General features: G+C 39.2%; 3 protein-coding genes across 3 annotated transcripts; all 3 read right to left on the reverse strand.

Moving 5' to 3' along the window:
• Nucleotides 1-8,512: 8,512 nt before the first annotated feature.
• Nucleotides 8,513-15,988, reverse strand: LOC130917651 (dynein light chain 2, cytoplasmic). The gene is made up of 3 exons (XM_057839269.1): nt 15,812-15,988; nt 15,336-15,502; nt 8,513-10,112 (listed from the first exon to the last, which is right to left on the reverse strand). Exons 2-3 carry the CDS (start codon nt 15,465-15,467, stop codon nt 9,975-9,977), a joined length of 270 nt encoding a protein of 89 aa, XP_057695252.1. The 5' UTR covers nt 15,468-15,502; nt 15,812-15,988; the 3' UTR covers nt 8,513-9,974.
• Nucleotides 15,989-18,597: 2,609 nt separating this feature from the next.
• On the reverse strand, nt 18,598-32,209 carry LOC130917650 (serine/arginine-rich splicing factor 1). Its single transcript, XM_057839268.1, has 4 exons — nt 31,834-32,209; nt 29,012-29,205; nt 19,134-19,306; nt 18,598-19,004 (listed from the first exon to the last, which is right to left on the reverse strand). The coding sequence occupies exons 1-4, from the start codon at nt 32,019-32,021 to the stop codon at nt 18,795-18,797; spliced, it is 765 nt and encodes a 254-aa protein (XP_057695251.1). The 5' UTR covers nt 32,022-32,209; the 3' UTR covers nt 18,598-18,794.
• A 6,192-nt stretch (nt 32,210-38,401) lies between these two features.
• Nucleotides 38,402-47,626, reverse strand: LOC130917473 (fructose-bisphosphate aldolase C-like). The gene is made up of 8 exons (XM_057838917.1): nt 47,501-47,626; nt 47,216-47,427; nt 47,091-47,145; nt 45,833-45,993; nt 45,683-45,766; nt 45,439-45,613; nt 43,580-43,779; nt 38,402-38,572 (listed from the first exon to the last, which is right to left on the reverse strand). Exons 1-8 carry the CDS (start codon nt 47,610-47,612, stop codon nt 38,480-38,482), a joined length of 1,092 nt encoding a protein of 363 aa, XP_057694900.1. The 5' UTR covers nt 47,613-47,626; the 3' UTR covers nt 38,402-38,479.
• Nucleotides 47,627-72,089: the final 24,463 nt, after the last annotated feature.

The following is a 72,089-nucleotide window of genomic DNA, read 5'->3' on the forward strand; positions in this document are numbered from 1 at the left end:
GTTGAAATTTTGAATTTAAAAAAAATAATAAAGCAAATGTGACATACAGAAGGGCTTGCTAAAATTTGTTTAAATATATTGTTCTATGTGAATCAGCCAAGGTAGCCCCCCGCATTTTTACCACACCAAATTTGGCCCCCTTTGCAAAAGGCTTGGACACACCTGTTTGACTGATGATCCGAAGACGAGGCCAGCTTCTTTCACTTGGTACCAGCTAAATATTATTCAAAATGTAATGATGGTGGAAGAAATAAGCATCTTGAATTTGAAACTGTATGTTGTCGGCGATTAGCCTCGCAAGGATCTTAATTGTGGTTGTCAGCCCCAAGCCCTCTAAATATATATTAAATGCATCTTACCAGATATAAAATGACTACTACATAATCTGTGGTAATCGTTTAGAGCCTAGTTTTCACGTCGAATTGCAGCAGTCCATCTCGCTCTCCTCTCCGGGTCTCTCGGAATACGGTAGAACTTCAAGTCTCTCCGTCTATCTTCTCTGTTATTGCATCCAACCGCCACACACACCTTCACCATTTTGATTATTAATGTTAACGAGCAGAAAAACACACCATAATAGGAGGAATTTACGTAGCGGTAATGCGTCAACACGACGAGTTGACGGACAATATGGCGCGGAGGCGTGGTTGTGACGTCATGTGAGTAGGGTCTATAAAAGACACCTGTCCACAATGTCAGTCAGTCACACTCCAAACTCCACTATGGCCAAGAACAAAGAGCTGTTGAAGGACACCAGAGACAAAATCGTAAAACTGCACCAGGCTGGGAAGACTGAATCTGCAATAGGTAAAACGCTTGGCGTAAAGACATCAACTGTGGGAGCAATTATTAGAAAATGGAAGACATACAAGACCACTGATAATCTCCCTCGATCTGGGGCTCCATGCAAGATCTCACTCCGTGGTGTCAAAAAGATAAAAAGAACGGTGAGCAAAAACCCCAGAGCCACACGGGGGGACCAAGTGAATGACCTACAGAGAGCTGGGACCACAGTAACAAAGGCATCTATCGGTAACACAATGCTCCGCCAGGGACTCAAATCCTGCACTGCCAGACGTGTCCCCCTGCTGAAGCCAGTACACGTCCAGGCCCGTCTGCGGTTCGCTAGAGAGCATTTGGATGATCCAGAAATGTACTGGGAGAATGTGTTAAGGTCAGATGAAACCAAAATAGAACTTTTTGGTAGAAACACAGGTTCTCGTGTTTGGAGGAGAAAGAATACTAAATTGCATCCAAAGAACACCATACTCACTGTCAAGCATGGGGTTGGAAACATCATGTTTTGGGGATGTTTTTCTGCAAAGGGACCAGGACGACTGACCTGTGTTGACAATTACAGGCCTCTCTAATCTTTTCAAGTAGGAGAACTTGCACAATTGTTGGTTGACTAAATACTTATTAGCCCCACTGTAACACTGCCAAATTTTCAAGGTGCTCAAATTGTCCCCATCAACCTTTAAGCAACCTTAAATGCATTATATAATGAGTTCAGTTTTACAGGAAATTTAGATTGCCTTCCCATATGTTGTAAGGATAGAATTGACCCTGCCATTATTAAGTGAATTATTCTTATTTGTTCAAACTTACATTTACCCCTTTTCACTTGCTGAATGCGTCGTTCATCGGCAGAGTTTGACTTTTGTGGCGGGGACAAAACATGTTGATGACCCCAAAATGCAGTGTCAGCAATTAAAAAGAACTTACAAGATATATGCTCGGATAGTAGCTTAGCCCATGCTAGTACATACTGGCATTCCAGCTGTGTGTGCGCGTGCGTGAGCGTGCGCGTTTTTCTGTCTTACCTAGTGGAGAAATAGGCGCCGCATCCTTTTTGACTGAATATTCCAGCCAGAATCTGTCCTCAGGTGGTTTTGACTAAGCAAAGCAAATGGCAGTCTCTATGGTGCTAGTCACATGATGTGTCCGAAATATAATTTTGACCCATTATAATTTTTTTTGTCCATTTCGTTTTTTTTTTAAAATTGCTTTACAACTTTTATAGACAAAATTTTACCGGCAAATCTTCATTTTAAATTCATATATAGGAAAATCAATTACATGCAATGACATTTTTGGCCACCAGCGGGGCTATGCCCCCACCCTTAATCTCCCAAATGCACGTTTGATTGGCTGATGACTTGACCCACCCCTGACGCACACGCATGTTCACACTCACACAGCCCCGACAGAAATACATGACGACAACATGCCGCCTCCTCCACCCTCTTCCAAAAGGCGGGATATTGTTTTTTTCTCGGTCATCAGCAGCCACTATAATTTAAAAAGACGCCAATGTTGTGGAAGAGGGAAACACACCATTAATTTTGCTACTGAAAGTCCGACCTGCATCAGAGTTAGCATAACATTAAACTGTGTGTACTTGCTAACCTGCAAAACTCGAGTAGGATGCTGCTTAGAGAGAAGTGTTCTTCTGTTTGTGTTTTTTACTGTTAACGTTAATTAAATTGTGAAAAGTCTAGTGAACTCTGCTGGAAACTATAGAACCAGAAATACGTGCGCAAGAAGCTGTTTAGAGTCTGTTTGTTCACCCCATCTGTTTAGTCCAATTAATGTCCCATCGCAGGCAAAACCTGCACATGCAGGTTATGCTGTTCTATCGTCCTTACCAATGTTGAGATCAAACCTACGCCTTTGCATGGAACATTTTGCTAACATGGTAGCATAGCATTGTTGTAAAGCAATAAAAATGAATGAAATGAACAAAAAAATACATTTTTATAATGGGACAAAATTATTTTTCGAACAGATCATGTGACTAGCACCTTAGACGGTCATTTGCTTTGCATTAAAAAAAAAAAGGGAAAAAAATAGGGGAGGGCAATTTTATTTTTCAAATTATTTTTTTCTTTGATTGAAAATATTTCTTTTGATTGAAGCAACTTTGGGGGAGATTGAATGATTTAGACACAAATGTCGTACCCATAATATGGCCCGAAGGACTGCTTCAATCAAAGAAAACTTTTTCAATGAAAAATTAAGTATTAAAATGCAAATTTTTCAATCTCAAATATTTGTTCGCATTAAAAACGTTTTCCATGATTGAAATCTATATTTTTTGAAGCAACTTATTTTTTGATTGAATAATAAAGACAAAAACATCCTAGCCAAAGTGTGGCCCAAACACAAGTTACCATTACTTCAATTTAAAAAAATAAAATTCAAAGGAAAAATAGCTTTCACATGCATTATTTTGATTGCAACAACTTTTCTTTTTAATTGAAGCAACTTTTTTTTGATTAAATAATAAAGACACAAATCTACGTCCATATGGCTCCACCCAGGGGATACAATTTTTGGGGGTTCCATATTCAATGGATGACGATCTTGACTAAAAGTATTGCCTAGGCAGCCTGACTTAGAATTCTCCTTAAGAATGATCGTAAACAAAAAACGCTCATTGTCAACTTATTACTATAAATAATCTTGTAAGTTAATTTTATTGCTGACACTGCGTTTCGGGGTCATCAACATGTTGTGCCCCCCCCCCCCAAAAAAAAAAGTCAAACTCCGCCTATGATGGAGGTAGATTTGTGTGTTTATTATCCATATTTATAATTGATTTGGGTTTTATTCAGCCCTACAAGTTTATACTTATTATGCACTGTGTATTGTTTTCTGTACTCTTAAGTTGACGTATGACTTCACATGGTGAAGGACAAGACTGCCCTCTTATGGTCACTTGTACTATAAATATACAGTACTACATGAATAAAACAGTTAAGAGGTATAAATTCATAAAAAATCTAAAAAATAATGCTATGTATTTGTTAAATTACTTTTCTGACAGTTTTCTTCTCGGAGAATCTTCACGTTTTTCTTTTTTTAGGTTATTTCTATTCTATTTGGAGAAACTTTTATTTTCTGACCCCAAAAATTCTTTTTAGAGGATAAGAGCATCAAGATGTATAAATTGCAGTAATATGACAAAGTACTCTTGTAAAATTTCTAAGTGTAATTCCCAGAAAATTAGTTGTAGTGTCAGTTTTTATAAATATTTTGTAGTATGACTATCTTTTTTTCCGAGAATAACACAATTTAAAACTATAGTTAAAGGAATCCAGAATAAGTCCTCACTTTTAGGGGCCATTTACATGGTTACGCTGCGAAACCAAGACGTAAGGAATGTGTTGCGGAATAGCCTCGCCTTTACACGGTGACGACAAAGATGCAAACTTTTGATTCCGGCCTCATAGCGGAACTATTCGATTGCGGGAATTGCTATGTAACTATATGAATGGAACGCTCTCGCTCCGATGACATCAGCACTCGCACAGGTCACTTCGGGCATGTGCAGTCATGCTGTCAAACATTCAAAACAGCAAACATGGTGGAACGTTGGCTTTAATTTACTGTTTTTATAACATTTTTAATGTAAATATATTTTATGTTCGTGTTTTTGTGCGTTTTGAAGCAAAAGGAAAAAAACTTGCGGACATCATTGCTTCAAGTGGGCGGGTATGTGGTCTTCCAGCCTGAGGAGGTTGTTGTCAAGGAAGTGCATCATTGGCTGTCATCTTGTAAAACTGCACTGCTCCCTCGGGCCTGGCCTGGATACTACATCGTTTATACACGGAACTGCAACGTCCTTCAATGGAGACGGAACCATGTCGATCAGACATGTCCATAGTCCGGCCCGGGGGCCAAATGCGGCCCGTGGTCAAATTTCATCCGGCCCCCAGCCTTTGTCATAAAATCAATAACGTCTGGCCCACACACAGACTTAATAAATTGGTTAGCAGTACTGCTACCAGCATATGAAGTAGCTTAAACACTAAATGCTACTCCTCATTTACCCACTAAAAGGCAACAGCACTTTAAGCAACATTACCTCGTGTGACCCTTTACTCCCAATTTTCTACAATTGCGACAACAAAAAAGACTTGACTGCGACGGCCGACACTTCAACGATAGGTGGAACTATTTCTTCACTAAAATACGCAACAACTGTGTCTGCCTCATTTGCAAAAAGACAGTCGCTGTTTTTAAAGTGTTAAATATGAGGCGATATTACCAAACAAGACACTCTAATATGTACGACAATATCACAGGAAGATAAGTAGTGAGAAATTGAAGCAACTTAAAGCTAGTTTAATTCCACAGCACCAGTATTTCGCAAGAGCCCGAGAGTCGAAAGAGAACACTACAAAGGCTGGTTGCGAGATTGTTGAAATTATTAAAAATGATAAGAAAGCAAATGTGACACACAGAATGGCTTGCTAAAATTTGCTTAAATATATTGTTCTAGTATGTCAGCTAAGGTCGGCCCCCCACATTTTTACCACTCCAAATCTGGCCCCCTTTGCAAAAAGTTTGGACACCCCCTGATGTAGATGCAAACATGAAATGTGTCGTATTCTTGGAGCATCACCATGTAAGCAGCCCTTTAGTCTTGCACTGAAGACTACAAAATCCAAGAGCAATAGACAAGTTTCTTGAGCGAAATATGGGCGGCGCCATCTTGAAAAATGTCTGCTCCGAACTTCCGGTTTAGAAAGAACATGAATTGCAGTTGAAGTAAGCAGTTTGTTGACAAATCTAAAACTAGGGATGTGACAAAATGTAAAAATGGTGATATATCGTGATACTTTGTATCCCAAAAGGTTATCGATATGCCCTTGTCAAGAATAGAAGGAACCATAAAGTTGCTACCAAAATCTTCCACCATAATAGTGTCTCAGATAAGTCCAAGGCTGCCATTGACGGTGCTCGACGCCTAATCCATTTAGACTGGGAAAGCTCGTTCATTCAAAACCAGAGCATTCACAGTCCAATTTTCGGGGCATTTACAGGTCACTTGCTGTTCATTTTAGGGCATTTACGGGTCATATCCTGTTGAGTTTGAGTCACTGCCTATTCATTTGGGTGATTCTCAGGTCACTTCCTCTTCTGTAACTCAAAACAAACAGGAAGTGACCCTTAAAATACCCCAAAATCAACAGGTAAATGACCTTAAATGGCCCAAAATTACCTCATTGACTGGCATTGGCTACCACTGACAGCCATAGACATTTAATCTGTTTGAAGTCCATTTCAAATGGATTGGACGTCTACTTGTGGTAAACTCATTCCAATTCACAGCAAAAACTTGTTTTTCTGCTTATTAGTTTTTTGTAGAATATCCTAGAATGATTTCCTGACCAATGTATCAACAATCGTCGTATCGCCATATCGTCAGATCATCGTTATCGTGAGCTTTGTATCGCAAATCGTATCGTATCGTGAGGTACCAAGAGGTTCCCACTCCTATTTAAAGCAGCAAAATCAAGCCAGAGGAACTCACAGAATCTTCAAAAATAGATTCAGCACGACGTAGATGAGACGTAGATGAGACTGTATGATTGTTCTTACCACTTCGTTGATCATTCGTGGACAAATTTATAACAACTTGTCAATCCGTGTTGATGTGAGGTATAGATTGATACGCCGGCCACTTGAGTGACCAAAATGAGGTGATATTACAAATTATATTACATTTGCCCAATGCAGAAGGACTGACACAGATTTTTTTATGTACATATGAACAAAAATAGTACTGTATGTATTTTTTTAATACAATTGCAGATATTGATCGCAATAAAACAGTTGGACAACATGATTCCATTTTTTGTTTTATTTTAAACGATTGGTGCATGTACAAAACAGGTCAACAAATCACAGTTCATAAAATTATTAGAAAAATAGCATACGAGAACGCGATATCAGACAGCAGAGCTCCGGAACCTCGCCAAACTTTCACCCGACATTACGGCCTCCAGACGGGCTTTCTCCCGCTGTCCTCGGTAATTCCAGCTCCAATAGCGCATCCCACCTCTAAACGAACGAACAAAAAACTTGTAACACCTGCATTTATGAGTTGACATAATTGTGCCATCTACACGTACTGATTAGCAACAGGCTAGCAGCAGATACAGTAGTTTTAGTAAATTCTATTAAAGATCATAATAATTACAAACATCGTAATAACAATATCAAAGGCAACAAGTCATTTCATGCGCAAGATTTTAGCTTTAGTATTTTTTGAGCACCAGACACATGAAAATGCAGGGATAGTAAGAACATACCTTCCATTACACAGCGGCAACATGGTTACAAAAACAGCCTATGTTTGTAGTGGCACAAGCTTGGTTCCACATCTGCCTTCATGAACATGATGTCCCCCCCGTCGTGATGGTCGTAGATGGATGCAGTATTTCCAAATTGTCTTTGTTAAGGGATTTTGATGAGTAATGTTACTCCAGCTCCACTGTTGTTTTGGATGGAGAAATTCTAAAACGGAAGTTATGCAGACATAAGCAAGTAAAGCCGAAGTACCTCGGAAACTTGTCTATAAAGTGAATGAAAAATAAAGCTGAATTTTAACAAAGTTGGAAAAGCTGAAATGTCAAAGATTCTGACCAGAGAACACAAGACACTGCTTCAACAGTTACAATCAATTTACCTGATTAAAGTGACATTTTCATTTGAAAATAGATCAGTTGTCTTCCTGATTAGCAGTCTTTCCTTCAGCAAGTGAACAGACACACGCTGACAAGTTAATAATGCTGTTTGCAACATTTTCAGCTAGGGGTGTGACAAAATATCGAAATGGTGATATATCGTGTTACTTTGTATCCCAAAAAGTTATAGATATGCTCCTGCAAGAATCAAGATATCGTTTTAAAAAGGTGTCAATGTCTACAAACAAAGGAACCAACAAATTTCTACCAAAATCTTCCACCATAATAGTGTCTCAGTTAACTCTAAGGCTGCCTTGACGGTGCTCGACACCCAATCCATTTAGAAATCAGAGCTTGCACAGTCATTCTGTCAGATTTTCAGGGCATTTATAGGTCACTTGCTGTTCATTTTAGGGCATTTACAGGTCATTTCCTGTTGAATTTGAGTCACTGCCTATTCATTTGGGCGATTCCCAGGTCACTTCCTGTTCTGTAACACAAAATGAACAGGAAGTGACCCTTAAAATACCCCAAAATCAACAGGAAGTAACTTAAAATCAACATGTAAATGACCTAAAATGGCCCAAAATTACCTCATTGCCTGGCATTGGCTGCTACTGACGGCCATAGACGTTCAATCCATTTGAAGTGGGAGGGTTGGCATGTTCATTCGCTGCCACCCTCCCAGTTCAGATGGATTGGACGTCTACTAGTGATAAACTCATTCCAATTCACAGCAGAAACTTGTTTTTCTGCTTATTAGTTGTTTTTAGAATACCCTAGAATGATTTCCTGACCAATGTATCGATAATCGTTGTATCAGCCGTCAGATCATCGTTATCGTGAGCTTTGTATCGCAAACCGTATCGTATCGTGAGGTACCAATAGGTTCCCACTCCTATTTTCAACCCACACGTGTGGGCATTTTGTCCCATGTTGACCATTCCCTGACTCATTTGTCGCACTCGGGTGGAATATTACAAAAATAATGATAAATTTAGACATTTGAACTTAACATGTTTGTGATAATCAGCTTTCAAGTCAACAATAATTCTTTATTTCTTAGTTTTCCCACGTTTTGGCTTTTTAGCAACTATAAATGATGTGCCATTGTTCCCAAGACAGATGCGCTTTGAAAGGATCAGCTAAAACAGTTACAACAGTAATAACATGCCAGAGGCAATCAATCTTATTAGAAAAGGAAGACATCCCTTGTCCCTCATTCGCTGCCATTGACGGCGATAGACGTCCAATTCGTTTTTACAGGGAGGGGGCGACTCCATTTTGAATGAATTCACCCTCACAGTCAAAATGAATTGGACGTCGATCGTCATTAATGGCAGCAAAGTACAAAAATAATAATCAATCACAGTCAAAGCTAACACTTAGCTTGCGGTGGACAAGAATTCGGACAAACCAACAAAAGGAATCCAAAGAAAAGGCAGCATCACATTAGACTAAACCAGCACCTGACATAAGCTAGTTGCAAAATCTTACAAAGAAAAGATGTTTGTTCTGTTACCATATTAATAAACGATAACAGAAGAGTGCTAGTAGTAAAAGACCCGAAACGAGCTAGCTGAACAACGCTAGCAGACGATATGAATGTCCGTAATAACAAAAGTGCTCGAGAATGTCGTCAATTCACATTGCAGGGAGAATAAGAACAGAAACTTAAAAATAATCAAAAACAACACGCCAACGATTGGGTAGAAGCACGTCTAACTTTTAGTGTTTTTTTACATTTGTTCGTATATTATAAAAATGATACCTGCGAATCAGATGGTAAATTAGCAAATTCAAAGGAATTAAATTTGTTTTTGTTTGTTTTTTTTTTTACGTCGAATAAAATTGCGATATTTTAAAGATGTGTTATTCTGACAAAGTTTAGACAAGAAAAACGAAAAGTTGAAACATAAAAACTTCGATAAAAAATAATACTCGGTAGAACAAATCCTAAATTTTAAAAGTGTCTTGTTGACAAAAAAAAAAAAATATTCGGCAGGGAATTTTTCATTGGATGAATATTGGCAATAATTTTAATCATCAAAACTGTAAAGGTGAAAAACTTTCGAAAGTTCCGACATGGACACTGTAGTGTGGCGAAGTCTTATACGACAAACACAAAATCGGCATCAAAATAATTAACAATCTTCAAAAAAAAAAAATCTAATTTCAAAAGTTCTACCTAATTCTAGCCCCCATAGTGATGACGTTCAGACTCTTTAATCACAATTCGGGGCCTCCATTTTGGTCCACCGACTCAGATTTTAACGATATTAACTCAACAAAAAGTAAGAGTTGGTTTGAAACTGCAACCGCAGATTGGTCATTTTTTGCAACTGTACCTACCAAATAAAAGTAGTCACCCATGCAGTGCTGCATCATTACGTGAAGTTGTCATTATCATTAGAGTACGTGATGCGCAAGCCTCTTAAAGCATCGAGGAGTGAAAACATGAAGGAACAAAAAAAAAAAAAGAAACAAAAATCAGTCTCAGCCAGACTTGAAGAGCAGGATGGCGACTTGGCCCAAGTAGAAGTAGATGAAATGTTTAGTCTCATGAGTCACGTAGCTGCCAAAGTTGCGACCCACAATGCAGTGCCAGGTGGGGTTGTACTTTTTGTCAAATTCCTGGAGAAAACAAACAAACAAACAAAAAAAAAAGATTCATGTAAAAATCCAAATGAGATAACCAAATGAAACAGGAATAATATGGAAGTAGATTTGTGTGTTTATTATTCAATCCCAAAAAAATAAAAATAAAAAATTGTTCGAATGCCAAAATAAATTTTAAAATATTTTAAGTTCCCAAGTATGCCATAATAACTGTTGTGTTCGAAAGAACATGTCTGTATGCTGTCATAAGAGATTCATGGCGCATTAAGCACCCAAACTATTTTTCATTTCTCCAGCTTACCCTGGAAACCCCCGTTTACAGACGTCGTGCAAAACGAAGGTAATTCATTATTTTTCAAAATGTCTAATTTTTAGCTTAAAATCATTAATTGACGTCTAATATTTCGTTTAAAATGTGTGAGTGAATAATTTTTTAGTTTTTTTTTTAAACTTTTAAACAAATTACGTCACAATGAAAAACATGGTGTCTGCAAAAAAGTCACGGCTATCTACCATATAACTATTGCTTAATTTTAATTTTTTTTATTACCGTCGCATTTTCCCCGATATGTTAGATGCTAGATAATCGATCCAAACAAAGAAAAATTGAAAAACAACGTTTAAACGGGTAAATATATGAAAAAGAAAATCTCGACCACTCCTTGATGTCTGTGATTTCTGCATCGCCACCCTTGTCATACGACCATGTTTCACGCATAAAATCCTCAAAATATCCAGCTGTGGCCATTCACAGCTGTGTCTTGACCCTCAGTGATACATGCTACATGGAGTTTTTGGATCGAAACAAGGTAAGTACGCAATAATATATCGTTAAAGTCATGGTGTCTTTAATTCTGCTCTTTCATGCTCTCACCTCCAAATGGGGTTTCGCTGTTTAATTTTTTTTTTTATATATTTTTTGTAAAACGCCCTCCTGTTCAAAATTTTCTTCCCCTCGAAAATAGAGATTTTAAGTTTTCCAATGATGTATCACACATGCATCGTATGGAGGTAGATTTGTGTCTTTATTATTCAATCAAAAAAAAAAGTTGCTTCAATCAAATAAAAATTTGCTTCAATCAAAATATATATTTTCAATCGAAGAAAACGTCACTTCAATCAAAAAAAATGTGTTTGAATGCAAAAATAAATTTGAAACTCAAAAATATATTTGAAAACTATTTTTCTTTGATTGAATTTTATTTTTTTGATTAAAGTCAAGTTTTTTTTAATTGAAACACCATTTTTGATTGAAGTCATGTAATTTTCCGTTTGGACCACATTTTGGCTTGGACATTTGTGTCTTTATTATTCAATCAAAAAATAAATTGCTTCAAACAAAAAAATACATATTTTCAAAAGAAAAATCACTTCAATTTTTTTTTTTTTTTTTTAATCAATCGTAGAAAAAAAGGTTTGAATGTGAAAAAATATTTGAGACTCAGAAATTGGCATTTAAACACTTTATTTTTCATTCAAACTGTTTTCTTTGAATTGGCATTTAAACACTTTATTTTTCATTCAAACTGTTTTCTTTGATTGAAGCAATCCTTTTTGTGTTTGAGCCATATTAGGGGTAGGACATTTGTGTCAAAATCATTCAATCGCAATAAAAGTTGCTTTAATCAAAAAACTATTTTTAATCAAAGAAAAAAATCATTTGCAAAAACTTTTTTTTTTTTAATATATTTTTTATTTGATATATATATATATTTTTTTTATTGAAGTGTCACTTTTTTTGAAAAGCAAAAAAGTTTTAAACTTTTTTTTTCAAAGTGGAAAAAGTTTTGAACACACTTTTTTTTTTTAAAGTGGAAAAAGTTTTGAAGGCACTTTTTTTCGATTGAATCATTTTGACACAAAGATTCAACTTCAACGCTAGTTCCGGTGTGTTTGATTGGCAGGTGGCTACGGCAATGACATAAAAGTATGAAGCAAGCATAATGGCCACCAGGGCTCCATCCAGCCATCGGAGTCTGTTGGAGTCTAAGCCGAATAAAGGGCACCGGTACGGGCGTGTGACATCGGCATTTCACCGGAGTACCCGCAACGGTACGGTGCCCTGTCGTGGCACACTGGTCGGACCCTGATATCACCCCCCAGGCGCGGAGCAGACTCCGATGGCTGGATGGAGCCCTGGTGGCCATTATGCTTGCTTCATACTTTAGTGTCGAAGGCTGAAAAAGACGAAAAAAAACGAGCCGACCTAAGCATAGCTTTAGCTTTTTTATCGACGCGACTGACAATGACATTCTCCTGTTTCAACAAGCGATCATTTACCATCAGCCCTGTCTTTCTTATATATCCTCTGGTTGTCCTACGTCTCTTACCGTTCTTGGGGGTAATTTAGTTAGCTTTGTGTAGCGATCGCAAATGCTACTCAGTGACAGCCAACCAACACTTTTAATTTTTTCATTAATAACACATCTTAATCCTATAATTTATTAACACTTCTCCCTTACTAAAGTTGTTTTTTAATATATATATATATCTTAGGGCTGTCAAAATTATCGCGTTAACGCGCGGTAATTAATTTTTTAAATTAATCATGTTAAAATATTTGACGCAATTAACGCACATGTCCCGCTCAGAAAGTATTCTGCCTTTTGGTAAGTTTTACAGCAAGGCTTTTTGTGCTGTCCAACAGTGAACTCTTGTGGTCGCTTTGCAACATGGTTTATTATTTTCTTCTTTTCTTTCTTCATTATGGCTGCACGACGTCTCGGGCTGATAATGTTGTGCTTATATGATCCTTGGACAAGATTTGTCCGTAAGTATGGTTGTTGTAAAGAATGCACATATTATGTTAGTAAGCGAAATGTTATATTTTTTGTATGAGATGCTTTTTGTTTATGTTTAGTGAACCTGTATAGCGTGCTAAGCTAACGTTGTTGCTAATGCAATGCTTGTGTACTTTTATTTTGTAGTTTTACGACGGTCTAAAGAGGACAATGGTTTGAGGCCATTTTATTAATAAATCACATGAAAAAGGAAGAAGTCTAATTATTAAGGCGTCGTTCACTAGCTGTCTAGCTTTGGAAAAAGTAGACGCTTCGGAGTGAGGACAGCATAGACAGATTTAAATGACAGTAGTGTATATATATATATATATATATATATATATATACACATATATATATACTGGACTGTCTCAGGAAATTAGAATACACAATATTCTAATTTTTTGAGACAGGAAATTAGAATATTGTGTATTCTAATTTCCTGAGGAAATTAGAATATTGTGTATTCTAATTTCCTGAGACAGTCCTGTATATATACAAAGGACTGTCTCAAAAAATTAGAATATTGTGTATTCTAATTTTCTGAGACAGTCCAGTATATAACCGAAACGGTAACAGTTGCAGTCAGATACCATTGTAATTCTTTTCAGGTCATTCATTGTCAGAAAGAAGCAGTACGGCACAACGTTACGCTAAAAAAATAAGTTAAAAATATAAAAATGGCTTACCTCTTTGTCCTCTGAAAGACCATGCCAACCCAACATAATGTTTACCGCATATGAAACGTGAATGGATTCGCCGAGCTGGTGTTAAAAGTCCGCGCAAGTTGATTCGGTCTGCACATTTTTTCCTCCCGAGTTTTTGGTTTCTGGAAAGTTTCTAGAGTCGTTTCTACAAGTTCCAAAAAAGCAATGCGTGATTGGCATGTTCGTTTTTGAAAGATTACCGGAGAAAAGTAGCAGTAATTACGTTGGGTCTATGCGAGGGCGGGTCTATAATGTCCCACTTCGGCTTACTTCCGCTTTACGGTGGGACGTCACGGTCTAAAAATAGCCTGTGTGCGGTATGCCATTCGATGGGCAGCTTATTTCGGTGAACGCCACAAAAGTAAAGAGAGAGAAGACTACAAGTAAGTATATAAGTCAGAATACCTTTGTAAAAGAAGAAGTGGAAGTATGCGCCATCATAACATGTGCTTTTTAAGAGCTAAACTGTGCTGTTACACACCCGTTAGAGCAGCTTTTTGACGTGGTTTCGACTTGTAAAGCGCTTTGAGCGCCTTGAAAGGTGGAAAAGCGCTATATAAGTATAACACCATTTACCATTGTGTAACTGAGTTACATAGCTAATGCTAGCTGCTGCTGGTCAATTTTCAGACGATGAAGAGAAAGTCGACAGACATTGCTTCTTATTGTAAGAAGAAAATTAGCACAGGAGGAGAGAAAGAAACGACGAAAGCAACAGAGGTTAAGTGAGGAGAAATTGTGCAAAATAGCACTTGCGTTACCTGTGAGCACTGCATCCTGTGAGCACAGTTTTCCTAAGTTTTGGCAAGCTCTTTTTGTTTTGTTTTTTTTTGTTCAGTATATTTGTTCGGACAATTCAGTAATTATTTTTGAGTTACATTAAACAACGATATGAGTGTATGTTGCAATACGGTATAGCCTGGTAATCTGTTGATCCCTGTTGTGAAGTACTTTTTATGTTTTGTTCATTCAGTAATAATTATTTTTGTATCACATTAACATTGTGTTGGGAAATATCTAGTTAAGATATGACTGCCTCTGTACTTGCTTTTATTTGTATCTGCCAGCACCTGCTTTTCCCCAGTAATTATTTTGTTTTGTCAAATGTACACTTTATGCCTAATATATACATAACACAATAAAACAGAATGGTTGTGGAACTCAAAATGTTGACTGGACAGTTATGGTGTTGAGAGAAATGTTATGTATTTATGGATGTGTCCTCAGTTGATGTTGAAATAATGTTCCTATTGCTTGTTATTATTGACATATTATCTTATCGCCACAAGATGGGACTTAATTGTCTAAAGTGCTACTTATATTACTTCTTTTTGTTTGACTTTGATTACTTTGATTTTTGGGATTGCCTGTGAAGACAGCAATGAGAGAGGATGTATCCGCATGTCGATGGAAATTAAATACGCCGAGTTTTGGCTAAAAGACAACTTATTCTCCGTCAATTCTTCCTACGAATGCAACGTTGAGCTGCAACCACCTCGACATATGGACTATGCACATTAAATCATTAGTAGCATCAAATATTACACAATACACCAAAGTATATCAGTGGTCGTGTCCTTAAGTCTTTCTGATAGTTTTCCCCTGACCATTTTACTGCAATAATATAATGAAAACCTGGAATTATGGCTTTTAGTTTTGGTGTGCCACCCAAAGATTTTAAGTGGCCCCATCTGGCCACCCCTATGAAAAATTTCTGGAGGCGCCAGTGAGAAACTGTCCCTTTGGATCACCTTTTTGATGTAGGCAGCGATGTCCTTCTCGATGTTGTACTTCTCCATGGCCTGCGTTGCGCAGTCCACCGCGTCCTGCTGCATGTCCTCGGACATGTCAGCGTTCTTGATGACGGCCTTCCTGTCAGTCATGACGTTGACGATGAGTAATATCAGGAGGATGAACCCTGTGTAAGGAAGAGGGAGTGCAACATACGTGTCAATCAAATGCGACAGCCCAAGCTAATTATTTAGCCTACGTCGAGTCGTTATTGTTTTTAAACTTATTTTTCAACGCGCCACGTTATTGACTTTATGAAACTTGATACAGGTGGACTGATATTACTTGGCCAAATTAATTCCGTAGAACAACACATTCGGCTTTGCCATTTTTTACCACATACGTTTCACATGAGTTTAATTTTAGGAAAAATACACGTCCGAAATTTAATACGAGAATCGAGACAGTCCTGCAAATAAATAAAACACGAGCTTACCTTAGGTTAAGAGCAAGATAAATGAAGAGTTCCAATGTTGAACGCAGGCGGACAAGTTTGTCCAGCTGCTCCGTCTTCAAAATGCAGTTTTATTTAATCTTTAAGCACAATGAGAATGTTGTAGAAAGACGTTCACGATCCACTCTCACTTATGTCGATGCTTAGCTCCACCCTCTTTGCGAGCTACGGCTTCCTATTGGTCAGTCACCGTCTCCCCGCAATGCGCAGGCGTTTTCCAGCAGCCCTTCTATGCCGGCATCTTATTTCCTCCCATAATGCAACATTCGCCCGTGGCGTAAAGACGGTGGAATATAAATTTAGTTTTCTTTTTTTTTTAATATTATGAATGTAAATATAGACTTTAATCATTCTTTGAATAATTATTTTAAATGAATATATTTCACTTTATTTAAATGCAAACAATCGACCTAACTTTTGTGATAGAACAGCTAGACTACTATAGGTTTGACAAACAAAAAAAGAGGCATTATGTCTTTTAATGTCTTTATTGAAAATGCTAGAAGGAAAAAAGGTTAGAACAAGCAATCAACATTCAAACTAGTAACCCCTATGAAACCCTCCCCAACTTTTGATTCCCTCATACCAGGCATCTACGATTCCATCCTTTGATCCAACTTCCTGGTCCTGTTTTTCTCGTCAATTTTCTCGCCATTATCACTGAAAAACCTAAGATTGGCAAGGTGGCAGGCTACGATAAAAAATATAAAAAATTAAAAAAAAAAAAAAACTTTAAAAAAGGGGGCCGGGGGAAATCAAGGAAAAAGTTGCTCCGGGAGGTCCCCTATTAATTTGTTCTGAAAATTTTGTTGGGAAATCCTGGAAAACTGATCCCGTTCCCGAGCATCCATTCTTGCCTATAATCCCTTTCCTAAAAATGGATCCAGCTCCAAAGGATTGCGATCCACTGAGCCACTTCTCTCCAATCAAAACCTTGAAATACCAGGAAGAAAATCAGAGGCAGACCGTTAGAACAGAACGTACAAAAATCGGGGAAAAACAAAATTGAGAGAAAAAAAAAAAAAAAAAGCCAGTATGAACAGGGGGAAAAATCCCTAACATTGCATCAAGTCCTATGTTTTTTTTTTGTATACATACAACAGCAAATATGTTACATTTACACCACAACTTTTGCGTGTCGCAGGCCAGAGAGCAGTTTAAAATCAATGACATGCATAACAAAGCAATGACATGGATTGACGGAATGTGAAGCATACCATGGCCTCCATTTGATGTCCTATCCTGACCATACAAATGAAATGTGCTCCACCACAGTGGCTTTTAATTCCAAATCACTTTAATCCTTCTCTTCAGAATTCTAAAGGAAGACACAAGGTGAAATACAGTTAAAGCGTTGGTGGTGGTGTTTGTCCAATTTTTTTTTTTTTTTTTTTTTTGATTTGCAAAAACATTGAGGCGGCTCAACATTTTTGTGCAGGTGGAGGGGAAAAAAGGAGGAAGAGAGGTAAGGAGAGTGAACAACTACATACTTTTACCACAAGGACAAAACTATTTAATTAAAAAAGTGTTGGGAGTTAACGCCTAGGGTTACAAAATTGCGGGAATTTTCCAGGGGAATTGCCAGGACTGACTGATGGGACTGAAGGTTAGCAACCAAATTTGAAGATTCGTTATTGTAGCTTTCAGTGGCATTGATGACAGTTGTCCAATTGCGTAGCTGTTTTTTTTTGTCATCCAACTGTGAATTTGAATTAGTTTATCACTACTGGACGAGAGGGTTGGCAGCCAGCCATCCCAGTTCAAGTGGATTGGATTGGGCATCAATCGCCGTCAATGGCAGCCAATTAGTTAAAACATTAGATCAAAATGTCTGTATGACAGTGTCGTCAAGTTTTTGTTTCTCGATATTATTGAATTACGACAATTTTCCAATAAACAAATTAATCGAAAAGTAATTTGTTAACCAATTTGTTCTTCCTTAAAATCGTCTAAATTTCAACCTGGCAACAGTAGAAATTTGTTGAGATTTCTGGTGTAGTCCATTAACGCAGATATTTTCTGTTAATCCAAATAAAACATTTCATTGAATTGTATTTAGCGTGTACATCTGTACACGACAAAATGTTGCAACATTCGCTTAATAACGACAACGTTCCAAAATTCCCATCTTAAAGGGACAGACACCTTTTGTCATGTGCAGCTCAGCGGAAATAACAAATCAAAAAAAAAAAAAAAAAACACAAAATGTCATTGTTTCAAGTGTAGTAGTAGAAATGGCATTTTTTTACAGGAAATGAAAGCTGATACAGATTTAGCCAATCATGAGTATGCCAGATACCCCTCCTTTTCTCGTGACATCATTAATACCAGTTATCATGCACCTGACGTGAGTGTGGGTATTACAGTCACAAAATGGCAGCGCACGTAAATGGCATCATTTTCTTGTCTAAATATTATCTCCATTATCAAATGTCTAAGAAATTAGTCGTTTTAGTTGTTAACTACTTAAGCAAACGTCTTTCGCATCTCTGATAACAGGGAAAATGTTTAACCATAAAAACAAAAGTTTTATGGTGTCAATTATACCCACAGATATGTACACAAAGGGGTCAAGCATGGATGCATATGTTGAATAATAATGACATAACGAAAGAGGGTGAGTAAGTCAGCATACTCACATTTGATTGTCTAAAACAGTACCGGCATCGATAAAATGTCTGCCCCCATGCCAAAAGGCCACTTCCTGGAAATACTGGCTCTTATTTACTCTTTTCTCCACTATTACACATAAAAATGAAATTTTGTGCTTTTTTTTTTTTTTTTTTTTTTTTTTTTAATTCATGAAAGAATATTCTTTCTGCTGGGACAAACATGATAACGGTGTCATTTTTCCCTTTAACTCCAGAAAGAAATTTACTGGAATTCCTCCCGTTTTTGCAACCCTAGTTACATCACAGGGCAGCAGAGGGAAGTTGAGCAAAAGGGAATAAAGCCACCGGCTTTCCTAGGAGCGCGATCGCGATCGGGAGCCGCTGTGACGCGGCGAGTAGCGCGGCGAGGGCCGTCCGCGTCCTCGAGAGTCGCTTCGGCTCCGGCTGCGGCTGGGGGTGCGGCTGCGGCTTCGGCTCCGGCTGCCGCGGCTGCGCGAGCGAGATCGTCCGTAACTGGGGCTGCGGGGACCATCTAATTTCACGCGAACGTACGCCGTCTCTCCCTGGCGGCACACAAGACAACTGCACATTGTAGGAGGAATGGCGACGTAAGGAGAGGGGACGTGGGGGAATACTCACCTCACTTGGCACACGCACACAAATCCACAGAGACTAAAGCGCTAACAACATACCTCGTGCGAGCGGAACTTGGAGTTGTCCAGCTTTCGGACGGCATAGGTCATGTCTTCTTTGCGCACAAACTCTACAACGCCCGTGCCATCCCGGTACACGTCCGCGTAGCACACGTCGCCCGCCTCGCGCATATGGTCCTTTAGGTCCTGCCAGCTGCCGCTCTGAGGGAGTCCTGAACATACCAGACAAACATAGTTACAAGCAACATCACCAAGGTGGCCAAAATAGATTTTAATAGTCGACTAATAACAGATTAGTTCAATGATAAATTGATTAATCGGTTCATATATGCTGTAAAACATGATATTTCCAGTTATATGACTCTGGGCTTTACATTTTAGCTGGAAATGTGCATTAAAAGTAAAACGAGGCATTGAAAAAAGGTGATTAAAAATACATCACCTAGTACAGGGTCCCCCCAGGATTGATAAATCTAAATTCAAGACTTTTAAGACCTTTTTTAATGCCATTTCAACTGAAAATTAATACTTTTCTCGCACCCATTATTTAGATAATATTGAATCATATTAAATAAAGCACTGAACATCAAATTTAACCTCAATTACTACGTGTTTGACAAAAGAATGCACATTTATTGAAGATACAATTAAAACACATTTAAATATAAGGTCTTTCAGAATTTTTTTTCCCAGGATAAAATGGATTTTACACTATTATTGTAAAGCAACTTCAGAAATTACATTTGCAATACAACAGGTTTCCCTTTTAAGAGGACCGAGTCAAGGTGGTAGGTAGGCGATTGTCAAGTTGGCCACCTTAACTGTAAAGTGCCTACAATTGGCAGTGAAAGTTTAAAAAACAGCCACTAAATGGCAGTAGTTTACCATTAATGACCACAAAATGAAAAAGCTACACATGACCATTTCCCTTGGTAATCGTTTTTTTTCCTAATCACATTACAAGAAGTATACAAAACACATGTTAATCCTTTGTTAGCTATTGAAGACATTTCTTTTAATCAGATAGAGAAAATCTAGCCTGGTACACCAGACTCACCGCTGTTCCAGCTATTGAGTCTGGCCACCATTCCCACGGAAACAATTTCCAGGGCGGAGCAAGCCACAGCAAACAGACAGCGGAGTGGACCAATCAGCGACGGGCAGACGTGACGTTAGTAAAATGGCGACCGCAGGACGATGGACTTGCGCGCGGAAGTAAACATACGAAGAGAGCGGAGTTTATTCGACATGGCTAGCGCGAGACAGACTGTTGTCAATGACTCGTGTCGATGTGTTTTTGGTCATTTAAAACTGATTTTACCGTGGATTGGAACATATTCTCGGCTCTGCCGTTCACCATCTGTGCTGCTGAAGAGACGACTTTCGACGCGCAAGAGTGACGTTGCTCGTGACGAACACGTCACGCAAATAAACGAATCTGATTTGTCGATTGATTTTGTATCTGCTCGAAAAGGCCGATAATGGGATGGTTCCCAGACTATTTCTCTCAGTGTTTGAAAAATACAGGGAGAATAGTCTGGCAGAGCCAGGCTAGAGAAAATCCATACTCTTATTTAATCAAGAAAAACATTTAAATATTCCAGGAGGTGTTTTACAATCACCTACATTATAATTTGCCTATCACCATGCCATGTTATTCAGACCAACGTTACCCCGCACTCGTTCCAATAATAGTGTCAACCGTGTTGTGTATCTGAGGGTGATGGTGAATCTACGACTCCGGTTTATCCATGCTAAGGCTAGTGCACCTGCCAATACCCCATTGAACATGGCTAACTCTTGAGTTAAAACTGCGAAATTCACATTCATTCGAAAGGCAAACCGTGCAGAAATACATTATTGCATCTAAGACATTTTAATTGGAGAAATTGGCAACTTACTTTGAAATGTTAAGTAGGTCCACTGCCTTCACATGACCCATAAACTGCGACCCAAAGTATCTGGATGCGACTTGGTCGCTGATCCAATACCTCACATGCTGGTCCAACTGTTTGGACTTGGTTGTCTTGTTGAGGCTTTCGTCGAACATAACAACTAAGGCATCTGAGCAGTTCCTTGCCTTAGCACACAGTACTGTGCGATTGTCTGCTGTTGTGATGTTGATGCTAATGATGCTAACGGCGCGCACGCACAGGGTGCAGTGCATCGTAAAAATTCTACTTGTCGTCTTCGTTATGGATTGAAAAAAAATAATAATAATTTCGTCACAGATATAATTTAGGTTGCACTGAGATGTTCTTGAAAATTAAAACCACGGTGAAAAAATTCCAGACTTACGACAGGTAACTTAATACTTTTAAAACCTTTAATAATGGAAAACTAAATTCAATACTCTTAATAACCCGAGGGTAACCCTGTAGTATAAACTAGGGATGTCTTGGTGTTTTTCCCCCCAGACTTCCAATATGATGTTTTTCAAGATATGTTTTGTCGATACCGATGCGATGCCCAGTAAAAATAATGCAAAAAATAAACAGCAAATGACAAATCATATTTCTTAATTTTTAAAGAAAGTAGTCCAAACATGTTTGCCTCGTGGTTTATTTAAAGCAGCCGAAAAGCACTATAGACCCTACTCACCTACGTCATAAAATGGGCGTGTCGCTGTTTCCGGCCGCCATATTGTACCTCTTTTTCAGACCTATTCTCATTGTTTTCAATTAGTCGTGGAAGTTAGAGCAATTCATGGAAGCCCCGGTGTTATCTGACGCTGTAAACTCATTGGATCCGTTGCATAAAAGGCGTTACGTGGAAAAGCTTCAGTTTATCCATTCGCCAGATCCGTATTTGATGCCTACATCGATGTTTTTCGACCCGCTGGCTTCGCCTGACATCTGATATCCTGATATTTACAACTATCTTGTCCACACAAAATCAGCCTATTCTCACGAAAGTTTGAAAAACTTTAAGAGCTTGGAGGCTTATAAATGCTACGTTGCTGGTTGGGTGAAACATGTCCTCGTACACGAAAATTCGGCAGGAATCTTGTGCTCGGGAAGGTGAATTACGAAATTTTCAATTCAAAATCTTTTCTTCTTGCTAACATCCACTGTCAAGTCTAATGTATTTCATATCATTTGTCAATGGAGCTAGGGCTTTTAATGTTTATATGGTTTAGCGATAGCACTCTCACTATATACTTACATAATACGTAATAAATATGAAGTGCGATAGCACTACTCCAGATTGTCCCTAGTTGAATTTATTTTTTGGCTTTTGACCTCAATAGTGAAATTGTAAATTAATTGTATGACAACTGTCTGATTATCCCCTTATAATTATATATTTTCAGGTAGTTCATTCACAACGTCTGAGTGTATGTTGTCGGCGATTAGCCTAGCAATGATCTTAATTGTGGTTGTCAGCCCAAAACCCTCTAAATATATATTAAATGCATCTTACCAGATATAAAATGACTACTACATAATCTGTGGTTGTCGTTTGGAGCCCAGTTTTCTCGTCGAATTGCAGCAGTCAATCTCGGTCTCCTCTTCGGGTCTCTCGGAATACGGTAAAAATTCAAGTCTCTCCGTCTATCTTCTCTGTTTTTGCAACCGACCGCCACACACACGACTTCACCATTTTGATTATTAATGTTAACGAGCAGAAAAACACGCCATAATAGGAGGAATTTACGAAGCGCTAATGCATTAACATGACTAGTATCCGGACAACATGGCGCGGGGGCGTGGCTGTGACGTCACGTGTGTAGGGTCTATAGTACTGGAAATACACGCGACTACTGGATCAAATTCGATCTCGTGACCAAATCTGATACTGTCCGATACCCCCAAAACAGCAGCGGCATTAGGCGCTGATAACGATACAGAGTATCGGATCGGAACATCGCGACATTATGGATTCAGGGTTTCTCCTACACATTAAACATTTTGGCGCACCGCCACACTAAAATAAAAGCCGCCACGACTTGCAAAAGAGGTGTTTTTCTTTTTTAAGACCATTTCAAACTAGCAGCAGCCTAGTGTGAAGCGTTCATCAGCAACCTATTCATTGTGTATTGTAATGTCCATAACTATGCGTAGCCCCCTTATGAGACGAGCTGTGATGTACAAGGAAACGAGATAGCGAGATGCATGTCGCGGCAGCCCGCTGTTATTTTGTTATTGTTTTTCTTTGTTATTGTTGCCACAATAAAGTGGGTAAGCTAATACCGACTCCTCTCCTTCTTCCCCCCATCCGGGGCATTAAAGTATTTTGGATCGGACTTTTTGGTGAAAGGGAGCAGTGGACAGCCGTCTTGGACGGAACGGCAAGTTTGAATGAATTTGCACCGAGGGGCGGGTCCCAAAATAGAGCCTTGCTCTATTTAAGAGCGCCGCCACGCAAATGTCGACAAGACATTCTATAGCAGAGGGGCAGGCGGACTTAGATCTGTGCTATCTGCCTGTTTTGGCCGACAGTTATACTCAATCACGGCTGATGAAACCTTGATAAAAGCGCTTTTTTCCCCCAAGTTTCGCGAGTTTTTTCTGGAAAAACACATTTTATTTATTCTGTATTTCTGTCTTTTGAGAGGCATGGTCTATTGTTTTTAGTTGTGATTTCTTAAAAAGTATTTTTGAATTTGAGTAAACATTTATCGTGTTTAAATGGGTGTACTTGATCTATTAATATATACTGTATTCTCACTGTGTTATTGTAAATTGGTTAAAAAAAAAATGGGGGGCAATAATATCGCATATCGCCATAATTTATGAGATAAATTATCGCACACTAAAATTTGTTATCGCGACAGGCGTAGTTAACAGATTAATGGGTCAGATTATTCAATTTACTTAAGGTATATATTACCATTTGTTCTTTTTAAGCCCATACTTCCAAAGGTATAATCCTTTCCAATTTGCAAATATGTTCTGAAAAAAAAAAAAAAAAAAAGTGCCGGAAAAAAGTTTTTTGTTTTTTTTTTTAAACCCAGGGGTGCCCAAGTCCGGTCCTCGAGAGCCCCTATCCAGCTTGTTTTCCATGTCTTCCTCCTTTAACACACCTGAATTAAATGATCAGCTCATCAGCAAGCGCTGCAGGAGCCTGGTAACGATCCTGATTCCGTGATTCAGGTGCGTTGAAGGAGGGAGACATGGAAAACGAATTTTGCCGAAAGGTACGCCATTTTCATGCCTGTTTATAGCAGGTTAAAGTAGGTTGTCTTTTTCCTCATTACCCTCAATGTAGCAATGCTAACGTTGACAGTAGGGTTGTTCCGATCATGTTTTTTTGCTTCCGATCCCGATCGTTTTAGTTTGAGTATCTGCCGATCCCGATATTTCCCGATCCGATTGCTTTTTTTTTTTGTGCTCCCGATTCAATTCCAATCATTCCCGATAATTTTTCCCGATCATATACATTTTGGCAATGCATTAAGAAAAAAATGAATAAAACTCGGACGAATATATACATTCAACATACAGTACATAAGTACTGTATTTGTTTATTATGACAATAAATCCTCAAGATGGCATTTACATTATTAACATTCCTTCTGTGAGAGGGATCCACGGATAGAAAGACTTGTAATTCTTAAAGGATAAATGTGACTTTGTATATTGTGACTAAATATTGCCATCTAGTGTATTTGTTGAGCTTTCAGTAAATGATACTGTAGCCATTTAACTGTTCTGCCCAAATGCATGATGGGAAGTGCAACCATCACTGTGCGTAGTGGCACCAATTGATATATCTTCTCTGCGTTGGGAAATAATATAGGGTGTTAAGAAAAAGATCAACTACTACCTTTCTTCCCCACATTGCATCCCATGATATTTCTAATTGTTGAGAGAGGGATTGTAAGGTTTTAGCCATTTAAAAAAAGGCTCCAAAGACTGCCAAAATTCAGTCTACTCATTTTGCGCTGCCTTTTAACTCTATATATAGGTAAAACGGCGCCATTATAGATTGGACGCGACAATGCGTGAGTGGGTCGTGCGGCACATGCGTTAATTGCGTATAATATTTTAAAGTGATTAATTTTTTAAAAATCATTTACCGCCGTTAACGCGATAGATTTGATTGCCCTACTTTAAGCCCAAACTAAAGACGTTGGATGTGTGTAAGACATTTTGTCTGTAACGTTAAATACAATTAGAAAACGATTTAATTAAAATATATACTGTATATATATTTAAAAAAAGGCATGTCCGATATTTGTTTGCCGATTCCGATACTTTGAAAATGACGTGATCGGACCCGATCGATCGGGATCTTTAGTTGACAGTGTTTAATATAGATGTGTTTCCTTATTTTGTATTTCTGAACTTTAATTGTACGTAAAGATACACGATAATATCGGTGGCCGATAATTATCGGCCGATAATGGCAATTATGACGTCACACAGATAATCCAGATAATAAAAAATTCAACCGATAATGTAATCCGATAATTATATACTTGATTTAGCCTCCAAATGTGCACAACCGAAGAATTCAGCACGCCGCCTCCTCAACCCCTCCCCTCTCTGAAGCCCCTGAGGGAGGAGGGGTTGAGGAGGTGGAGTTACACGCCAAGAAATAGTTGAATATTATGGCGGCTGTTACTAAAAAAACGACGCTCTCGCCATTTGCGAAACATGTACTGCAGAGGTTCCAAGAGGCCGAAAGAAAGCGTCCTCATTCAAAATCACTAACGCAGCATCCATTTAAAACTGCATCACAAAGATTTTTGGAACGAATGCCAGGCTGCTGCTGCTAGCGGGAATGCTAAAGCTATTGTAAACACTAAGTTAAACTAGGGGCTTGTGACGATTAAGAGTCGGGTTGTTTGGGAAAGCAGCCCAAGGCGGGTGGTAAACTCGCATCTAAGGCTAAACACCGGCACGACTGGAGACCGATAGTCGGCAAGTAGCAGTCTTCCGACGGAGCCCGCCGCTCTGGCCGGTCCGGCAGGCCGCCGCCGCCTCGCCATCGCCGGGGCGGGCAGAGCCCGGTTCCCCGGCTTCAGGACCTCCGGCGAACACCCCGGTTTCTCGAGCGTTCCCTCACGGCGTGTGAGCAGAGCCAGGCCCCGAATACGCCGCAGCAAACCGGCCGGTGCGGGCAGATTATCCGGTACGAACGTAGCCGCCGCCGAGACGAGACACGATTTTTTTTTTTTTATACCGAAATGACCCGAGAGCCAAAGCCCTGGATAAAAAAATAATGCAGTTTATACGACCACCATTCTTCATGAAAAACATGCCAATCACATTTTCACCACTACATTTGGAAAAGTGATGTCCAGTAAGCAAGCTTATCATGACGGCACAGTGTTTAGATGATAATTTAAACATGGAGAAAACGAAGTCAGCCCGTCAATAATACATTCAGTATGTAAAATGACGAGCGGTCAGATGACTTTGTAATGCCGCCTTTATTTTCGGCTTAACAAAACTCAGGCACAAAACAACACGCACGGAGATGCGAGCTCCAACTGCATCCAAATAGTACTGCCGTTTATCAGTTTAGCTGCTGTAAAGCGAATGTCGCGACTCGTGAGTGCCGCAAATGTAAACAAAGCGCTGCAGAATGGGTACATGACATCTCGCTCTTTTGAGTTAATCATTTTCACAGTGTGCAACAAAGCATATAACATTAGCAATCACTTTTCAAATTAATTTAACTTATTTGTCTGCTCAATAACAGTCACAGTAGATAATCTAAACTTATTGGCACTTATTAACACTTATCAATTTAAATATGCACATTCCTGTTGTAATGAAATAACAATAATATTCTGTAGCCACAAATATTCAAAATCTTTTCTTCTTCCAAGTTTTTTTTAGGATTAAGTATAATAATGTATTGCTTAAAATAAGGCTGTTGAGATTATTTTCAGCTAGCTATTTTTCTTCCAAGAAATCTGAGAGAAATACACATGAAGTCCTGGCAGATAATTTCACTTATTTCCAATAGATTTACACTTATAACTGACTAGTTTTAAGGAAGTGTGTTTTGCAGTGTATTAATGTTATGTTAGGAATGGCTTACTTTTAAAGGCATTTTTGTGCAACTTAGGTATTTACTCTGTAAGTAATTGTTGCCAAAAGTTTACCATTACACAATGTCAGACAATGTCATTATTTAGATGTTGGAATTGACGACTTGTTCATATTTTATGTTGGAAAAAAAAAAAAAAGCAATAAATTATATTTTTGCACAGTAATATTTTCTTTTGTTTAAAATTTTACATAAATCTTTTAATAGAATTATCGGCTTGACATTATCGGTTATCGGTAGGAATGAGGAGGAAATTATCGGTTATCGGTATCGGTTGAAAAATGTATTATCGTGCATCACTAATTGTACGGCATGTTGATGACCAATAAACATCTGTGAAAAGAACTGGAGTCTCATATGACATCAACACGCATGTACAAATGTATGCACGCACGGACACACTCGGCGATAAAACGCAGCCGTGAAAATAACCACCCTCATTTTTAATGACCGTGCGATAAATGGACTTAGTGCATATCGCGACAGCCTTAGCAGCCTCAATAAAAAATGTCGTTGGTTATTCAGATGGACTTACGATCTGCCAGCTTGTTGTCTGCTGTTGTATTCCAAAACTACAACTGGGTGAGGGCGCTTTAGGTGTTCATTCCCGGACTACATGCACCCAAGCTTGGCACTGAAGAGACAGGACACAACAGTCTAGTGTCCTTTGTTTCATTGAAATCAGTCAATGGTTTGGCCACCCCTGGTGCGATTTTTTGGGTTTGTGCCACTTTCCCTGCTTGCATACCGAGCGTCTCCGATTCTCAACTTTCCAAGCATATATTTTTTTCCCCCTTCATTAACTGTCAACAGGATCTTGTGCTCGTCTACGCATTTACGTCATCGATGACATCGACTATGTCGACTAGTCGGGACAGCTCTATTTTAATGCATTTCATCTCAAACTACGTTTGCATTTCAAAGTCCATTTGAAAGAGAGTCTCTTGGGCTTTTAAGTTTTCAAATTATGATCATTTTTAAAACCGGCCATTTAGTAATCTACTCAGTGCGTGGCAAACGTCTTGGCTTTTTTTTTTTTATATAAAAACAAAGACCGTGCTGTACTCTAAAACAAATATCATGGCTTAAATGGAATTTTTGAGACAGAATTTTTATATACAACTCCCATTGTGCTCACATTTTGACTGATAACAGCTTTTCTGCATTCTAAAAGGTAGCAACAAAACCTGGTGGGCTTTTTATAGCTTCAAAGTTGTGCGGTCTCAAATACTTTGTGTGCGTTGTTCCAGTTCTGCCAGACAGAAACAATTCAAAGCCCTGGACACTTTCAAAAAAGTTGAAGAATCTAAAATAGTGCCACAACGATTAATCAATTAACTTGAGTATTCGATTAGAAAAAAATATTCGAATTAAATTTTGTTGCTTCGAGTATTCGTTTATTTGAAGGGGCATTGTAATGGTTTATTTTGAAAGTGTTTGCATTCCGTTTTATTGATTAGGGTGGATACACTGCCCTCCGGTCTGCCTCATTTCACATGGCTGAATCCAGCTGCTCCCTGTTAAGACCAACGTAAGCTAAGTTTTTGTTTGAGCTAACGTTTTTTTAACGCATTTGTAATTTAGTTTATAGCTATATTGCCTGAACCATTTGTTCTGAGCATTGTAAAAATAAAAAGTTAGCATTTTATAACATTTAAGCTAGTGGACTTTTGCTATGTAAGTAAGCCAATTGTTCTTTGTTGTACTTAGATCTTTATTTATTATTTTTTCATACCGTTTGAGGCTCAGCAAAGGTATTTTAATTTTTTATATTCCTTATCCGATTACTCGATTATTTGAACTAACTAGTTCATGAATTAATCAACGACTAAAATAATCGATAGCTGCAGCCCTAATCTAAAATTAAAACTGTACAAAGCTTGTCAAGTCAATGCTAGCAGGAAACTTACCGGATACAACCACCCTGTACTCGGAACGTCTGGACGGGGGCCCGTATCGACCTCTGGGAGCTCCGCCGGCACCGCCTCCAGCCCCGCCGAAACTGCTGCCTCTGGAACCCCTGCCGCTCCGGGGGAACTCCACGCGCAGCCGGTAACCATCGTAGTCGTATCCGTCCCGGCCATAGACGGCATCTCCGGCGTCCCTGGCCAAGAAAACCAGACGTGAGTGGCGGATTGAAATGAGCGTCGGAATATCGAAATCAACTATTGAGCTAAGAATTTTAGTAACACATTGAATTGTGAACTAGTGGGGGGGGAAAAAAACTTTTTTGTCAGGCCAGTACAACACATTTATTTCCAACTTCACTTGACCAGCAAGAGTACGTTAAATCCATTTTTGATATCCAATTTAATTCACAACAGGGGACTAAAATTGACTGTTATTAACTTAAAAACGAACTTGGGAATTGGGTGCTTAAGTAAAATAATCTTTTAAATGACTCGTAGGGGTGAAAATTTGGTGTTACGAGTAGGAGTGGGAACCTCTTGGTACCTAACGATACGATACGCGATACAAAGCTCACGATAACGATGATCTGACGATATGGCGATACAACGATTATCAATACATTGGTCAGGAAATCATTCAATGATATTCTACAAACGACTAATAAACAGAAAAACAAGCTTCTGCTTTGAATTGGAATGAGTATCACTAGTAGACGTCTAATCCATTTGAACTGGGAGGGTGGCAGCGAATGAACATTCGTTCATTCGCTGCCATCCCTCACATTTCAAACGGATTGAACGTCAATGGCTGCCCGTGGCAGCCAATGCCAGGCAATGAGGTAATTTTTGGCCATTAAAGGTCATTTACCAGTTGATTTCTTTTTTTATTTGGGGTATTTTATGGGTCACTTCCTGTTTATTTTGTGTTACATAACAGGAAGTGACCTGGGAATCACCCAAATGAATAGGCAGCGACTCAAACTCAACAGGAAATGATCTGTAAATGCTCTAAAATGAACAGCAAGTGATCTGTAAATGCCCTGAAAATCAAACAGACTGACTGTGAATGCTCTGGTTTCGAATGACCGAACGTTTCTCGTAAGGGTGTGACGGTATATGTATTTGTATTGAACCGTTTCGGTACGTGGTGCTCGGTTTGGAACGGAGGCATACCGAACGCGTTTCTGACGTAATGTAACCCTTACTTTTCAAAGCTTTGGGTCCATCGGGTTACAGTTTCTTTGTGTATATTATATTTACTCCGTCTTCTCTGCTATAATGAGGACCAACACGGTAGGACAGTATAACCCAGAAACGTCAACGGCGCAACAACGTAGCCGCCGCGAGAACGCAGTGAAACTCGGGCGTTAAAGTCAATCAGCCAATGCACACCAGTCGCAATGCGGCCGCGTGTTAGACGTGTCCCAGAAGCGGCCCAACACAACGCACGCGAAAAGAACGGCAGAGTTTATTATCTGACGCGAGACCCGATCCTCCTGCGTCAATACTACTACCGGTAGCTAGGATCGGCCAGACCGGAAGTCACTGGTGTAAAAATACAGTGGATCAGGTCGATTTACAAACTAATATGCAATCGTAACCCACTTTTTGAGTCCATCAGATCTCTTTTAAGTGGTAGATCGGGGCACAGTTGACTTGTTTTTGTTGATTTACTGCTGTCTTCTCTGCAATAATAATAACCAACACGGCCCCGTGTTCAATACAAAATCCTCCTCCCACAATAAAACAAGTAGGAACTAATATTCACATAGGAACTAAAATTATACAACGTAAAATATACAACATAATGAATACTACATCACATCTGTAAATAAAATATAAACACATAATAAAGTAGCCCATTTAAATAAAATAAATTGGAATGAGCTAAAACACCGGTAATTAAATAATAATACACAGATCCCGCTTACACAATTAAATTTATTAAATTCCGACTTTTGTGCACCGTTAGAACCCTAGTTTCTAGTCTAAATGGACTGGGCGTCGAGCACTGTCAATGCAGCCTTAGAATCAACTGAAACACTATTATGGTGGAAGATTTTGGTAGCAATTTGTTGGTTCCTTTCTATTTTATTTTATTTTATTTATTTTTTTTTTTTAAGACATTGACACTTTTTAAAGACGATATCTCGATTCTTGGCAGGAGCAGATCGATAACCTTCGGCGATACAATGGATCACGATATATCACCATTTCGATATTTTGTCACATTCCTAGTTACGAGATTAAAAACATTTTTCAAACTCGGTTGTATGTTATTGCGATAAATCTATAATAGCAAGAGTGACTTAGAATCTGACAATTATTGTTGCCTTTTAAGAGCTAACCGTAAAATTTTTGGTTAATATGATGCTTTACACTTTGGAAAGTTAAGTAGATAATTTATTAACCTTGACAACACAGCAAAGAAGTGGGCTGGTTTTAAACCGGTGTATAGAAGAAATTAAATTTTACAGATAAATCTTATAGACTGGTAGCGTGATCACATAATTCATATTTGACTATTTTTGTTTGAAAACATAAAAGTCCCAGGTGCTTTTATTCAACATTAGGATGACCAGCCGAACGACAATCGGCCTCCGCAGAAAAAAAGAGGGAAGCAACTATAACAACTGTGGAAATGTTATTTATATTTTGAGCGTGAGGGGTAAAATTCGGCCAATTCCACGATTCCGCAAATAAAACAATAATATCCAAGTAAAAAAACACACCGGGTCCAGTTACAGTCTGTTAGCAGTTAGCCACAAAATGGCGGCTGACTGGCTGAAAATAGCTCAACTTAGGTATCACTGGCGTCTTACCTTGGGTCTTCGAATTCAATAAAAGCGAAAGGCGGCCCTCCTCTGCGGTTTTTCAGGTCGATGTCCCGAATAGTACCGTACTTGTAGAAGACCTCCTCCACATCTTTAGTGCGTATATCGGGCGGTAGGTTGCCCACGTAAATTCGACAATCGTTGTTTCCCGCCGGGCCTCGCACAACCCCAGACATTGCGGCTCCCAACTGTGCAGGTCGATTAAATTGACTACAAAATCGCAACAAGATGTCGTTCCGGGTGGCGAATTGCCCAAAAAGTGTGGACACTGGAAGGGTTTGTCCAGCGGTTGTTCTGTTTACGGTTTACTTTACGACCAGTTCTTTCGTCGCCAAGAAGCCTTCCCTTTTCCCTCCGCCTAAGACGGAACTTCCGGTGTTGAAATACGTGCACTCAAGCGTAGCTACATCCGCGTAAAAATATAGTCCGTCATCAATAAAAATGCATAATTCACGGCCCGTTCCCAGGAGCAAAACCAGTGCCCAACAACACACACTTTTTTCCCTTATATTTGGCACATTTGACAGCTAGCATTGTCTAGAACAGTGGTTATTAACCTTGCTAAAGGTACCGATCCCAACAAGTTTCACATATGGATTCACCGAACCCTTTGGAATTAGATAATAAAGCAATGTTTTTCAAATTTAAAACCAATATCCTGTATCTAAGCTAGCAAGCTAATAATTTAGCAAATTCTCCTTCAAATTTCTTCTCATATTGACAGCCAGAGGCGTAGCAAGGGTCCCCGGGGACCCCAGGCAACAAGCAACATGGGGCCCTTCGAGCGTACACAAGTAATGGGACAGTTGGACTTGGAGCAATAGAAGAAAGACTAGCAACACAAAAATACCACCATCGGATGCGGAGGTATATATCTTTGTGTGAAATCAGTAGTCAGATTGCCCCTACGGCCCACCAAATTCAAATTATTCCGTAAAAAACACTGATTGGTGGACTACTGACCGAAATGAGTATTAAATTTGGTAATAAAATTGTTTATGATTATTTTAAATGCATATATGTTATATTTTTTTATAGCGTATTCGACAAATGTTGAGTTAATTATCGAGGGTTGATTGAATATTTGCTTGATTGATTGAATATTTGCTTGTGCTCATATATACCTAATACATACATAATCTATATTGCCATATTTTTTCTTATTTGATATAACCAGTAAATGATTATTGCTTGCTATACTAGGCTGGAGTATAATGTTTAAGTGTTACAAAGTGTTAAAGAGGGTCGGGGGGACAACTGCCTTGCTTCATGGCCGCAACATTGCGTAACTAGACCTTCTGGGACATCTTCAGCATCTTACGTCTAGACTTTCGTCTAGACTTTCGAGGACATCTTCCATTCGAGGACATCTTCCATGGCCGCAGCGTTGCATAACTGAAGTGTCTGGGTCATTCTGACCACTTTATCTAAGTGCCTTTGCTTACACATGTGTATTTAGTTAGTTCCACCTACATGCTCACACATAGCCAACCAAAATCACATGGGTGTCTCCAACTTGCTTTCCCCCTTCCTTTAGGGCGGCACCTATCTGTGTTAGGACAAGCCCCTAATAAAAGAAAGAGCAAGGAGTTTAGTTTTAGATCAGTTTTGGTGACTATAGACCCTACCCACGTGACGTCACAACTCCTTCCTCCTGACTGGTGCCGCCCAATTGTCCGTCAACGCATCATGTTTCCCTGTTACGGCTACGTACATTCCTCCTATTTACGACGTGTTTTTCTGCTCGTTAACATTAATAATCAAAATGGTGAAGGCGTGTGTGGCGGTCGGTTGCAATAACAGAGAAGATAGACGGAGAGACTTGAAGTTCTACCGGATTCCGAGAGACCCGGAGAGAAGAGAGCGAGATGGGCTGCTGCAATTCGACGAGAAAACTGGGCTCCAAACGATTACCACAGATTATGTAGTAGTCATTTTATATCTTGTAAGATGCATTTAATATATATTTAGAGGGTTTTGGGCTGACAACCACAATTAAGATCATTGCTAGGCTAATCGCCGACAACATACACGTATGTATGTAGTGAGAGTGCTATCGCTAAACCATATAAACATTAAAAGCCCTAACTCCATTGACAAACGACATGAAATACATTAGACTTGACAGTGGATGTTAGCAATAACAAAAGATTTTGAATTGAAAATTTCGTAACTCACCTTTCCAAGCACAAGATAGATTCCTGCCGAATTTTCGTGGACGAGGACCTGTTTCACCCAACCAGCAACGAAGTATTTATAAGCCTCCAAGCTCTTAAAGTTTTTCAAACTTTCGTGAGAATAGGCTGATTTTGTGTGGACAAGATAGTTGTACAGTTCAGGGTAGCTAGCAGATGTCAGGCAAATACGGCGGAGACAGCGGGTCGAAAAACATCGATTTAGGCATCAAATATGGATCTGGCGAATGGATAAACTGAAGCTTTTCCACATAACGCCTTCTATGCAACGCATCAAGTGAGTTTATGGCATCCGAAAGCACCGGGTCTTCCATGAAATGCATTATAAATTGCTCGATCAATTGAGACCATTGATAATACAGACACAAAATGACGGACAAGTGGGCGGAACCATACAGCGAGCACGTGATTTTGTGACGTCGGTGGGTAGGGTCTATACAGCGTAATCTAGCATTTCACTGTCTAGTCCCTCCTTGCTCTCCTTGGCCAAGAAAACTGAGTGTCTTCTCTCCTTATTTTTGGGTAATTTTACAAATGTCTACCTAAGGGTCTATTTTTGAACTTGACAACGAGGAATACGATAGACCCATTATTAGACGTTTTGGGGGAAAATCACCATATGTGTAAGTAATCACATGAATAATGAGGTGGCCTGTGAAAATCAACGTAAAACAACTCGGCGAGGACTCTCCAGAGAGTACTTGGTGAGTCGCTCTTTAAACAATCATGTGGTATTAATAGCTGATTGGACTTTCTTAAACATGTATAGTCTGCATGACATGGTTAGTGCTGATTGGGATTGATAACAGAATCGCTAGATAATCTGCCAAATGATGAATGAATGAATTTTATTGTCATTGTCATTGTAATCATCATCGATATCATTGACAGTTACATAATGTAGGATAGTTAGGCCAAGAAAGAGAATCATTGATACCCGTCCCCCAGCAGCCCGGAACGCACAGTCTAGCATGTTAGTGTTGCATAATCCATTTTTTTACTCTTATATCTTCCCAAATGTCATTGATTGCCATGGCATTACGCAATATTGTCAATTTGAGTAGGTTCATTGGATAGGTTGATTTTCAAGTTGGTGTAGGGAGGGATGGCCGGGGGTGTCATGGAGGCCCACGTCTGCTGTATCCGCTCCGGAAGATTAGTCATCATCCGCCCTTGCCCGGTTCCCGCAAGCGAGCCTTTCATGATCCCGGATCTCCGTGATGATTTTCGTGACCATTTGAGCGGTGGCATCACTTAACGCTGCTTGTTCCTTCCTCACCTGGGACAATTCGTCGTCGTTGTTACGAGCAATCTCCATTGCCTCGTTGAGTTGACACTTCATTCTCATCGAGAATCGGTGTACCCAGAGGGCACCAAGAAGCAGCGGGAGGGCTAGCGCCATCAGTGAGCCGGAGATAAAGAGGTCCTTGACGCCCTCAGTCTGGAGAGACGTTAAGCATATGGGCCTCCATTTTCCCCAGGCATCCTCCGCATATCCAGACGTGAAGGTGTTGGCCGGACATGGCCGTTGGTTTGGTGTAGGTCGCATTGTAGAAAATATTTTATAATGATTCCATGGTATTGAAACACTCACTACACTTGTCGCTGCGACAGTGCAGTAAAGCTGCGTGTGCCCCTGCTGGCTGGGGGCCCGAGGCAATTGCCTGATTTGCCTAATGGGACGCGACACCTCTGTTGACAGCATGTTTCATAAACAGGTCAAAATTTGAGACCAGGCTGCCCATTGGTCTGTTGTACAGTGGTATGAAAAAGTATCTGAACATTTTGGAATTTCTCACATTTCTGCATTAAATCACCGTCAAATGTGATCTGATCTTGGTCAAAATCACACAGATGAAAATACAGTGTCTGCTTTAACTAAAACCACCCAAACATTTATAGGTTTTCATATTTTGATGAGGATAGTATGCAAAAAATGATAGTAGGGGGAAAAATAAGTTGAACCATCACATTTTATATTTTGTGGCCACCCCTTTGCCAGCAATAACTTCATCCTGACACTTAATGTCAGGATGGCACATCAATCAGGACTAATCTTGGCCCATTCTTCTCTACAAAACTGCTGTAGTCCAGTCAGATTCCTGGGATGTCTGGTGTGAATCGCTGTGTTTAGGTCATGCCACAGCATCTCAATGGGGTTCAAGTCTGGACTTTTGACTTGGCCCCTCCAGAATGTGTATTTTGTTCTTTTGAAACCATTCTGAAGTTGATTTAATTCTGTGTTTTGGATCATTGTTTTGTTCCAGCATCCATCCTTTTTTTTAGCTTCAACTGTCTGACAGATGGCCTCAGGTTTCCCTGCAAAACTTGGGAATTCATTCTTCCATTAATGATTGGAAGTTGTCCAAGCCCTGAGGCAGCCAAACACCCCCAAATCATGATGCCCACTCCACTATGCTTCACAGTGGGGATGAGGTGTTGATGTTGGTGAGCTGTTCTTTTTTTCCGTCACACATGACGTTGTGCGTTACTCCCAAACAATTCAACTTCAGTTTCATCAGTCCTGAGAGGTATCTCATACTGGACATGACAGCGTTAAAATATTACCCATTAGGCCTGGCAACCCTAGAGTGTCTGCTAAAGACTTACAGAAATCAATGGCACAGTCCAAAATCTCTGTGCACATATCAACTATATGTAAAACTATGGCCAAGAATGGTGTTCATGGGAGGACTCCACGGAGGAAGCCACTGCTGTCTAAAAAAAAAAAAAACATTGTTGCTCAATTAATGTTCGCAAAAAGGCACTTGGACACTCCACAGAAGTTTTGGCAAAATATTTGAAGGTCTATTGAAACCAAGGTTGAATTGTTTGGGAATAACACACAACATCATGTGTAACGGAAACATAGAACAGCTCACCAACATCAACACCTCATCCCCACCGTGAAGCGTGGTTTAGGGAGCATCATGATTTGGGGCTGTTTCGCTGCCTCAGGGCCTGGCCACCTGTCATTCATTAATGGAAGAATGAATTCAAAAGTTTATGTTTTGCAGGAAAACCTGAGGCCGTCTGTCAGACAGTTGAAGCTAAAAACAGGATGGATGCTGCAACAAGACAATGATCCAAAACACAGAAGTAAATCAACTTCAGAATGGTTTCAGAAGAACAAAATACACGTTCTGGAGTGGCCAAGTCAAAGTCCAGACTTGAGCCCCATTGATATGCTGCAGCATTACCTAAAGACAGCGGTTCACACCAGACATCCCAGGAATCTGACTGAACTACAGCCGTTTGTAGAGAAGAATGGGACAAGATTAGTCCTGATCGATGTGCCAGACGGATCTACAGCTGCAGGAAGTGTTTGCTTGAAGTTACTGGTGCCTGGGAGCACAAAATAAATGTTATGGTTCACTTACTTATTTTCCCTTCTGTCATTGTTTGCATACTATCCTCATTAAAATATGAAAACATAAATGATTGGGTTGTTTTTAGTTAGAACAGCCTGTTTTTTCATCTGTGTGATTTTGACAAAGATCAGCTCACATTTGATGGTGATTTTATGCAAAATGTGAGGAAATTCCAAAAGGCTTAGATACTTTTTCATACCACTGTTTTCCCTCAAACCAAGTGAGAGTCAACCTCACACTGAGCAAACCAGTTCCTCCTCCCATCAGATCGTGGACTAGCAGTTCAAAGAAATGGAAGTCTGTAAATTGGGAGCAAACCAGTACAAAACCCGGTCTAAAAGCCACTTTGCCTAGATTTCATCAGCGCACGAAAATAGGGGTCTGCGTCTCTTTACCTTCGCAGAACCCCTTAGATTTACTCACCGAACCCCTGGGGTCGATCGAACCCAGGTTAAGAACCACTGGTCTAGAATATGTATAGTAACATAGTCTAATAAGTATTATCAGTTTTTTAAAAATCATTCTCCGCTTGTTAAAGTCAAAATTGCATCAATTATTTTGCTCCACTGGCATAAACTTCTTCCCAAACTAATATTACGCGAGTTTCTCCCTTGTTCGAAAATTGTTAAAATGTTATCATATTGTACAAGCAACATAAACATTTCTGAGTACTGAATGTAGAGCAAAACTCAATTTCAACCAAATTCTACATGATTCAGGCTCGTCAATTAAAAAACAAACTTAACATAGTGGCTTTAATTAATTAAAAGTAACAGTAAAGCTAAAACGTACAATTTGATAAGTAGCAGTGTTATTAAACATGTCATTACATTTGTAAAAAGAGAATGATTCCACAAGAGTGTGGTGTTATGTGAACACGTTTATTGAGAATGAAGTCTTGGAAACAACATGAGCATACATTTAAATAAGAGTTATGTATCATGTCTTTACAGACAGGATAATCAAATTGTTAAAAATAAGCATGTGAAATCAGCTGACTATTGCGACAGTGTATTTTTTCATGTGTTTCTATGTCAATCAAGGAGATTGTTTTATGACTGGCTGCATTTAAAATGAATAACAGGATCCATAGACGCCGTGCGCGGAATCGGCGTAATTGTCGGCCCCTTTGTACTTTCCTCGACACGCCAGACTGTTGACCTGTGACAAACACACAACATTGTAAGCGTAAAAAGTTCACGTAAATGTTATCTTTTGTGCATATCGATTGACAAAACCTTATTGTACGGTTTTATAATTCTATTTCTTCCTGGCTTCGACGGGGGCGGACGTGTTTCCTCCCTGCTTCTGCTGCTGCTGTCTTCATCAGTCTAGTCTGTCTGCTTTTTTTTGTATTTTTTTCCTTTGTGGATCAACTGTTGCTGGTCTCTCTCTGCGCAATTGATTGTCTTGCTCAGATGGGACTTTTGCCGCTGGCTACATGAGAGATTCATGGGATCATTGGAAGCCAGCTTGTCTTACTGTCCTATCTGTGGAAGATATCAAGGATATTTGGCTGTTTAGCGTAACGGTCGTGGGGTTCCTTCTGCTTGGCTTAGGAGGCGCCCAGCTCTACCGGAAAGTTTCCAATACGGCAGCTTTCAAGGAAAACAACAAATCAACAATGGATCAAACGGTGCGATTCAAGGCATTGGAGAACCGCGTCGAGGCTCGGATTGAGAACTGGCTCCATGGACTCACGATTCAGTCCGAGGAAGGATGGAGAAAAGTGGATGCTATCTGGCGCCAGGTGGCGGAACTGTTGAGGCAGACCGCGACTATTGACAATGACTTAAGACAGGAGTCTCCAACCCAGTCCTCAAGGCCCACTGTGGGTCCTGGTTTTTGTTCCAGCCGATCCAGTTGAACCAATGAGGCTTCTGCGAAAACAAGCCACACCTGACTGCAATCAACTGATTGCACTTGTAAAACACCAGATTGGGGAAAAAGTGTTGTCACCTTGTATGGTAGGAATGAAATCCTGCACCCACGGTGGGCCTTTGTGGAATAGGTTGGGGCCCCCTGACTTAAGGGACCTGAGGTATCACCTACGCCCTGAGGAGCGCGATTTTGACTGAAGACCAACTGTATTTGGACATAGTGAATTACTTATTCGGCTTAATTCAATTATAACTTTCCTTTCCCTTTCCCAAACACCCTTATTCCACCCCTCCCTTCTCCTGGTGAGAGCCGCACAGATTCCCTATCTCTTGCCCTTGATTCTCCTCCCAAGGCCGGTCACAGGGCCCTGCGACTCTTATTTTGTCTGCAGAAACGTACAAATACTGATACACTTGTGCATACACACACTCACACACAACCTCACACCCGCCTTTTTCTTACCATCACTGATCCACCTCAGTCATGAAAAAATCCCTGCACATGACCTGTGCATCGAGTCATATCCCTGCTATGTTGTATGATATATGTGTGTACAGTAAAGATGTCCGATCACGTCATTTTCAAAGTATCGGAATCGGCAAAAAAATATCGGACATGCCTTTTTATATATATATATATATATATTTTTTAATTAAATCGTTTTCTAATTGTATTTAACGTTACAGACAAAATGTCTTACACTCTCATCCAGAGTCTTTAGTTTTGGCTTAAAGTAGGGCTATCAAATTTATTGCGTTCACGGTGGTAATTAATCATTTTTTAATTAATCACGTTAAAATATTTAACGCAATTAACGCATGCGCTGCACGACCCACTCACGCATTGTCGCATTCAGTCTATAATGGCGCCGATTTACCTATATATAGAGCTAAAAGGCAGCGTGAAATGGGTAGAGTGAATTTTGGCAGTCTTTGGATTTTTTTAATTGGCTTAAACCTTAAAATTCCTCTCTCAACATTGCGAAATATCGCGTGTAAGCAATGTGGGGAAATAAGGTAGTAGTTGATCTTTTTCTTAACACCCTATGTTAGTTCCCAACACAGAGAAGATATATCAATTGGTGCCAATACGCACAGTCATGGTTGCACTTCTCATCATGCATTTGGGCATGGCTACAGTATTATTTACTGAAAGTTCAACAAATACACTAGATGGCAATATTTAGTCACAATATACAACGTCACATTTATCCTTTAAGAATTACAAGTCTTTCTGTCCCTGGATCCCTCTCGCAGAAAGAATGTTAATAATGTAAATGCCATCTTGAGGATTTATTGTCAGAATAAACAAATACAGTACTTAAGTACTGTATGTTGAATGTATATATTCGTCCAGTTTTATTCATTTTTTTCGAAATGCTCTGCAAAAATGTTATATGATCGGGAAAAATTATCGGGAATGATTGGAATTGAATCGGGAGCAAAAAAAAAAAAGCAATCGGATCGGGAAATATTGGGATCGGCAGATACTCAAACTAAAACGATCGGGATCGGATCGGGAGCAAAAAAAAAAACATGATCGGAACAACCGTAGTGTACAGTAACTTCTGTAACTGCTCCGTAATTCCAGAAGAAGAGAGAGAAGATAGCGGCGCGGAACGTCTGCAGTGGCCTGATGCTCACTCATCGACCGTAATTTCAGGTGTCAATGACTAATAGAGCGGTCCTATCCGACCCTATTTTTTTCTGCCTCTTTCATTTTTTACGTGTGTAATTGAATGTGGACCACTAGATGGTGGCAGTTGAATAACATTGACCCTGAGTGAATTTCACGAAAAAAGAAGAATGAAAACAAGTATCTTAGTCCAGTTTTGGGATTTCCACACCCACTTCAATTTTGGGGCGTGAGAACATTGTAATCAAGTAAAGAGGAATCAGTACTCGCACTTAATAAAACATTGTCATCTGCAGTGAGCATTGTGAGGCTACACTGGGAAAAGATGGGACAATATAGAAAGGTTGGACAACTATAAACATGTCAGTTCTACAGTCAAGCGCAATGGTGAGGATGGTCAGGAGATGTAATTCAAAGCATATATTACTACTAATGGGAGTATCCAAAGAGCTCTAATAGACTTCAAAATGTATTGACTGGACACGGTGCGCCAGGCCGATAAATAGGGATGCTGCATTGTTGGTGAGGCCGTCAAAGCTGACCGAGTAGAATCACAGACAGAGAGCTTTTTCGTTGAAAATTCTTGTGAAAAATTACTTAAATATTCTTTATAGAATTCTTTATAGATATGGACATAAAACAGTCTCGATTCATGGTTAAAAGCAAAAAGCAAAAAAAAAAAAAAAATCGTGCAGTAAGCATTTATTCTATGTAAATATGTCGAAGTACAATGTTAGTCTGATAGCGAATGTAGCTAGCGGCCACCTGATGTAAACAGAGCTTTTCCGGTGAAAATACCTGTGAATAAATGCTTAAATCCCCGAATTCATTTTCAATATGGACGTAAAACAGTCTTGATTCTTGGTTAAAAGCAAAAAAACAAAAACATGCTGTAAGCATTGATTTTACGTAAATATGTCAAAGTACAATGCTAGTCTGTTAGCGAATGTAGTTAGTGGCCGCCTGATGTTAACAGAGCTTTTCCGGTGAAAATTCTTGTGAATAACTGCTTAGATCCCCTAATTCTTCATAGATATGGACGTAAAACAGTCTCAATTCTTGATTAATAGTAAAAAAAAAAAGTGCAGTAAGCATTTATTTTATGTAAATATGTTAAGTACAATGCTAGTCTGTTAGCGAATGTAGTTAGCGGCCGCCTGATGTTAACAGAGCTTTTCCGGTGAAAATTCTTGTGAATAACTGCTTATTAAATCCCCAAATTCTTTATAGAAATGGACGTAAAACAGTCTCAATTATTGGTTAATAGCAAAAAGAAGGAGCAGTCAGCGTTTCTTTTACGTAAAAATGTCGAAGTACAATGCTAGTCTGTTAGTGAATGTAGCTATCGGCCGCCTGATGTAAACAGAGCATTTCAGGTCAAAATTCTTGTGAACATCTGCTTAAATCCCCAAATTCTTTATAGATATGGACATAAAACAGTCTCGATTCTTGGTTAAAAGCAAAAAAAAAATAAAAAAATCGTGCAGTAAGCATTTATTCTACATAAATATGTCGAAGTACAATGTTAGTCTCATAGCGAATGTAGCTAGCGGCCGCCTGATGTAAACAGAGCTTTTCCGGTGAAAATACTTGTGAATAAGTGCTTAAATCCCCGAATTCATTTCCAATATGGACATAAAACAGTCTCAATTCTTGGTTAATAGCAAAAAAATAAGTGCAGTAAGCATTTATTTTATGTAAATATGTCGAAGTACAATGCTAGTCTGTTAACGAATGTAGCTAGCGGCCGCCTGATGCAAACAGAGCTTTTCCGGTGAAAATACTTGTTAATACATGCTTAAATCCCCGAATTCATTATAAATATGGATGTAAAACAGTCTCAATTTTTGGTTAATAGCAAAAAAAAAAGTGGAATCAGCATTTATTTTATGTAAATATGTCGAAGTACAATGCTAGTCTGTTAACGAATGTAGCTAGCGGCCGCCTGATGCAAACAGAGCTTTTTCCGGTGAAAATTATTGTGAATAACTGCTTAAATCCCTGAATTCTTTATAAATATGGACGTAAAACAGTCTCAATTCTTGGTTAATAGCAGAAAAAAGTACAGCCAGCATTTATTTTGAGTAAATATGTCGAAGTACAATGCTAGTCTGTTAGTGAATGTAGCTAGCGGCCGCCTGATGTAAGCAGAGCTTTTCCGGTGAAAATTCTTGTCAATAAATGCTTAAATCCCCAAATTCTTTATAGATATGGACGTAAAACAGTCTCGATTCTTGGTTAGAAGCAAATAAAACTGTCTATTAAGCATTTATTTTACGTAAATATTGCGAACTATGATGCCAATGCTGTAGCAGCTAATTTGTCCCATTGATTTTTTTCACAACGTTTCAAAATGCATGCATGGTACGAAAAATAATTACCTTGAATCCTCCAACAAATCACTCCTGAGACAATCCTTCCTGTTTGTATGCGGTACAGCTTTTGTACTTTTATCCTAAATCCGGCGTTGAATGCTGCATGTGTCGCTGCGACCGACTGCGAATAACTAAAGCGGATTGTGGGATACCTGGCCCTCTCTGCTTGAAGGCGTTGCGCAGTGGCTAGCCGAATTGACCCGTCAATACAATTACGAAGTCTATGGATCTCTTTTTGTACATCGGCACATTGTGTGACAACTTTAACCCCTCTGACCTCAGCCCTCTTGATGAACTGCTCAGTGGCGGCCTTCTCGTTCTCCTTGTGTCCCCGCCAGGCCCGCAGCGCTGAGGCCTGCAGGGCGCGGCCGAAGGAAAAGGTGAGGGTCCAGGGTTTTGCCAAGGGGCAGTTGTTGATAGCGTTCAGGTGCACGGACGCCTCTTCTTCACTCTGGCCACCAGAGAGGAAGGCAACACCTAATTGGAAATACAACATATTTAGTAGACAACTAACCAATCTTGGGCGTTTGTTTTGCCATGCTAAGGCAGGAAGTGTGTCCTGTGTGTGAGACCAAGTTTTCTGACACTGAGCAACACATTTCCCTCCAGAATACTCTTATAGTCTTGAGATTTCCTTGAATTAGCTCTGCATTGCATTGCATTGAAATAAGACTGAAAAAGAGGGGGTCGTCATATATTCAGGGTCTATACATTATACCCATTCACAACGCTAGATGGCGCCAGATATCATTGAAGCAATGTTCTGTCATGAGAGATCTCAGCTACTCTCCCCATTCACGACGCTAGATGGCGCCAGATATCATTGAAGCGATGTTCTGTCATGACTGATCTCAGCTACTCTCAAGTTTAGCCAGTTTGCATTATTTTATTGCAATGTTTTTCCTTATTCGGATTTGTTTCAAGACTACAGTTAGTTAGATGGTTAATGCAGTTATTGCAGTTTTGTTGTTTTAGCACAATCGATTGGTTTATTTACATTTCAAATACCAAAAGCCATTCATTTACGAATGTGATTGCACTTTAGTTTACATATTTAAATGTTCAGATGTTAAATTTTGAATGAGGCAAAATGACATGCTTTTTCTCTCAAATATATTGCTATAATCATTTGTTTCGGATGTACTGTACTTTACTATTTTGCTGTATTACTATAACACAATTAATATGACCAATGATTTTGTATGATTGCTTCAGACTTGGAATAAATTGTCAACTTGTGTTTCAAAGCCTTTTTCCAGCTTTTAAAATGGAGTCAGTACAAGGGGTGAAGACTAGTGCTGCAACGATTCATCGATTAACTCGAGTATTCAATGAGAAAAAAATACTCAAATTAAAATTTTTTTGCTTTGAGTATTCATTTAATTAAAGTGGCGTTGTAATGGTTTAATTTGAAAGTGTTTGCATTTAGTTTTATTTATTTATTTGGGTGGATACACTGCCTGGTTTGCCTCTTTTCACACAGCCGAATCCAACTGCTCCCTGTTAAGACCAACGTAAGCTAAGTTTTTGTTTGAGCTAATGTTTTTTAATGCATTCAGAATTTAGTTTGAGGTATATTTAGAAGTTTTTTGTGGGAATATGTGTCTGAACCATTTGTTAAGAGCATTGTAATAAAAAACTTTTGTATTAAATAGCATTTAAGCTAGCGGACTTTTTCAATGTAAGTTAGCCCATTCTTCTTTTGTTGTACATAGATCTTCATTTAAAAAAAAAAAAAATTTTTTTAATTATATCGTTTGAGGCTCAGCTCAGGTATTTTAATTTTTCATGTTCCTTAACCGATTACTTGATTATTCGAATTAACTAGTCCGTCCATTATTCGACTACTAAAATATTCGATAGCTGCACCCCTAGTTAAGATTAAGGTGAACGTGCAGAGTTTGGCCTTTTGGCCAAGTTGTAGGACTTCCACCAGTGTGGGTCGTTGGAATTGCTGGACTAGCCTTTCTATCCGTCGTACCCTTTAAGACAACTGGACAACTCAGCTAATTTTTGACTCCAAGATCACTTGTCAAGCCGAAGACTTTTACGAAAGTGTTGGGTCATCAAAACCGTCTGAGGAATAGATTATAGGCTATAGGTTAATGAATCACGTTAGGGTACGTGTTGACTTACCAGCCACCGCCGGAGGAACCGTGCGGCGCAGGGCAGTGAGGGTTGCCATTGCGACATCCTCTGGACTATACTTTTTGCTGCAGCCATGGCCTGGAGTGACCATGTTGGGTTTGAGCAGTGTACCCTCCAGGTACACATGGTGGTCTGACATGGCTTGGTAAACGGCTGTCAGCACCTGAACTCCAAAACAACGATTATTGGTTTCGGATCTTGGAGTCACATTCAGAAGAGATTGGCCACTCACCTTCTCCGTGATGTACTGGCAGCGTTTCAGGTCATGATCTCCATCCGGTAAAAGCTCAGGCTCGATGATAGGCACCAGGCCTTGCTGGAAAAGAAGATGTGCTAGGGTCATGTGAACCCCAGCTTAAACTGTCTTTTCGTGTCGACTCACCTGCTGGCAGATACTGGAATAACGGGCCAGAACGTTGGCATTCTCCCTGATGGCTAGCTTTGAGGGGTTGGCATCGCTAATCTTCATCACGCAGCGCCACTTGGCAAAGGAGGCGCCGTCTTTTTTGTATTGGGCACAGCGCTCTGACAAGCCGTCCAAACCTGTGACAAGCGGAGGTCACAGTGCAGAGTATAAGCAACAGCCCGGAAGTCAGTGTTGGGAAAGTTCATTTTCTACATAAACTAGTTCAAATTGCAGTTCACAAATTTTAAAATGAACTGTTCAGTTCATAGTTCATAATTCAAAATTTTGTACTAAAGTTCATGGTTCCAAAAAATGAACTTTTGTAGTTCAGTTGTTTTTGTTCTTAAGTTCACATATGTTTTCTTGAAGTTTCCTGTTTAGCAGTAACTGGACTTTTTTTCTGGTCGGCACCTTTCGGGATGGCTGCAACCCTTTAATTGGGTTTATGAAAGCTGGCCTTTCCACTTTACTCAAAGGCTGTAGGTCTCCCACAATATACCGCAGAACTAGGTTGTCTAGCTGCGGCTGGGAGAGACAGAAAACGGGGCCACTCTGGTATGCTGTTCGCGGTATTTGGGTGGCAGAGGTACTGCTCTGGCCAACCGTTGCCGTCTCTTTTTTAATCGCACATGCTCGCAGTCACAGATACCTAGCAAGGCTTGTTGCATGCTTTATTTTGATGTGCCGTTTAAGGTTGGCTAAAGACGTTACCGACGTACGGACGGTCTTCTTCAATCCAGGTGGACAAAGTTTACATGTAAACGTTATATTTTTGCCATCAGGGTCGGTACTGACTTTTTCGTAAAACTCTTTTAAATGCTGGTACTGTGTAGAAAGTTGCTCTGAGTGGGCCAGGTTTCGAGAGCTGCCAGCTTCTGTGTCCATGCTGCCGTTGTTGTGATGACGTATTTGCTTAAACAATACGGCCGTGACAGGCAGCTTGGGTCGCCAGGTTGGATAATTTTCCGCTATTAAGGTTAGTTTTTTCATTGTGTGTTTTTAGCCTATGGCTTTATATGCAGTTTTGTCGGTAAGGCTCTAAATGTGATGAACTCATGAACGAAGTTTTGAGCACCGCTCACAACCGCTAGAATGAGCGCGTTCACAGTAACGTTCATGAGACAGAAATATGATGCGTTCAATTCACGTTCGCCCAAAATATGAACGTGTTCATGAACGATCGTTCATTGAACGCATTCATGCACAACACTGCCGGCAGTCTTCCAGTACTCACCCTGGGTGGTGGTTTCTCCGCAGGTTCCAGCTAGAGGAACAACGCCTTTGTCAACCTGAGCAATAAAAGTAAAACACAGTTGTGGTGGGGAAAGTTCATTTTTTACAGCTTAAAAATGAGCATACCTTGACGCCAACCAGTATGCCTCGGTCCCGAATCATCTTAACAAAGCTGACCCCGCCGTCCGAGTGCTGATACAGCGTCTCGTGGAAGAAAATGACTCCGCCAATGCAGCCGTTAACGCGCTCGTCCGCGCTGAACAGGATTTGACGGAACTGACGACGGTTCTCCTCCGTGTTCTCCACGCCCACCTGGGCGAGGCGCTTGGCCATGCTGCCTGCCACAAACAGACATGCTCAGAAACGAGCAGTATTTAAATACAAGGGTAAATTGCGAAGTTGTTTACGTACCCACTGACTCGTCAGCGGCCAAGATGCCCTTCCCCAAAGAGACGATGCGCATGGCGGTCTCATGAAGTTCCTTCTTCTGGGCCTCAGACAGGGCAGCGAATTGGTGCGTCATATTGTGGAACTGGATGACCTTCAATTAGTCCTGTCAAACGATTACATTTTTTAATCGAGTTAATTACAGCTAAAAAATTAATTAATCGCAATTAATCGAATTCAAACCATCTATAAAATATGCCATATTTCTTTGTAAATTATTGTTGGAATGGAAAGATAAGACACAAAACGGATATATACATTCAACATACGGTACATAAGTACTGAACTGTTTATTATAACAATAAATCAACGAGATGGCATTAACATTAGGGTTGTTCCGATCATGTTTTTTTTCTAGTTTGAGTTTGAGTATCTGCCGATCCCGATATTTCCCGATTCCATTGCTTTTTTTTTGGTCCCGATTCAATTCCAATCATTCCCGATAATTTTTCCCGATTATATACATTTTGGCAATGCATTAAGAAAAAAATGAATAAAACTCGGACGAATATATACATTCAACATACAGTACATAAGTACTGTATTTGTTTATTATGACAATAAATCCTCAAGATGGCACTTATATTATTAACATTCTTTCTGTGAGAGGGATCCACGGATAGAAAGACTTGTAATTCTTAAAGGATAAATGTGACCTTGTATATTGTGACTAAATATTGCCATCTAGTGTATTTGTTGAGCTTTCAATAAATGATACTGTAGCCATTTAACTTCTGCCCAAATGCATGATGGGAAGTGCAACCATGACTGTGCGTAGTGGTACCAATTGATATATCTTCTCTGCGTTGGGAAGTAACATAAGGTGTTAAGACAAAGATCAATTGCCACCTTGCTTCCTCACATTGCTTCCCATGATATTTCTAATCATAGGGAGAGGGATTGCAATGCTTTAGTCAATTTAAAAAAGGCTCCAAAGGCTGCCAAAATTCACTCCACTCATTTTGCGCTGCCTTTTGTCTCGCTATATAGGTAAAACGGCGTCATTATAGATTAAGCGCGACAATGAGTGAGAGGGTCGTGCAGCGCATGCATTAATTGCGTTAAATATTTTAACATGACGCACTTTTTAAAAAATTAATTGCCGCCGTTATCGGGATAAATTTGATAACCCTACCTTAAGCCTAAACTAAAGACTCTGGATGAGTGTAACATATTATGTCTATAATGTTAAATACAATTGGAAAACGATTTAATTAAAAAAAAAATATATATATATATATATATATATATATATATATATTACAAAAAAGGCATGGCCGATATTTTTTTGCCGATTCCGATACTTTGAAAATGACGTGATCGGACCCGATCGATTGGCATCCCGATCGATCGGGACATCTCTAGTTGTAATGGTTTGTTTTGAAATTGTTTGCATTTAGTTATATTGATTTGGGAGGATACACTGCCCTCTAGTGGCAACAGTGAATATGACATAACTCATTTCACATGAGTGGATCCAGCTGCTTCCTGTTAAGACCAACATAAGTTTTAGTGTGAGATTAAAAAAAAATAGTTTACAGGTATATTTAGCCATTTTTTGTGGGAATATATGTTTGAACCATTTGTTAAGAGCATTGGGAAAAAAACAGCGCATTTTATAGCATTTAAACACATGGACTTTTGTTATGTAAGTTAGCTAATTGTTCTTTTGATGTGCTCAGAATCTCGTTTATTTATCTTTTTTTCAACCGTTTTTATGCTCAGCTCAGGTTATACGATTATCCGAATTAATTAGTAAATCGATTAATCGACTACTAAAATAATCGATAGCTGCGGCCCTAATACGGGGTACTCAGTATATGAGCAACAAAGACTTAGTGTGAGCTAACTTAATTTCTGTCACTTTGCACAAGATTGATTTCAAGTTTACAGTGCCCTCCATAATTATTGGAACCCCTGAAAAAGATGTGTTTTTTAGCTTCTAATATATATTTTTTTAATTCAAATAATATGGGACCTCAATGAACCTTTTCTGTTGTCATTCTTGTGTTGACGTGGCAAAAAGAGAAAAATTGGTCAAAAGTAACTGATGAATTACTTTTAAAGTAACTGCCTTTGACAAAGTAATCAATAAGGTAACTACATTACTTATTTGAGGCGTAATCAGTAATTACTTTTTCAAGTAATCTGTGACAACACTGTCTGTAATTATGAAGTACATCCAAATACATATTGAATGCTATACTCAAAGTAAAAGTATTTGTCAGTGTTGATTCATTCATTTTAACTTACTGTAGTGGCAAATATGGTTTTATTACATGAAAAAAGTATTTTAACATTTTAAATGAGAATATTAATCGACAAAATAAATGGGAAAAAAATCAATGTATTAAAGAAAACAAAATTTAATAATCCGAAATGAAAAGCAGTAATAATGAACTGATACAAAGCTATTTAAAAATATCAATTACTGTATAGCAACTTTCCCCAAATCTGCATTTTAAAAAACAAATTTAACCTAAAATTAAAACCAGAAAGCCAATAATCTTTAAGGATTGTACAAAAATATATATTTACTAAATAATAAATATTATTATTAAATTATTTAATAAATAATATATAATAATAATAATATAATAAATATATTTATTAAATAATAAATATTCAATATGCACGTCAGAAAAACAAACAACAACTACATATATATTTTTTTCTTAAAAAAAGATTCTTATTTAAGATTTAAGAAAAGGAAGAGATTGTAATTTTTGATGAGGTTATTTATTTTAGATACTAAACCATAAAAATAAAACAATACAAGCACAAATTAAAAACATATTTACATCAATACATTTTATTTCAAATAAAAAATTATTCTAAAAAATTATATTAATTTAATAACATTTTACTATATTTCAACTATAAAAAAAAAATAAAAAAAATTATACCAAGTAAAAATATGTTTTCCACAAATCCAAATAAATTAAAATTGAAACAGCATACATCATATATCAAATATAAAAAGAATAATCCTTTGGATTTGTTTAAATGACATAAAGCATAAAACAATACACAATCAAATGAATTTGAAATCAAAAGCAGCAATGATGTCAAAACATTTTAGATATCCAGCTAGTTAAAAAAGATTAACTATATTGGCTCTGAAGGTTTAAAATCTCAATTTACAATTTCTTTAATTTAGTCCATGCAAGCGGAAGATGATGAATGGATGGATGGATGGAGAAAACAAAGATCAGCTAGTGGTTCCCTTACCTGACAGGAAGTGGAGGATGCAATGGTTCTTTCTGACATGCCGGATGACCGCGCCGTCCTTTTCACTGTACCCTGCGCTGTGGGCGGGGCAGGCACGCCCCATCTCTCACACCATACAAGGGCATGACAGTTGTCCATAATCATTGTTCTTTTTTAATCTTAATAATTATTCAAATATGGCCAGAGCCTCTTATCTGGCAATTGAAAATATTACCAACTGTAAAATCAAATATAGCATTTGTGAATATGTCTGTGAGCAAAGAAATTAAGTAGCGTCGCCCAAAGTAACCCATTTTAAGCCCTTAGCTGTATTGCTATTTATAGTGTAATTAGCTCATATATAATCCCGTGGGACGCTGTGGTCAACCCTCCTGCTAATTGGGTCCTCAACTTTGGAATCCTCAAGGGGCTTTTAAAAGAGTCTCACAGCTCCTACGTGCTAGTTTCAGTGTGTGAGTCGTCAATTGAAAAAGAGACACAGAGAAATAGATTTGCAGGTCAAGTTATTTAAAATTTATGGCTATAGTAAAATAAACTGGGAAATAATGTTTCGTGCAATAGTTGTCCATAGACTTCATATTCGTATTGATAGGTCAATTCGGCCAGCCACTGCGCAACTCCTTCAAGCTAGCGACCAGGAAGCCCACAATCTGCTTCAGTTTTTCGCAGTCGGTTGCAAAAACACATGCAGCATTCAAGGCCGGATTTAGGATAAAAGTACGAAAGCTTTACCGCATACAAACAGGAAAGATTGTCTCAGGAGTGATTTGTTCGAGGATTCAGGGTAATTATTATATTTTTCGTACCATATATGCATTTTGAAACGTTGTGAAAAAAAATACTGTATTGGCCCGGACATAAGACTGTGGTTTTTTGCATTGAAATAAGACTGAAAAAGTGGGGGTCGTCTTATATTCGCGGTCGTATACCCATTTACGACGCTAGGTGGCGCCAGATATCATTGAAGTGATGTTCTGTCATGACCAGTTTAACCAGTTTGCATTATTATATTTCAATGTTTTTTCCTTATTCAGATTTGTTTCAAGACTATAGTTAGACTTCACTGTCATGATTAATGCAGTTATTGCAATTTCATTGTTTTATCAGAATAGATTGGTTTATTTACATTTCAAAAACCAGAAGCCATTCATTTATGAATGGGATTGCACTTTAGTTTGCATATTTAAATTTTCAGATATTAAGATTTGACTGAGGCAAAATAACATGCTTTTTCTCTCAAATATATTGTTATAATTAAAGATACACGATAATATCGGTCACCGTTAATTATCGGCCGATAATGGCAATTATGACGTCACACAGATAATCCAGATAATTTAAAAAATCAACCGATAATGCAATCCGATAGTTATATACTTGATTTAGCCTCCAAATGTGCACAACCGAAGAATTCGGCACGCCGCCTCCTCAACCCCTCTCTGAAGCCCCTGAGGGAGGAGGGGTTGAGGAGGCGGATTTACACGACAAGAAGTAGTTGAATTAGGCTCGAGCGTATGACGTGGCATTCGCGAGGTTTCCGCCGCTATCGCCATTGTGGAAGCGAGAAACATAAACAGTGAGGCATTTCAACACAGGTCGCTCTTTAAAAATGGTTGGAAATTATTGTGCGGTAAAGAATTGCAACAACCGATCGAATAGAAAGGAGAATGTACAGCTCGACGGAAGACCATTGAGTTTCTTCCGGATCCCTACATGGAGAAAAGGCGAGGGAAAGGTCATATCTGAACTTACCAAACGTCGAAGAATGGCATGGGTGGCCTCGATCAGAAGGAAGGGCATAACGTTTGATTCTCCAGTTCCACACTGAGTTTGCTCTATGCAGTTCCACTCCGGTAAGTGAATTTCGTTTGTTCACGCAAATTTCAGTAACTTTACGCCCTAAGTCGGCCTGTTGTTAGCTATAGCTACAGCTAAACAACTAGCATGCATACATGTGCATTGTCTTCATAAGACATAATTCCTGTCGTTGCTAAACGAAAAAGCTGTAATATTTTGACGTGAGAGAGTGGCAAAGAATTTGTACACAGGCTACATTTTCTGCAACAAAAATTTTGTACATCCGTGGTCACAGACTAATGTAAACACACAATGCCTACCTTTGCTAGAAAGATGGGGTCGCCGTTTACTATGGTCATAATGTGCAGATCCTGCACCCATCCGCAGCAAAACTGTTCGTAGCTTTGTAGCGATTTGTAGTCTCGGAATTGCTGATGAGTGTAGTAACATACACCAAACACTAAATACAGCATGATGTCCATTTCGCGTATTGGTGGAAGCTTGTCGACATCTTTATTCCATTTGTGTTCGGCTTGCTCGTGAGGGTCAACATTGTTCACATCCTTAAAATTGCTCACATATCTGTCCTTCGCCGTGGTAACAAGTTTGTCTCTGTATCGAACTGGCAAGTTTTCCCTACATTTTTCCATCTTTGGCACTCGTAGTTCAATTGTATTTGCCGTTAAGTTTAGATGTCCCGTGATGCAGATGTGCTTCCGCAATGGCTGCGTTGTCGCAAATCTCGCACGATCCCGTGCTGCTGTGACGTAAACGCTCGAGCCTAATATTATGGCGGCTGTTACTGAAAAAACGACGCTCTCGCCATCTGCGAAACATGTACCGTAGAAGTTCCACGAGGCAGAAAGAAAGCGTCTTCATTCAAAACCAATAACACAGCAGCCATATAAAACTGCATCACAAAGATTTTTGGATCGAATACGAGGCTGCTGGTTAGCGGGAATGCTAAAGCTATTGTAAACACTAACTAAATTAAACTGCAGGGCTTGTGACAATCCAGATTCGGGCTGTTTGGGAATGCAGCCCAAGGCGGGTGGTAAATTCGCATCTAAGGCTAAATACCGGCACGACTAGAAACCGATAGTCGTCAAGTAGCCGTCTTCCGACGGAGCCCGCCGGTCCGGCAGGCCGCCGCCGCCCGCCGAGCCCGGTTCCCCCGGCTTCAGGACCTCCGGCGAACACCCCGGTTTCTCGAGCGTTCCGCCATTGCGTGCGAGCAAAGCCAGGACCCGAATATGCCGCGGCGAACTGGCCGGGCGGATTATCCGGTACGAACGTAGCTGCCGCCGCCGCCGTGACACGGATTTTTTTTTTTTACCTAAATGACCCGAGAACCAAAGCCCTGGATAAAAAATGAATGCAGTTTATACGACCACCATTCTTCATGAAAAAGTGATGTCCAGTAAGCAAGCTTATCATGACGGCACAGTGGTTAGATGATAATTTAAACATGGAGAAAACAAAGTCAGCCAGTCAATAATGCATTCAGTATGTAAAATGACGAGCGGTCAGATGACTTTGTAACGCTGTCTTTATTTTCGGTTTAACAAAACTCGGCCACAAAACAACACGCACGCGGATGCGAGCTCCAACTCCGTCCAAATAGTACTGCCGTGTATCAGTTTAGCTGCTGTAAAGCAAATGTCGTGAAAGCCGCAAATGTAAACAAAGTGCTGCAGAATGGGTACATGACATCTCGCTCTTTTGAGTTAATCCTTTTCACAGTGTGCAACAAAGCATATAACATTAGCAATCACTTTTCAAATTATTTAACTTATTTCTCTGCTCAATTACAGTCACAGTAGGTAATCAAATTCTTAAATCAATATTCTGTAGCTACAAATATTATTCAAAATCTTTCCTTCTTCCAAGTTTTTTTTTTTAGGATTAAGTATAATAAGGTATTGCTTAAAACAAGGCTGTTAAGATTATTTTCAGCTAGCTATTTTTCTTCCAAGAAATCTGAGAGATAATTTCACTTATTGCCAATAGATTTACACTTAAAATGGACTAGTTTTAAGGAGGTGTGTTTTGCAGTGTAATAATGTTATATATGTTAGGAATGGCTTACTTTTAAAGGCATTTTTGTGCAACTTAGGTATTTACGCTGTAATTGTTGCCAAAAGTTTACCATTACACAATGTCAGACAATCTGTCATTATTTAGATGTTTGAATTGACGAGTTGTTCATATTTTATTTTGAAAAAAAGAGCAATAAATTATATTTTTGCACAGTAATATTTTCTTTTGTGTATACTTTAAAATTTTACATAAATCTTTTAATAGAATTATCGGCTAGACATTATCGGTTATCGGTTGGAATGAGGAGGAAATTATCGGTTATCGGTATCGGTTGAAAAATGTGTTATCGTGCATCACTAGTTATAATCATTTGTTTCAGATGTAGTGTAATTATTTTCTGTATAAAAAATAATTTGGTGTTCAAGAAGTCTTTTTTCGAACTTGAGTCTTGAAAAAGAAGGGGTCGTCTTATAATCAGGGACGTCTTATATTCGGGCCAATACGGTAAATGACACAAATTAGCTGCTACGGCAGTGGCATCATAGTTACAATACAATATTTACGTAAAATAAATGATTACTGCACATTTTTTGCCTTTAAGCAAGAATCGAGACCGTTTTACGTCCATATTTATAAAATTAAGTTAAAATAGATTAAAGTTGATTAAACCTCTGCCCTGTGTCCTTATGTGTACCACATTGAGCATAGAGAAAAGAAAGAAGACCGAAGAACTGTCTGAGGACTTGAAAAACAAAATTTTGAGGAGGCATGGGCAATCTCAAGGCGATAAGTCCCTCTCCAAACACCCAAATGTTTCTGTCTCTACCGTGCGCAATGTCATTAATAAGTGTAAAGCCCATGGCACTGTGGCTAACCTCCCTAGATATGGACAGAAAAGAAAAATTGACGAGAGTTCAACAAAAGATTGTGCGGATGGTGGATAAAGAACCTCGACTTACATCCAAACAAGTTCAAGCTGTCCCGCAGTCCGAGGGTACAATAGCGTCAACCTATACTATCCGTCGCCGTCTGAATGAAAAGGGACTCAATGGTAGGATACCAAGGAAGACCCCTCTTCTGACCCAAAGACAGGAAAAACCAGGCTGGAGTTTGCCAATACTTACCTGAGAAAGCCAAAAACGTTTTGGAAGTATGCTCTCTGACCAGATAAGACAAAAGTTGAGTTTTTTGGGAAAACAATGAGGCCTTCAAAGAAAAGAACACGGTCCCCACAGTCAAACATGGACGAGGTTCCCTGATATTTTGAGGTCTCTTTGCTGCCTCTGGCACTTGACTGCTTGACCCTGGGCATGGCAATATGAAGTCTGAAGACTACCAACATTTTTTGCATCATAATATAGGGCCCAGTGTGAGAAAGCTGGGTCTCCCTCAGAGGTCATGGGTCTTCCAGCAGGACAATGACCCAAAACACACTTTAAAAAGTACTAAAAAATGGTTTGAACGAAAGCACTGGAGACTTCTAAAGTGGCCAGCAATGAGTCCAGACCTGAATCCCATAGAACACCAGTGGAGAGATCTGAAAATGGTAGTTTGGAGAAGGCACCCTTCAAATCTCAGAGACCTGGAGCAGTTGGCCAAAGAAGAGTGGTTTAAAACAGTGTTTTTCAACCTTTTCTGAGTCATGCCACGTTTTTACACTGGAAAAAATCTCACGGCACACTACCAACCAAAATTGATCCAAAATTACTTTCTGTACAGTATACTTAATTGTAAAACAATTTCTCAGTATTTATACTTACAGTGTGAAACTTGAGCCTGTTTTAAGAATCTTCAACAACAGCTCAGTCGCTCTCGTTTTAAAAAAAAAAACATTTTTTTATCGCAGTTAGGCTTGAAGAGCTCAGAATTATCAGACAGGGGGTCTTCAGCATTGGCTTCAACCGCATCAAGGCCAAGCATCTCGCTGACAATGGCTTTGCAGGCAGGTAGTATTAACTCATTCACTCCCAGCCATTTTCACTAGAGCAAGGCCCTTCGCTCCCGGCCGTTTTGCTGGATTTTGACTGATTTTGCAAGGCCCACACAAAATTCTGTTCTATTGCTTTACGAACATGGAACTCACCAAAAGAAAGGTTAGACTCTTCTTTCAGCAGAAAAAAAGTAAGTTCATATCTTTTTCCATTCTTTAGAAATCAGGATTAGAAAATAGCTTAGTTTGAGCAATTTTCCAATTTCTGATGAAAAATCGGAGAAAATTAGCTTGTCTTTTTGTAAACGCAAAAATTTCAAACATAACTTTGACTTTAACACGGCTATTTTTTGCTTCAGTTTCATCCCGAACATCTGAATAACGTTTTCCTTTTACAAAATAACATGAACAACCAGCCAAATAGTAAGTAACAATTTATTCACACTTACCTAACTGAGAGATGACGTTTGATTGCTGTGACAGCGGTTAAACTTTTCCCTCATTGCCGACTGTCTCGTAAAGATGGATTTTTTAAAAGTCTTTCTTTTGTGGTGACCACTGTCTCTTTCGCCTGGGGAATTTGTGTTCCTGGGGGGGAACTGGTTTGGCCGTGCGCGTTTCCGTGCAGGACACTCGAGCGTGGGGGGAACCTGAGCAGCAAGCCTGCGGAGGGGCTCTCCTAAGTTAATAGCACGGTCACAACAAAGTTGTACTGGTTGAATCGGGTTGGGGGGTCTTACCAAATGCGCTACTGCCCTCCAGTGGCCAGTTTTATTGCTTTAAAGTTGGTTTTGAGCTTTGTTTTTTGTTTCGGAGATAGATCGGAAGCTATAGATGCTTCTTGTAAAAAAAAAAAAAAAAATTTTTTAAACGCAAAAGACGTATAAATACATTATTGGGACAATGAAGCATTTAAAAATAGAACGTATTGATACGTTTCTGGGAGTAAATGAGTTAATGTCCCTGCCACAGTGTGGGACTTTTTGGATTTAGCAACAAGTTCAGCAACAAGGTACAGTGGGGAGAACAAGTATTTGATACACTGCCGATTTTGCTGGTTTTCCCACTTGCAAGCCATGTAGAGGTCTGTAATTTGTATCATAAGTTTTCTTCAACTTTGAGGGACGGAATCGAATACAAAAATCCAGAAAATAACATTGTATAATTTTTAAATAATAAATTTGTATTTAACTGCATGAAATATGTATTTGATACATTACCAACTAGTAAATATTTCGGCTGTTTGTTCTTTTTTAAGAACCCCTCCTGTTCTCCACTCATTACCGGAAGCACCTGTTTGAACTTGTTACCTGTATAAAAGACACCTGTTCACATTCTCAAACAAACAAACTCCAACCTCTCCACAATGGCCAAGACCAAAGAGCTGTGTAAGGACATCAGGGATAAAATAATAGACCTGCACAAGGCTGGGATGGTCTACAGGAAAATAAGCAAGCAGCTTGGTGAGAAGGTAACAACTGTTGGAGCGATTATTAGAAAATGAAGAAGTTCAAGTTGAAGGTCAATCTGCCAGTGCATGTCCAGACACGTCTGAAGTTCGCCACTGACCATCTGGATGATCCAGAGGACCAATGGGAGAAGGTCATGTGGTCGGATGTGACCAAAATTGAACTTTTGGTCGAAACTCGGCTCGTCGTGTTTGGAGGAAAAAGAAGGATGAGTACAACCCCAAGAACACCATCCCAACCGTGACACATGGAGGAGGAAACACCATTTTTTGGGGCTGCTTCTCTGCCAAGGGTACAGGACGACTGCACCGTATTGAGGGGAGGATGGATGGGGCTATGTATCGCCAGATCTTGGCTGACAACCTCCTTCCTTCAGTGAGAGCCCTGAAGATGGGTCATGGCTGGGTCTTCCAGCATGACAACAACTCAAAGCACACAGCCAAGGCAACTAAAGAGTGGCTCCGTAAGAAGCATCTTAAGGTCCTGGAGTGGCCTAGCCAGTCACCAGATCTGAACTCGATAGAAAATCTATGGAGGGAGCTGAAAGTCCGTGTTGCCAGGCAGCAGCCCCGAAACCTGAAGGCTCTGGAGAAGATCTGCATGGAGGAGTGGGCCAAAATCCCTGCTGCAGTGTGTGCAAACCTTGTCAAGGACTACAGGAAACATTTGGTAACTGTAATAGCAAACAAAAGTTTCTGTACCAAATATTAAGTTCGATTTTTGTGATGTATCAAATACTTATTTCATGCAATTAAATGCTAATTTATTATTTAAAAATCATACAACGTGATTTTCTGGATTTTTGTATCAGATTCCGTCCCTCACAGTTGAAGAGAACTTATGATACAAATTACAGACCTCTACATGCTTTGCAATTGGGAAAACCAGCAAAATCGGCAGAGTATCAAATACTTGTTCTCCCCACTGGAACTGACTTTGACGTCTTTCTCTTTTAGTTGGAGTTTTTCTCAAAAAAAGTTCAGTTTTTCTGCGTTTTCATAGAATACAGAATATTCCATCGAATTGTTTTGAAGCAACGGGTGCCTCATTTGGATATGACGTTTAGGCTTGTTTGTCACCAGCTGCACGTGTCGCGTTCAAGAACTGCTCGGATTTATAGCCATTAGCTACCTTGCTGTCCTCGACAATGTGTTGGAATGAAACACAGCGGGAGGATTGACGGTCATCACATATGGATAAAAATCGAAAGGACATTTTCGTGTATATCGACACTTGGCGAGTCTAATCAAATGATGCACAGTGGACGCGCTGGGGTCCGCATTGTCCCGGACAGCAAGGTGGCTGGTGCTAGATATCCAAGCAGTTCTTGAATGCGACACGAGCAATACCTCGCTCATCTGCATATGACCGGGAACTTTCTACCTACTCTTTCCTTCCTACTGCAACTCCTCCTGACGACGTAATTTTTTATTTATTTATTTTAAATCGCGATATTGGATGATTTCTCGCTGCACACCTGACGATCTCTCACGGCACACCTGACTAGGGGTGTGACAAAATATCAAAATGATGATATATCGTGATACTTTCTATCCCAAAAGGTTATCGATATGCTCCTGCCAAGAATCGAGATATCATTTTAAAAAGGTGTCAATGTCTAAAAAAAAATTTTTTAAAAAAAAAAAAAAAATGAAAAAGGAACAAACAAATTGCTACCAAAATCTTCCACCACGACATTGACGGTGCTCGACACCCAATTCATTTAGACTGGGAACCAGGGGTCACGTTAACCGAATATTTTCCGTCGTTGACCGGTTTTTTAAAACGGTGACGGAAAAAACTGAAGTCATTTTGAAAAGTTGCAATTCACACCCCAGACCACAGGGTGGCGAGTGAGAATATTAATTAGCTATTATCTCTCTTAATGCATGACGTCGTTGGCTATTCTGTCAGAATATTGTAGCGTCACCGGGGTCTGGCGGCGGCACCGTGATTGACACATCAACGCGAGGTTCTTATTGGTGCACCCGGTGTGCCAGCGCGTCATCCAATTGGTGGACTAGATTGCCGCCTGTGTATAGACCCCAATCACATGACGTCACAACTCCGCCCCCCTGACTGGAGCCGCCATATTGTATGTCAGCTCGTCGTGTTTACACATTACCGCTACGTACATGCCTCCTATTACGGCGTGTTTTTCTGCTCGTTAACATTAATAATCAAAATGGTGAAGGCGTGTGTGGCGGTCGGTTGCAGTAACAGAGAAGATAGACGGAGAGACTTGAAGTTCTACCGTATTCTGAGAGACCCGAAGAGGAGAGCGAGATGGACTGCTGTAATTCGACAAGAAATCTGGGCACCAAACGATCACCACAGACTATGTCGTAGTCATTTTATATCTGGTAAGATGCATTTAATATATATTTAGAAGATTTTGGGCTGACAACCACAATTAAGATCATTGCTAGGCTAATCGCCGAGAACATACACTCAGACGTTGTGAATGAACTACCTGAAAATATATAATTATAAGGGGATAATAAGACAGTTGTCATACAATTAATTTACAATTTCACTATTGAGGTCAAAAGCCAAAAAATAAATTCAACTAGGGACAATCTGGAGTAGTGCTATCGCACTTCAAATTTATTACATATTATATATGTATGTAGTGAGAGCGTTATCGCTAAACCATATAAACATTAAAAGCCCTAGCTCCATTGACAAATGACATGAAATACATTAGACTTGACAGTGGATGTTAGCAAGAACAAAAGATTTTTAATTGAAAATTTCGTAACTCACCTACCGAGCACAAGATACATTCCTGCCGAATTTTCATGGACGAGGACCTGTTTCACCCAACCAGCAACTAAGTATTTATAAGCCTCCAAGCTCTTGAAAGTTTTTCAAACTTTCGTGAGAATAGGCTGATTTTGTGTGGACAAGATAGTTGTAAATATCAGGGTAGCAGATGTCAGGCAAAGACGGCGAAGACAGCGGGTCAAAAAACATCGATTTGGGCATCAAATATGGATCTGGCGAATGGATAAACTGAAGCTTTTCCACATAACGCCTTTTATGCAACGTATCCAATGGGTTTACAGCGTCAGATAACACCGGGGCTTCCATGAATTGCTCTATAACTTGCACGACTAATTGAAAACAATGAGAATAAGTCTAAAAAAATACGGACAATATGGCGGCCGGATACAGCGACACGTCATTTTGTGACGTAGGTGAGTAGGGTCTATAGTTGCCTCTTTTTCTTTGGGGGCGGAGTAGTTGTTTTGTTGGTGTTGTTGGCGGTAAGCAAGAGTAAAAAGAGGGATAAAAATACCACGACTTCAATGTCTAATTTTTCGCCGCCAAGCAAGCGTTACAATATTAATTAAAAATGAATGAAAACTAAATACTATTGAATATGTCATCATTATCATTTTAAAAATTTAAGTGACGGGTAAAAATACCTTATGACCGGATTTTTATGACCCTGTCAGTCAAAATGACAGACAACGAAAATGTCTAGCGCAACCTCTGCTGGGAATGTTTGTTCATTCAAAACCAGAGCATTCACAGTCATTCTGTCCGATTTTCATGGCATTTAAAGGTCACTTGCTGTTCATTTTAGGGCATTTACGGGTCTTTCCTGTTGAGTTTGAGTCACTGCCTATTCATTTGGGTGATTCCCAGGTCATTTCCTTTTCTGTAATGCAAATTAAACAGGAAGTGACCCATAAAATACACCAAAATCAACAGGAAGTAACTAAAAATGAACAGGTAATTGACCTTAAATGGCCCAAAGTTACCTCATTGTCTGGCGTTGGCTGCCACTGACGGCCATAGACGTTCAATCCATTTGAAGTGGGATGGATGGCAGCGAATGAACACCTCCACCCTCCCAGTTCAAATGGATTGGATGTCAACTCATGATAAACTCATTCCAATTCTTGTTTTTCTGTTTATTAGTTATTTGTAGAATATCCTAGAATTATTTCCTAAGCAATGTATCGATAATCGTTGTATCGCCATATCGTCAGATCGTTATCATGAGCTTTGTATCGCAAATCGTATCATATCGTGAGGTACCAAGAGTTTCCCACTCCTACACCTGACGAGCTCTCGCGGTACAGCACACTTGCCTGGTATACCAGACTCACCGCTGTTCCAGCGATTGAGTCTGGCGACCGTCCGGTGGATCAAATTCCGAGGGCGGAGCAAGCCACAGCAAACAGATAGCGGAGTGGACCAATCAGCGACGGGCAGACGTGACATTGTTAAAGCGACAAGTAATGGCGTACCGCACGCATGCTATTTTTAGACCGTGACGTCGCATCGTAAAGCGGAAGTAAAGCCGAACTGGGACATTATAGACCTGCCCTCGCATAGACCCAACATAATTTGTGCTACTTTTCTCCGGTAATCTTTCAAAAACGAACATGCCGATCACACATTGCCTTTTTTGGAACTTGTAGAAACGACTCTAGACATTACGACACATGAAGGATGTTTTCTTCATACGTTTCCGGAAACCAAAAACTCAGGAGGAAAAAATGTGAAGACCGAATCAACTTGCGCGGACTTTAACACCAGCTCGATGAATCCATTCACATTTCATACGCAGTAAACATTTTGTTGGGTTGACATGGTCTTTCAGAGGACAAAGAGGTAAGCCATTTTTATATTTTTAACTTATTTTTTTTGCGTAACGTTGTGCCGTACTGCTTCTGTCTGACAATGAATGACCTGAAATGAATTACAATGGTATCTGACTGCCACTGTTACCGTTTCTGTTATATATATATATAAAACAACTTTAGTAAGGGGGAAGTGTAAATAAACTATAGGATTAAGATGTCTTATCAATGAAAAAATTAAAAGTGTTCGTTGGCTGTCACTGAGGAGCATTTGCGATCGCTACACAAAGCTAACTAAATTACCCCCAAGAACGGTAAGAGATGCAGGACAACCAGAGGATATATGAGAAAGACAGGGTAAAGGATAGCATGTTGAAACAGGAGAATGTCATTGTCAGTCGCGTCGATAAAAAAGCTAAGGCTATGCTTAGGTCAGCTCGTTTTTTTTTTCATCTTTTTCAGTCTTCGACACTCAAGCCATCTCTTTAACTGAACATTTTTATGTTCTTTCACATCTTTGCCAGTGAATTTGGCACCAGGCACATCATTACTTTCAGAGCGAATTGGTAGGTTTAGCGCTGTAAACATCTCCATCGTAGACGATTTCCATTCATTTCCTATTAGGGACGAACGGTGGCTTGTCCCTACTTAGCAACAGTAGCTAATGTCATGAATATTAATGAGCGGAAGTGACGTGTTGCTTGCGGTACGCCATTAGCGTGAGTGGAGAATTGAGAAGTTTATTCAACATGGCTAGCGCGAGCCATGTTAACTGTTGTCAATGACTTGTTTCGATGGTTTTCTGGTAATTTAAAACTGGTTCTACCGCGGAATGGAACATATTCTCAGCTCAGAGTGACGTTACTCGTTAAGAACACGTCACGCAAATAAACGAATCTGATTGGACAATTGATTTTGTACCTTGCTCGAGAGGCAGTTAATGGGCTGGGTCCCAGACTATTTCTCAGAGTGTTTGAAAAATACAGGGAGAATAGTCTGGCTCTGCCAGGCAAACAGCACACTGGTTGAAAAACACTGGTCTATAATTCCAGCAGAGCATTGTAAGAAACTCATTGATGGATACCGGAAGCAGTTTTTCGGAGTGATTTTGTCTAAAGGTTGTGCTACCAAGTATTAAACTGAGGGTGTGAATACTTTTGTCCGGCCCATTTTTGGAGTTTTGTGTAAAATGATAATGATTTAATTTTTTTTTATTCATTGTCTTTTGCGTTTTTTCATTGCAAGCAAAATGAATGAAGATATTACTACCAAAGCATTTGTAATTGCAATCATTTTCTGGGAGAAATTGAGCATTATCTGACAGAATTGCAGGGGTGCCAATACTTTTGGCCAGCACTGTACTTCTAGTTAATTCCAGGGGTGAAAGTGGTTAGAATTTGTTGCCGGAACTCCCTGACGTGAAGATCACCTCTGAGCCAGAAATTTTGTTTATTTATTTTCATTTTTGGGGGTGGGGGGGTCAAACCTCCTAAAACTACTGAAATGCAAAGAAAACTGTTTTAGCAGTTATTTCTATAACACATACAAAAAAGGATTTTCATTCAAAATTGTATTTTTTCAATGATTTGCAAAATAAAAGTTACAAAAACAGCAATGACCCCAACCTCTGTCTCCTAATTTTTATTTTCCCTCATTTCCTCACATACTAAATGCCAAATCTCAATTTTAACTACTTAAGAACATAGGATGTATATTAAAATTAAAGTTAATGTAAACATTTACTTGTGCTTTCCTTTTTTGGCCAATAATAAACATATATGTAACATACATTCATAAAAATAAGTACAAATGACTTATATTATACAAAGTGAAATGGAGTACATTTTGAAGATCGCGCAAATATTGACTTTATAAATCATAAGGAAATGGATAAGTAGCCTAACATAAATGAAAAAATATAAGTCCAAAGCGCAAATTGACAGCTAAGATGTTCTGAACCTCCCCATCAGAGCCAATAAAACTAAATATGATAAAAAAGCCCCCTCAACTCTTTCCTTGCATTGCCCTTTTTTTTTTGTCGCATCCATTCAACAAACTTTTTTTTTTTTTTTTGCAGTTCCAGAAAACATGCACATTTGAACCAATCAGAGATAACTATCTCTGCTGATCACATGTCAGTATGTCAGCCAATTGAACGGATAAATGAGTCCAGGCATTTTGCTTTGTTGCATGCATTCACACATTGACGTGACTCATCATCGTCAGATTCGGATAACTGCAGCAGTGGGGAAACCTCCATGCCGTCTGTGGAATAAAATAAATAATAAATATCGGTGGAAACGGATTACGCTACACAAGCACTTAATTATGCTAATTGTTAACACTTGTGTATGTAAATCAGATGTTGGCAGGTAAAGTGTTTTCTTCTTGGAGATGAAATGCATGTGTGGCAGCTTAGCATTTTTTAAAATTTATTTTTTACATAGCGTTTTTACAGTTGCCGTCATATTTTCGGAATCAAAGCACCGTGTACCGGAACTGCGTTCCTGACCTGAATCTTATACCGGAACTACGTTCCTGACCGTTCTGGCCCACTTTCACCCCTGGTTAATTCGGAAATGATGCCGTCAAGACAGAACTCTTGAGGGTCGTTCGCAATGATGCTCCCGTTCATAAGTGTCAAATAGATCAAGAACAGCAATTACATGTGGATTCTTCCACTGGGACGCTATCACTGTCAGCCAATTAAAAACACGTAATAACCGTACTTTTTCTAGTGCTTCTATTGAGGCCGTCCTCACTGGTTGACTGGCTTAGGCCTCCTCTAAATGGGTCAGCTCGAAATTGGTCGTAAATCGAGATGTAAACTGTGAAGATTAAACTATTTCCAGTCTATGCATGAAAATAAAAACAAGACAAACCAAAACTATCTTGAATTGACTTTATTGTATAAAAGAACAAAGTAGAAAAATTCCAGTAGAAACTCTTTACAACAGTAAAAAACAAAACAACAACTGGATGAGTCCAGTTAACGGGCTGTTAACAATGGCGCCCGACAGGAAGCGACGCAAACGGCAGGCAAAACGAAGCGGTCCCGGTAAACATCCTAAACAACGTGAAAAAACCGCCGAAAACAAAACAGAAAAGTGCACTTTGAACAAAAGTACATGAAGATCTTTAGAACTCATTGCTGCTATTGACAGCAACAGACGTCCGATCCATTTGAACTAGGCGTCAAAATGGACTAGACGTCTGTCGCTGTTATTGGCAGCGAATGTGGTAATTCTACGGAAGTGAAGAAAAGTAAAGAGGAAAAAACACGGTTGGCAGGATTCTCACTTTTTAAGTGAGAATTCTGATTTTAAAATCAAAATTCCGACTTTAAAGTGAAGTCAGAATTCCGTTTATTGTTAGAATTCTGACTTTAAAGTCAGAATTTGAGAATAAGGTAAGAATTTTCACTTGAAACAGAATTCTGACTTTAAATTGACAATTCTGACCGACCCGTTTTTATCCCTCTCTTCTTCACTGGCCCTAATCATCATCCGTATAAACCCCCCAGGTACGTCCTCTTGTCGCTTTTTTTTTTTTTTTTTAATTCTGAAAGGCTAACGTGGCTATATCCCATTTTTTGCTCAGCAGGAATGTCCGGAACACAAAATAAATTAAACAACATTGTAGAAACTCAGACAAACAACAACAAAAAGGCTACAAATATGCTACCGAAAAATAAATTACCTATCACACAATCATTTTAAAACATGGTGAAATACTTTGTTGGGACTCAAATTAGACAAAAGTTTCCTGTTTTTTTTTCTTCGAAATACATCTCAAATCCACTGGATTTATTTTCTATCAATCATCACAACACAATTCGTTTTTGGATTGCTCATATTTACACTTATTTTGTGTTTGCGTGTGTGCGTGTGCTGTTCGAACATGTTGACCAACTAGAATCTGTGAGTATGTGCGTGATTGGTCTGTACAAAGGCACCAGGTGTGTCCTATGATGGAACGTAAAAAGAAAAAAAAAAGTTCATTTGTCACAAAAACTCATTAAACATAACTGCTTAGCCTTTAGCTTTAGCATCTTTTGTGGACAAATTACAAAACTTTTGGTTCCACTTTCACAGTTAACAAAAAAACAAAAACAAAAAAAACCCCAAAAGAAACAGGCAAGTGTCGTCTGCGGTCCGAACCAGCAGACGCACTGACGCCTCGCCTAGTGGTCCCCCAATACCAGCCTGTAGAGGGCACTGAGGGTACGTGCTGTCAGGTTGAGGAGGGCTCTGCCAGCATCTATCCAGTCTTGCAAGTGGGGGGCTTCGTGCTGAAGGGGGCACACGTCAAACGTCAATAGAGCACGCACACAGACCCGAACTGAGTCTTGAACACGTAAACAATGATGACATCATCTGTATGTATGTGCTTGTGAGAAATGGGTGGGGAGTGGAGGGGTGGGGGGGTTCTGTTGACAAGTCTTCACGCGAGTCAGAGTGAGGAGGGAGGGATGGAGGGCCGAGGAGATAAGGAAGACAGCGGACTAGGTCAACATTTGGTCAGAGTAAACTGAGCTCATTGATTATACAGTCAAGGCCACGCTAAGTTTGTGCGGACACTCGAGTTATGCTATCACATCAGGTTGGGATGTCACCACATCACATTGTGATGTAATGATGTTATCCCCTTCCCCCACATGTACTAGTCATTTAATTCTGATGTAATGTTTTATTGTATTGCATATGTGCCCCCAACAGGAGCATTGTCTAGGTGTTATATCCACATTCTTGTTTTCCTCTATATAAGGAATCAGGGCGCTGATAGTCGAAACCTGATGTCGACTCTTAGGGTTGTGCATCGTTTGAATTTGAACGGTTCGGATTCCACGTTTTGATTCTGGTTCCAAACGATGATCGATTTAGATTCTTTTAATTGGCAGGGTCAAAAAAATTGCATAGTTTATCTTTAGGGCTGCAGCTATTGATTATTTTAGTAGTCGATTAATCGATGAACTATTTAGTTTGAATAATCAAGTATTCGAATAAGGAAGAAAAAAAATTAAAATACCTCAGCTGGGCCTTAAACAGTATTAAAAATAAATAAATGAATGAGGATCTATGTACAACAAAAGAACAATTGGCTAACTTACATTGCAAAAGTCCGCTAGCTTGAATGCTATAAAATGCTAACTTTTTTTTTTTTTTTTTTTTTTTTGCAATTCTCTTAAAAAATGGTTCAGACACATATTCCCACAAAAACGGCTAAAAATATCCCTATAAAGTAAATTACGAATACATTAAAAAAAAAAAAAAACATTTTTTTAGCTCAAACAAAAACTTAGCTTATGTTGGTCTTAACAGGGAGCAGATGAATTCAGCCATGTGAAATGAGGCAGACATCCAAATCAATAAAGCTAAATGCAACACTTTCAAAACAAACCCTTACGCCACTTTAATTAAACGAATACTCGAAGCAGCAAAATTTAATTCAAATCTTTTTTTCTAATCGAATACTCGAGCTATTGATTAATCGTTGCAGCACTATGTATGTATATGAACTTTCAATTAACTTTGCTGTGAGTTTCTCACAGGGCTATTTTTAATTTGTATATAAATTTGGGCCGTCAAACGATTAAAATTTTTAATCGAGTTAATCACAGCTTAAAAATGAATTATTGTTGGAATGGAAAGACATGACACAAACGGACAGATATACACATTCAACATACTGTACATAAATACTGTATTTGTTTATTATAACAAATTCACAAGATGGCATTAACATTATTAATATTATTTCTGTTAATTAACATTATTAATTAACATTATTTTCTAATTATACCAGAGGTGAAGAATTATAGCATTCTGCTTTATTTATTATTTATTTATTACGATAACACTAGAAGGTTTAATTATTTTTTTCTAGAGCTCTTGCATATAATTTTAGTTTGTAAGACGTTGAAAGGTTGCACTTAATTACCTACCTCTTGTGTTCAAAACACCAGGAAATACAGAGATTGAATTATTGCTCTTTATTGTTGTCTGTCACTGGAGTTTTATTTTATTATCAATCCCAGCCAACAAAATGGTGGTCATCTAGTTGGCCTTATTTTTTTTTCATGTCTCAAAAATAAACATACATTGGTATGAACTTTTGTTGTTTCATTTTGCTTGTAGAAATTTGGTCTTTTTTATCCGTTTAAAATACTGTAAGAACAAACAATAAATGTTTACTATCGTATCATTTTCACACTGTATCGAATCGTATCGAATCGCTCTGCCTTAAAAATGTATCGTTTTTTTATCGAATCGTAACCTGTGTATCTAGATACATATCGAATTGGCTTCATGCCAGAGATTCCCAACCCTAATTTTTACTAACCAGCAAATAAAAATGCACGTGTCATGCGTACATGTCTGATTTTTTTGGCTTGTATTGGGATTTGTATCACCTTGTTGTCCTTGTATCATGATATGTATATCATAGTGACCCCTGTATTATGATACATATTGTATTGTGACGTGTTTGGCAATGCACAGCCATAATAAACAACTTGTGGAAATTCAAAGTTCCATTTTCATGAAATAGATATCGCCAAGTTTTTTTTGCTTTTTTAAAAGGTACTCAATCAAGATATCAGAAATCAACGTAAAAACAACTGCTCGTTCCCTTAGCATTGTCTTTAAATATCCAAATAGAGAATCCCTAATTTATGGGTAACAATAATTTGCTACTTTTGTACTTCTTTTCATAATTCAATGTCGTAATGAGCAAAAAAAAAAAAAAAAAAAACATAAAAAAAACACTGGTGATAGCCAAATCAATGAGAATGACAATTTGTTGAGGTTTGTACATAAATGATCAAACAGGAACTTTAACTTTAATTGACTAAGTTTCAGAATAAATTCTATGAAAGTGAATGACTTGAATGGATTTCATTTATTTCATGCTTGTTCCTCAGTTCATCTTAAGTTTCTGTGCCTACTTTGGTGCTGGCCACACTCCCATCCTTCTGGGCTGGCTAATCTTTTCTCCTACTATTGGAAATCTAAGATTTAAAGACAACCAAACTTTGAATTGCAATTTCTCGGAAATGAAACGCCACAGCAAAAAGGTTGATATGTCATTGGAGAGCTGAGATTGTACCAACTTTTAAAAATATATGTCACAATTTGCGCCGCTAGCTCACCAATGACCATAACAATTATGTCTCACAAACATGTCACACCAAGAGATCTCGAATTTCCAGATCACTTACCGCTCTCAGCACGCTAGCGTTAAAATCATCCCCAATGGTACGGAGCTGCCAGGCCACGGCCGTGGTGTCTACAGGCCTTGCCTCCAGCGTGGCCCTGCCTGCAGGAAGTGAGTCATTCCCGGGCGGGCGGCGGTCCCGTGGCAGCAAGTCTGGCAAGGGGTTGCGCCGGTCGGCTGCCTCCTGACTTTGCCGCTGGTCTGTGAAGGAAGAAGAGTTACTGGCAAACTAGAAACTGCAATTTCGGGAGAAATTACACACCTTGGTCTTTCCTCTGTGGAGATACAAATCTTAGCCCCACTCAGGTCTATCAATAGAATGGACCATAATGCCAGTCATTAGCACTAAACAAAGTTAAAGGCATTAGAAAAGATTGGGAGAATTGGACGTCCATGTCCGTCAATGGCAGCACCCTCCATAATTGTTAATGGAATCGGGGAAGTTTGGGTGACACGTCCTATTGATATCTAGTCATTTTCTGTTGATTTGGGAAAAAAAAAAAAATTCCCATTGAAAATGAATGGGAAAAATTTTGGACGTCCATGGACGTCAATGGTATCAACTTACATAAGCGTCAATGGAATCCAAGTACATTGGCATCAATAAAATGAACAAACATGAAGAAATGCCATTGGAAATGAATGGGAAGTTTGGACGTCCATGAACGTCAATGGCATCACCCTCCATAAGCGGCAATGCAATCGGGGACATTTGGGGGACACGTCCTAATGATATCTAGTCATTTTCTGTTGATTTGGGAAAAAAAAAAAAAATCCCATTGAAAATGAATGGGAAAAATTTTGGACGTCCATGGACGTCAATGGTATCAACTTACATAAGCGTCAATGGAATCCAAGTACATTGGCATCAATAGAATGAACAAACATGAAGAAATGCCTTTGGAAATGAATGGGAAGTTTGGACGTCCATGGACGTCAATGGCATCACCCCCCATAAGCGGCAATGCAATCGGGGACATTTGGGGGACACGTCCTAATGATATCTAGTCATTTTCTGTTGATTTGGGGAAAAAAAAAAATTTCCCATTGAAAATGAATGGGAAAAATTTTGGACGTCCATGGACGTCAATGGTATCAACTTACATAAGCGTCAATGGAATCCAAGTACATTGGCATCAATAGAATGAACAAACATGAAGAAATGCCATTGGAAATTAATGGGAAGTTTGGACGTCCGTGGACGTCAATGGCATCACCCTCCATAAGCAGCAATGCAATCGGGCACATTTGGGGGAAACGTCCTATTGATATCTAGTCATTTTCTGTTGATTTGGGGAAAGAAAAAAAAAATTCCCATTGAAAATGAATGGGAAAAATTTTGGACGTCCATGGACGTCAATGGTATCAACTTACATAAGCGTCAATGGAATCAAAGTACATTGGCATCAAAAGAATGAACAAACATGAAGAAATGCCATTGGAAATGAATGGGAAGTTTGGACGTCCCTGGACGTCAATGGCATCACCCTCCATAAGCAGCAATGCAATTGGGGACATTTGGGGGACAGGTCCTATTGATATCTAGTCATTTTCTGTTGATTTGGGGAAAAAAAAAAAAAATTCCCATTGAAAATGAATGGGTAAAATTTTGGACGTCCATGGACGTCAATGGCAGCACCCCCCATAAGCGTCAATGGAATTGGGGACGTTTGGGATATACGTCCTATTGATATCTGGTCATTTTCTGTTGATTTGGAGAAATGTAGTTTTTTCCCCATTGAAAATGAATGGGAAAAATTTTGGACGTCCATGTAAGTCAATGGCGGCACCCTTCATAAGCGTCAATGGAATTGGGGAAGTTTGGGGGACACGTACTATTGATATCTGGTCATTTTCTGTTGATTTGGGGTAATTTTGTTTTTTCCCCATTGAAAATGAATGGGAAAAATTTTGGACGTCCATGGCAGTCAATGGCATCGACATCCATATAGTCAATTGAATCCAAGTACATTGGCATCAGTAGATTCGACATGCATGGCCGTCAATGGCATCAATGCAATGTAAATTCCATTGGAAATCCCATTGGAAGTGAATGGGACTTTTCCCATTCGAAATGAATGGGATAGTTTTTGGCAAATTTCCGAGGAAGCGTAATTTTTTTCCAAATTCTGTATACAACTTTTATGCCCCTCACCGTCCTGGAATTATGGATGCCCAAATTGTGTGATTTGGTCAAAAATTGTAGGACTAGATACATTTTGAAACTTTTTTTTTTTTCCGGAAAATTGCCGTTTACGGGCGAAGGGAAAATT

Source organism: Corythoichthys intestinalis, chromosome 6, assembly GCF_030265065.1.
Source record: "Corythoichthys intestinalis isolate RoL2023-P3 chromosome 6, ASM3026506v1, whole genome shotgun sequence".
Lineage (NCBI taxonomy): Eukaryota > Metazoa > Chordata > Actinopteri > Syngnathiformes > Syngnathidae > Corythoichthys > Corythoichthys intestinalis.

Coding starts and splice junctions, on each gene's coding strand:
- LOC130917651 (XM_057839269.1), bottom strand. CDS start 15,467: ATGACTGACAGGAAGGCCGTCATCAAGAACGCTGACATGTCCGAGGAC. Junction 10,113..15,335: donor TCGCTGCCTACATCAAAAAG/GTGATCCAAAGG, acceptor TGTTTTCTCCAG/GAATTTGACAAAAAGTACAA.
- LOC130917650 (XM_057839268.1), bottom strand. CDS start 32,021: ATGTCTGGGGTTGTGCGAGGCCCGGCGGGAAACAACGATTGTCGAATT. Junction 19,307..29,011: donor GTACAGGGTGGTTGTATCCG/GTAAGTTTCCTG, acceptor TGGTATGTTCAG/GACTCCCTCAGAGCGGCAGC. Junction 19,005..19,133: donor CCAAGTTCCGCTCGCACGAG/GTATGTTGTTAG, acceptor GTGTGCCGCCAG/GGAGAGACGGCGTACGTTCG.
- LOC130917473 (XM_057838917.1), bottom strand. CDS start 47,612: ATGACGCACCAATTCGCTGCCCTGTCTGAGGCCCAGAAGAAGGAACTT. Junction 47,146..47,215: donor GCATACTGGTTGGCGTCAAG/GTATGCTCATTT, acceptor TTTATTGCTCAG/GTTGACAAAGGCGTTGTTCC. Junction 38,573..43,579: donor AGTTCATCAAGAGGGCTGAG/GTCAGAGGGGTT, acceptor TGTTTGTCACAG/GTCAACAGTCTGGCGTGTCG.